The sequence below is a fragment of the Humulus lupulus genome, chromosome 5, assembly GCF_963169125.1.
Source record: "Humulus lupulus chromosome 5, drHumLupu1.1, whole genome shotgun sequence".
Taxonomy (NCBI): domain Eukaryota; kingdom Viridiplantae; phylum Streptophyta; class Magnoliopsida; order Rosales; family Cannabaceae; genus Humulus; species Humulus lupulus.
This window is the reverse complement of record NC_084797.1, coordinates 15564410-15636498: the sequence shown is the minus strand read 5'-3', so window position 1 is coordinate 15636498 and position 72089 is coordinate 15564410. Positions and strand designations below refer to the sequence as shown.

At 35.4% G+C, this 72089-nt stretch overlaps 5 protein-coding genes and 1 non-coding gene across 13 annotated transcripts; 4 read left to right on the top strand and 2 right to left on the bottom strand.

Annotated features, from left to right (window-relative positions):
* Nucleotides 1–2427: 2427 nt before the first annotated feature.
* LOC133778876 (rust resistance kinase Lr10-like) lies at nt 2428–3537 on the top strand. The gene has a single exon (XM_062218894.1). The coding sequence runs from the start codon at nt 2587–2589 to the stop codon at nt 3535–3537; it is 951 nt and encodes a 316-aa protein (XP_062074878.1). The 5' UTR covers nt 2428–2586.
* A 21258-nt stretch (nt 3538–24795) lies between these two features.
* On the top strand, nt 24796–26802 carry LOC133834523 (uncharacterized). 2 transcript variants are annotated; one of them, XM_062264166.1, is made up of 8 exons: nt 24796–24959; nt 25036–25125; nt 25216–25320; nt 25401–25646; nt 25728–25781; nt 25893–26235; nt 26370–26467; nt 26600–26802. In XM_062264166.1, exons 1-6 carry the CDS (start codon nt 24801–24803, stop codon nt 26232–26234), a joined length of 996 nt encoding a protein of 331 aa, XP_062120150.1. In that variant the 5' UTR covers nt 24796–24800; the 3' UTR covers nt 26235; nt 26370–26467; nt 26600–26802. The 2 variants fall into 2 exon arrangements, with proteins under 2 accessions (XP_062120150.1, XP_062120151.1); XM_062264167.1 differs by lacking the exon at nt 25036–25125.
* Nucleotides 26803–28743: 1941 nt separating this feature from the next.
* Nucleotides 28744–29940, bottom strand: LOC133778875 (uncharacterized). The gene is made up of 3 exons (XM_062218892.1): nt 29871–29940; nt 29439–29632; nt 28744–29373 (listed from the first exon to the last, which is right to left on the bottom strand). Exons 1-3 carry the CDS (start codon nt 29938–29940, stop codon nt 29092–29094), a joined length of 546 nt encoding a protein of 181 aa, XP_062074876.1. The 3' UTR covers nt 28744–29091.
* On the bottom strand, nt 29910–33695 carry LOC133834524 (uncharacterized). Of its 7 annotated transcripts, none has more exons than XM_062264169.1 (5): nt 33315–33695; nt 32710–32796; nt 31081–31153; nt 30231–30398; nt 29910–30145 (listed from the first exon to the last, which is right to left on the bottom strand). In XM_062264169.1, the coding sequence occupies exons 2-5, from the start codon at nt 32724–32726 to the stop codon at nt 29996–29998; spliced, it is 408 nt and encodes a 135-aa protein (XP_062120153.1). In that variant the 5' UTR covers nt 32727–32796; nt 33315–33695; the 3' UTR covers nt 29910–29995. The 7 variants fall into 7 exon arrangements, 2 of the variants coding, with proteins under 2 accessions (XP_062120153.1, XP_062120152.1); XM_062264168.1 differs by having other exon boundaries at nt 31081–31148; XR_009893357.1 differs by lacking the exons at nt 29910–30145; nt 30231–30398 and having other exon boundaries at nt 30943–31561.
* Nucleotides 33696–37375: 3680 nt separating this feature from the next.
* Nucleotides 37376–64402, top strand: LOC133834522 (rust resistance kinase Lr10-like). Its single transcript, XM_062264164.1, has 4 exons — nt 37376–37511; nt 37601–37630; nt 37735–37755; nt 63215–64402. Exons 1-4 carry the CDS (start codon nt 37406–37408, stop codon nt 64330–64332), a joined length of 1275 nt encoding a protein of 424 aa, XP_062120148.1. The 5' UTR covers nt 37376–37405; the 3' UTR covers nt 64333–64402.
* LOC133781252 (small nucleolar RNA R71) lies at nt 51089–51195 on the top strand. The gene has a single exon (XR_009870038.1). It is a non-coding gene; the product is annotated as a small nucleolar RNA R71 (small nucleolar RNA).
* Nucleotides 64403–72089: the final 7687 nt, after the last annotated feature.

The following is a 72089-nucleotide window of genomic DNA, read 5'->3' as shown; positions in this document are numbered from 1 at the left end:
TTCTGATAGAACCTGCTGTTTTAAACACCTGATATTTTCCTCCTTCCACTGCAATCTTGCTTGCATATCTCTAAACATCTACTGCCAATTCTGAGGGGCAGGTGGAGGGCTTAGGCCCTAGCTATAATTCTCAACCTCAACATAAACTTCGTCGAGTCCTATTAATTACCTTGGGTACATAACCTCTGAATTAGTCTACAGTTAATAACTTGATCTATTAAGCATGATGAGCACATCCAAAAGCCTTTCCCCACGGGAAAACCAAACAACACCACATTCACGTACAACTGTAGTGCTAAAATACATGCCCATATAAATTTCATGCATCAATCAATAACCCTTGCTCTTTCAACAAGATATCATGCTCTTAACTCTAGTATGCAGATAAAGCATTCATATATTAACCGAGTAGGTAAACACATAATCATATCAACAGTCAAGGGCCAGGCCCTATCATAATATCTCATGCTTCCTAATAAGGCATGCATGTAAGACATTTATATCCTATTTAAGCATTTAAACACATAACCACATAAATAGTTATCAAACCCTGAGTGGAGCTTGTCTTTAGTGACAAGTGTACATGCCCAGCTTGTCTTTAGGAACCCTTAACCTTGGCATGCTCTGATACCAAGTTATAACGCCCTACTACTTAGGGACCGTTACAATGTATATTTTAAATAGTGCTAAACTCGCTAAACGAATCATTTGGCCATAATTGTGTGACTAAACGTGATTAATAGTTTAAGGTTAAAATTTTTGGTCAAAAGGTACAACTGTTTACTTCCATATGTGGGATCCCAAATTACATTCGAAAAGGTTAATTTCAATTAAAAAGTTACAACCAGCCGACCTAAGCAGCAAAATATGGTTTAACCCTAGTTCCTCTTTAAAATCTTGGTCATGGTGGTCGAGCAGCCGCATATATACACATCGTCACCCAAGCTCTCCAACTCAAGGATGATCCAGCTTTCTTTTCCCTTTACCTGCACCACAAAGCACCCATGAGCCAAGGCTCAACAAAAAAACTTAAACATGCTCATAAGCAGTTAATAACATGTTACCAAATCATAATAAGCATGCCTAGCAGTAATAACCCTACTCATGCATGTATACCATCCATATAAATGACAACAACATCATATGGACCAATATCCCAAGATAAATGATCAATGAATCATCCTGGGGCCCAATTCCCAAAATACATGATTAATAAATCATACTGGGGTTCCACACCCTAGGATATGGGACTAATAAGTCACCCCGAGGCCCTTTGCCCTATCCTCTGTATAACCAGTCTTAGAGCTGGCCTAGCGTACCTGGCGCTATAATATTCCACGACCAATAGGTCGGTCAAGCGTATATCACACTCCTGATTAGGCATAACCATATTGACTAGCGCTCAGCGCACTATTGTCATCCTTGACTCATAAGTCAATGATTTTCGACCAGCACTCAACATGGTAAGGTCATCCTTAACTTATAAGTCAATGATTTTCGACCAACCCTCAGCGAGCTAATGTCATCCTTGACTCATAAGGCAATGCTTTTCGACTAGTGCTCAACGCTATTGCCGTCCTTGACTTATAATAAGTCAATGCTTTCGACCGACACTTAGCGTGATAATGTCGTTCTTGACTCATAAGTCATGTTTGGGGCCCATCCCTAGGATATGGGACTAATAAGTCACTCCAGGGTCCATTGCCTTATTCTCTGTATAACCAGCCTTAGATCTAGCCCAACATACATGACCCAACGTCCTTGAAAGTAATTTGTTACTATCGGAATCAAGATTTGGAGTATGTACATGTTAAGCTCACACTGTGATAGCTAACAGCTACCATCAAATTTATAATAATATAATATAATAATTTTCAAGATATAGGACAACTAAAAAAGTGATACTAAAAACTAATGTTTTACTCATAACTACTAGATAATTACTCACACTTAAAAAAATATATAATAAAAAATTCTATCCTAAAGTGGCAACAATTATTGTATCATAAACACAAATGCATATACCTATAACCAAGGTCTCCTATGTAGATTGTAAAAACAAAATTAATAAAACATCATAAAATCTACATTTCAAATATTTTATAGTAAAACATTTATCTTTTCGAACCTTACATCCTTTACTTTTCTTTTCATAAGTCATTGTAATAAAAAAATATTACTAAGTTATTGTAATTGAAAAATAACATAGACAATTTGTAAAAAAAAAATTAATAAAAAGCATGATAAAATATTTATTTTCTCGAAGCTTATGCGTCCTCTACTTTTATTTGCATAACGAAGTTATTGTAATTAAAATAATATACAAATTTAAAGTACTTAATATATGATATACTCTAACTTGAAATCAACTATGCATAATCATGTACTAAAATTGAAGTTTTCTTTTGGTAAAATGCAGTATTACACACAGGATTCAAATTTATAGTTGGGACACCACTTGTAGTTGCCTTTGTAATCTATAAATGGCGACGACGTCATTTATCAACATATGATTCTATCGAAGAGTTCCTTCACAATCAAAATAATTTCACTCCTATAAGATACTCATTTAGTGAGATAAAAAAGATGACCCAAAACTTCAAAAACAAATTAGGAGAAGGAGGTTATGGCTCTGTATTCAAAGGAAAGCTTCGTAGTGGTCGTACTGTAGCAGTTAAGGTATTGAGTAAATCAAAGGGAAATGGACAGGATTTCATTAATGAAATAGCTACAATTGGAAGAATTCACCATGTTAATGTGGTTCATTTAATTGGTTTTTGTGTCCACTCTTCAAAGAATGCTCTTGTATATGATTTCATGTCTAATGGATCATTGGAAAAATATATTTTTTCTCAAGGAATTACCATTTTAAGTTGCAAGCAAATTTTTGAAATTTCGCTTGGTGTGGCACATGGGATTGAATACATGCACCAAGGATGTTACATGCAAATCTTGCACTTTGATATTAAACCTCACAACATTCTTTTGGATGAAAATTTTAATCCAAAAGTTTCTGATTTTGGATTAGCAAGATTATGCCCATTGGATAATAATAATGTGTCCTTAACTGCAGCAAGAGGAACTTTAGGATACATAGCGCCAGAGCTATTTTACAAAAACATTGGAGGAGTTTCTAATAAAGCTGATGTGTATAGTTTTGGAATGTTGTTGATGGAAATGGCAAGTAAACGAAAAAATTTTAATGCAGTTGAAAATACTAGCCAAGTTTACTTTCCTTCATGGGTGCATGACCAATTAAGTCAAGAAAAATGTATAGAAATGAAAACATCTGATACAGACGAGGCCGATTCAAGAATTTCAAAGAAGATGATTATAGTAGCATTATGGTGCATACAACTGAAGCCAAGTGATCGTCCTACAATGAACAAAGTTATTGAAATGCTTGAAGGAGAAATTGAATGTCTACAAATGCCTCCAAAGCCTTCCTTGTATCAACTAGAGAAGCCTACTGAGCATGTTCAAGAGACATCATATTCACAACACTCAACAATACCATCATTAACATTACAAAGATAGGTATAACCCTAAATCCAAATGATTGAAATTTGTAATTTTTGTATTTTGTTAAAATACTTAACATTATTGGTTTTGATTTTTGTAATATCAAAATATAATTATATGTTAAACAATGCATGAAAAAGCTTTGTTTGATGGATTATAATTACAGATTCAAGTATCAAACCCCTAACTGATTTTTGAAATAACAATAATTAGTCAAAAGCTTTTTATGATATACATAATCATTATGATTTTTTATTGATTTGATTGTGGTAGAATTTTGTTTTGTTTTACTATTTTGTGTAATTATTTTTCCTGATCTATTTTCAATTGGCATGATTGAGATCAATTTATGCTAAAACAACTCTTCAAAGAACTTTATGTTAATCATACATGGCATCTAATTTAATATTTAGTGACCCTACTATGCTATCTTATAGATCATAAAACATATCGTTCCTACTTTTTACTGACAACAATTAGTTTAGTTTATTGTCTTAAATCTAATTTTCACGTATAAACGTCAATATACATTTATTTAATTTAAGTGTACATATAATAATGAATCTTTATGGTATTTAACATGTGTTGACGCAGATTTTGTCAAATGAAAAAGTTCTTTAAGTCCACAACAATGAATTGTGTGTGTGTGATTTATAGAATGAAGAAGAAAATGAATAATGGTTTGATCCTAAAATGTTGGCTACAGTATGAACATGACACTTTGAGTTCTTGTGGGTTTTCAATCACTTACATTGTTCATCAATATTTTATATGTTTATGTTTGTTAAGTTCAGATTAAGTGTTTACATATAGTTATAAACTTTTTTACTTACTATGTTGGCATATTTTGTACCGTGTAGATTTTTTTTTTAACATTTTGGTTTAAAGTATCTAGTTAATTTAATTGTAACGCATTTGTAAAATTCATATTAAGTTGTATATGATGATATGATGTTGTTGGTGTTATATATTGTTTTTGTTGATAAGTTAGTATCCAAATTTAAGCTTTCATAAATTATTTTGTATAATGTCAAGATTAGCTAACATCTCTATTGTAACAATTCAAAATTCCAATTATTGTTGACTCACTAGAAATACGATAGTGTATTTTAGTGATCAACACCTTAAGAAAGTAACATATTTTCAAATTCGATCGATAAAATGACTACTAAATGAACTTTTCATAAAAAGATAGTTTTAACGGAAATAATCTTTAAATTCATAAGTGTTGGGATCCCAAAAAGTTGAAAACATAAAGCGTAGTTGCTTAAAAGTGCATAACTAATGTACTTGTAACACAAATCATTTCGGAAAAAAAATGAGTAATATAAGTGATGTCCATCACCATGAAATTGATGTGGAGGACTTGGAAGCCTACCAATCCTACAAGTCAAGTTTGTCACAGTATGCATACTCAAACGAGATCCCTGTCAGCCACCTATACCAAGCTCTTAGGCTTTGGTCTTACCTGCACACAGAGTAACTGAGTGAGCTTAAGCAAGCAAAACATGAACAAGTAATCACATACTCATACATAGCATAATGTATCATTTTCAATTAGCTATCATTCTCAAACTTATCTTTTAATCTCAACTTAGCAATATACTTAAGACATTCTCATAGTCAAAACATGTAATTACAAACATTAAACAATATTGTCATTGAGACCTTTAGCTAGAGGTGATCAACCTCAAAGACCTCTCGTGGTCTAAGCCCTATGCCACTCTCGTTGACTATGCTAGCTCTCAAGCTCTTACCACATATCAACTTGGCTGACTCTTTGTGGAACATTGAATCCTCTCTCATATGAGCATATCTATTCCACTAAAACGTTGATGTTACTCCTACATGGACATAGTCATTATTTGCCATCTTAGATGACCTAATGGTAGCTAATGCGAGATTAATATGTCATATGCTTACACAACAACCCCCCGGTACAACAACAAGGATACAAAACACGACATATCTCATTTCAAATAGCAAGCATACACAACATTGCTTATCTCAAAATATATAAATCCGCATATACATTCCTAATATCCACAACTATTAGCATACATTTCCATATCATATAATCTCATATACAATCCTAAACAGTTCTAGTAGCATACCAGGAATACTATACAATAGACTTCCACATATCCTAAGTTACTCAAATGTAGACTTCCTTACCTTGACTCCTTAGCACTAGAACTTCTTGGTGTTGAGAATGTAGGGCTCACAAAAACATATATCAACAATGGCTAAATGAATTAATTCAATAATACAAACCCTAGAGATTAATCAAGAATCATATTCATAGTATAAAGGAAAATCTTGATAATTAACAAACTATATTCAAAGTTTGAAGGAAAATCTTGATAATCAAATTTTAATTGACAAAAGTAAAGACAAAAAGATAAAATAATGATCAAAACATAATTTTATCACATGGAATCATCAATTGTATGATGACAAAACTAAAAAATGAGGGATGAAAGCACAATTAATTAATTAAAACACAAATTTCACACCACCATTATGTGAAACAATTAAGTGTTTTGCACCACCTTGTGTTAAACAGTTAACCAATCTCAACACTTGGTGAGTGATTCAATGGCTTCTAAGTCCTGTAACCAAACAATACATTCAAACTTAGCTTACAACTCTACTAAGTTTCTTTAAAAACAAAACAAAAAAAAAGAATGTAAGGAATTCTATCCCAAAATCTTGTTCCCGACTTTTGGCTCAAACCCGAGTTCTCGGGGGTAAAATGACCAAAATACCCCTCTTCGAGACCAAAAATAAACTTAGAAAATTATTATCCACAACAATAATTCATTCATATTCTAGGTCTAAAATCTTGAGTCTAAACTCCAAGTATTTCTCAAAATACAAATTCTCGAGCCCCAAGCCCAATTCTCGAACCCCAAGCCTTAAGCCATCTTGATAATTATCTTAATCTTAAGGGAATTTTTAAAAAATATGGGTTTAATGCCATCACTATGAAAAAATATGAGGATTGTACTTTTGCTAATTTGTATGGGAAAATTTATTAAAGAAAAAAACAAAGTATGGGAAACACAATTACTAGCTAACTAAATATGTAAGGTAAATTTAAAACCAAAACGCATAAGCCAAATAGGGTTACTAATGTAAAATTAGCATTCCACTCTTCTCTCTTTCTCAAACCCCAGAATCACAAACTTTTTCTCTCTCCAAAAATAGCCACACAAACTCATTCTCTTTCCAAAACCCAGTCGCACCATACCCTCCAGCTCCGACCGGCGATATCCCCTCTAGCTCTGGCCAGCGATATCCCCTCCAGCTCCGATGACCCCAATAGAATCTGTTGTCCCTCAAAAATACAGGGATGATGTGGCGAATGAGAAAGCGACACATGGCATCACAAATCAGGGAAAAAGCGACGAAGTATTGAAAAAAACCGACAAGCAAGAAAGATAGGTCTAGGACCTATAGGGAAATCGGCCAGGCCAAGAGCCCGTATGGGTGGTTGGCCTAGCCCTATCCCCTAGGGGTGGTCGGCCTGAGCCCTACCCCTATGGGTGGTCGGCCCAAGTGTGCCCAAGGGCCCCTAGGGGTGGTCGGCTTGTCCCCTACCCCCAGGGGTGGTCGGGCTGACATGCTCAAGAATCACCTGGGTGGTCGGCCCACCCTATTCTTCATAGGCCTAGCACCCAGAGGATTAACAGGTCCAGCACCCAGAGGGTCATCAGGCCTAGCACCCAAGCTCTGAAGGGTCATCGGGCCTAGCACCTAAGTCTCATAGACCAACCAAGACTTAACATTTTCCCAGAGGTTTCAATCGTGTATTATCTACCACGATCCAGAGAAACAACGAGAAACCCACGATCTCATAATCATGGGGAGGTGGACATGTATCTCCACTACCTAATAATCGTGTTCCAAATCACGATCCCAGTATTACTGATCATGTAACAGCCCCTGGGTACTATAAATAAAGGACCCAAGGCTTCGTTTCAAAGGATAATTTTTTCTGGAAATTTTGAGATCCGAGGAACATTTGAGGGAGAAACTCTAGGAAAATTAGAAACGAGTGAATACTTTTGTTCATCATTGTAATTGTCGAGTGATTCAATACTAAAATCTAAGTGGATTAGGTTATTATTGTTCATCAGAACAAGGCTAAACCACTATAAAATTTATGGTGTTTGTTTAAGATATTCGTACTCTGTCTTTTATTATATTTATTTCATTCAAATGGTGTCGTATATTGTACATACGACCGTTGGCCAATTTCAAAGGTCAACATTTTGGTTCTTTCATTAAGAATACGAAATCAAGAAACACACTTTCATCAGTTTCACGATGCCTCCAAAACCTAACCAGACAAAGAAGACGGCTCCCAGGGATTCCCCCAATCAAGATCCCATCAATCTCATTAACAAACCTCAGGTGGAGGGTGGAGACCAACCTAATGTAGAAGATCCACAGGATGCTCACCAAGAGGAGATGGTTCAATTTCTGGCGAGGCAGGAGGCCTTTTTTTGCAGAAATTTCCCTCCAGAGGGCGACTATGGAACAACAACGACAGGAGATAGATGAGCAGGTCCAGAGGATGATCCAAAGGGAGCAGGAAGCTGACCGGAGGCACCAGGAGGCTGATGTGGCCTTGGAGGCGGCTACTCAATTAGCCCGAGCTAACGTTGAAGCTGCTTCTTAGGCGGTGAGAGAGGCTCAGGGCAAAGTAGCAGAATGCGAGACAACAGTAACAGGTAGTCCCAGGGGAGGAGTCGAGCCCCAAGGAAGCTCTCAAAGCCATTTTGCCAGAGACAAGATGAAGAAGCATAGTCCAAGACAGCCTACTCCATGACTAAGAAGAATAACACTTCATCTTAGAGTAGGAGTGTTACCAACCTGAAGGCCCTCTCCCAGAGGGACAGACGAAACAATGCAAGAGATGAGGGTCAAACATTTGAGAGGCGTGACAGAAATGGAAATGGCCGCTCAAAATCTCAAAGTCATGTAGGAGGAGAGGCTCAGGGGTAGGGTCGCACCGACAAGGGCAAGGCAGACCTACCACCCCTACACCCTCAGTCTCGCAAGGGAAAGGAACCGATGAACAACACCAATAACGTGTTCGATAGGCTCGGGAAAGATGCAGAACCTCAGGTTCTGAGGGAGGTCATCAACAAGAGGACCAGCACTCAGGAGAGGGTACCAAAGACATCTACCCCACCTGGAGCAGCGATCCCACCATCAGTGCAGGCTTAAATAGATGCACTCGTCAAGGCTGTTCAGGGTTTGACGAAGAAACCTTCCAATATCGAGTTGGCACATAGAAGTGGGAGTCCTTTCAGTACTAATATCCAAGCTACTCAACCACCACTGAAATACAAGACCCCAAAACTCCCAACATACACTGGGAATGAGGACCCAGTACGACACATTGGGAAGTTCGAGGATCAGATGGAGTTACTCGGTGTGGAGCATGATTATAGGTGCAAGGTACTCCTTACCACTCTCTTTGAATCAACCCAGGAATGCTATTGGAAATTCAAACCTGGATCCATCACTTCCTAGGAGCAGTTCAGGAAGGAATTTTGTAAGGTCTTCAGTGCCGGATGGATTCAACCAGTTTATGCCAATCAACTAGCTGACATCAAGCAAAGGAAAGATGAATCCCTCAAAGACTACATCCAAAGATTCATGAGAGAGGCAAATCGAGCGTCCATAGTAGGAGATGAAGGGAAGTTCGTTGCCATCTCGATAGGAATAATTTATCATAGTCCCTTGTGGGATAGCATGCATAGGAACCCCATCAACACCTTACAGGAGTTCCTGGACCGAGCAGACAAATACATGAAGCTTGATGACACTATCATAAAGAAAGAAAAAGGCATAAACCTATCAACCACTGTCAAGGCAGATAAGAACGACGAAAACCCTCAGGGTGGCAGTGGGGGCAACGGCAAGAAGAGGAATACCTCAGGTGCCGAGCAAGGTGGAGAGAAGAAAGCTAAGTCAGCACCCGCCGACAAACAGCCTAAGCATTAACCCTACTAGACCAGGTTCACTAATTATACTGTCCTGACTACATCAAGGGCTGAGATTTACTTGGCAACATACCAGGAGGTACCATACCGGAAGCCACCACCCTTGTATTCAGAAGGAAAGAGGGACAAGAATAAGTTTTGTCGTTTCCATAATGATTATCGACATGATAGAAACGAGTGCAAACAATTGAAAGATGAGATAGAGTTCCTTCTTCAATCGGGTTAACTCTCAAGGTACTGAGTCAAGACCGAAACCCCGAGCAGGAATCTAGAATTTTGAAGGCAGAAGAGTCCACCACTGGAGCCAGCAGCCGTTGACTTCACATTGGATACCATTTGTGGGGGGGGGGGGGGGGAGGGGCATATAGCATACAACAGTAATAATGCTCGGGAGCAATATGAAAGGACTCTCAGACATGAGGTAAGGGAGTCTTCCCATTGCATAGCAGTGGAGGAGCGGTCTCCAAAAAATCTAAAGTATGAAAGTGAAACTCTCACTTTTACAAAGGATGACGCCAGGCACGTGAGGTACCCCCACAATGACCCTCTAGTCCTTACCATTCAAATCGCCAATGCCCGAGTGAAGAGATGCTTGGTGGATACGGGAAGCTCAGTAGATATCATCTACAAATCATCCCTTGAGAAGATGAAGCTCACGATCAACCCCCGTGTTGGTCCCAAAGCCAAACGGGAAGTGGAGAACATGCGTGGACTTCACAGATCTGAACAAGGCCTACCCCAAAGACTGCTTCCCACTACCCAGAATAGACCAACTGGTCGATGCAATAGCAGGACATGAAATACTCTCATTCATGGATGCGTATTTTGGGTATAATCAAATAAGTATGCACCCTCCCGACGAGGAACATACCAGCTTCCAGGCAGACAAGGGATTGTACTGTTATAAGGTGATGCCATTCGGCTTGAAGAACGTAGGAGCCACCTACAGGCGTTTAGTGAATGGCATGTTCCGAGACTTGATCAGCAAAAATATGGAGGTATATGTCGATGACATGTTGGTCAAGTCCAAATAAACTGGAGGGCATGTTTGAGACTTGGAGGAATGCTTTGCAATACTGAGAAAGTATAACATGAAGTTAAACCCTCTCAAGTGCTCGTTTGGAGTTGGTTCTGGTAAGTTTCTTAGATACATAGTCAATTCACGTGGAATCGAGGCTAACCCTGAGAAGATCAAAGCATCGATCGACATGAAGTCATCTACCACAATCAAAGAAGTGCAAAGCTTAACAGGGAGAGTAGCTGCCCTCAGTAGGTTCATATCAAAGTCTACGGACAAGTGTGTCCCTTTCTTTAACTTACTGAGGGGCAGCAAGAAGATCCAATGGACCGAGGAATGTGAGGAATCTTTCCATGCCTTGAAGGAGCATCTCGCTCAACCTCCCGTCCTAGCGAAGCCAATATATTGTGAAATACTATTCATCTATTTGGCAATCACCGAGCATGCAATCAACGCTGCTTTGGTAAAAGAAGAGAATAGGGTACAACACCCTATGTACTATATCAATAAAAGGCTAGTAGCTGCAGAGTCTAGGTATCCCCCTCTTGAAAAGCTAGCCTACTGTTTAGCAATCGCCTCTCGAAAGTTGCGTCCATATTTCCAAGCTTACTCGATCTGAGTCCTGACGATCAACCGCTGAGACAAGTTCTTCAGAAACCAGAGGTCTCGAGACAATTACTCAAATAGGTAGTGGAACTAGGATTGTAACGACCCAAAATCACTAATAAGGCTTAAGGTCCTTGATTAGTTTGCCGGGAGGGCATAATTGGTTTATGTGTGAATTTATTAGTTTAATGCATGATTCTGTGATAAGCACACTTGTATGGTTATATGAATGTAAATGTGATTATATACTATAATTGTGAGGACCACATTATTATGTGGGTAATTCTGCAACATACGACTTAAGGCGATCCTAAGGAGCTAGTTAACGGGAAAGTCACAACGGGGCTTAATACTTGACTTGGGGCAAGTCAAGAGGTATTCAGGTATTGAATGCTTATTTAGGATATCGGGTTATGGAAATAAATAATTGGAGATATATTTGAGGTTAGGAAGCTTAGGTGGGAATACTGGGGAATTTTACCATTTTGCCCTCGGGGACGTTTCCAGCACCCCGAGCCTCAGGATTGACTTAATTACCTAAGGATAGACTAAGTAAAACACATAACTCGGTAGAAACATAAAGAACCCACCTTCCCTCCTCTTCCTTTTCTCTCTCAAAGAAAACCACACGAAACTTAGAAGATCTTGGCTGGAATTCAGAGGATTGGAGCTGAGATTTAAGAGATTAGCTCAAGGATTAGTTGAGGATTCAATCAAGAATTAAGGTAAGACATAAGCTTTATGCATGGTGATTAAATTCTATGTTTATGGCTGGGTTTTTGAGGTGTTTATGGATTTTGACATTGAAGGACAGAATTGAAGTTTGGAACCTAGGAGTTAGCTCAGAAATCTTTTAGAAAGCTGGTTCATCAAAGAAGGTAAGCTCGAATTTACGATTTAATGGCTGAATCTTAGTGTTTCCTTGATTGGTTTTGATGTTTTTAAGCTTTTGAGTTTCAGAGATTGAAGTGGGATTTTGGTGAGTTTCTAGGTTAAGTTTTTGCTGGGTTGTGTTGCTGGAATCATATTAGAAGTTTTGTGATAATTGAGTTGTGGAATTGGGATGGTTTTGGATGGTTTTGAGTGAGGTTTGGGAGTAAAAAATGGTGGTTTTTCTGGGTTCGAAGGGGGCGGGCCGCGGCATAGTTCTTGGTGAGTCGCAGCCCTCCAAAGTTGATGTGTGCTGGAGAAGGAGGGCGGGCCGCAGCATGGGCTATGTAGGGCCGCGGCCCGTGTCTGGTTATGGGCATGGGTGAGCCTCTGTTTGGGGCCATGTCGTGGCATAGGAAGCTTGAGCTGCGACCCTTAAGGAAATTTGGGATTTTGGGATTTTAAGCATGGGAATTTAACCTAGGGTGCTTGGGATCGATTCTACTACCGTGTTTGGTACTAAGCTAGAAGCCCTTTTACAATTATTAATGGTATCCCTTATCTTGGTTGTGACTAGGTACTAAGCTAGGGCTCGGAAGGCGGATCGTGCTCAAGGGGCATCTCTCATAACCAGTACATTTGGAAACTGAAGGTAAGAAAACTGCACCCGGTTGTGAATTGATAATGGGACTAAGGGCTCCCTATTTTTTATGTTTTTTTAAGGATGGTATTATGCCATGTGAATAATAAACAAATGGCCTAAGAGTGTCGGAGTTTACATTGGCGCACAGAGCGCGGCTCAGCCACTAGTAGCTGAGGACAACTAATTATGCACTGAGCTCGGTTTAAGCGGGCCAGTACTGGGCTGCATATAAATAAAAAGCCCATGTCTTGAAATAATTGTGCATTAGGCCTTTTTCTTATACTGTAGCCAAACGCTCGCATACGTACTCATACAGGTCTCTCGCTCTTCTTCACACCCTGCAACTGGTTAATGTGTTGTAAGAAAATCCCAATCGAGTCCATTGGCGTTGGGTCCTTGCTCTACCTCTGATGCATGACACTTTTCACATGATAAGAAGGTATTGAGGATCAGAGGAACACCATTCTGCTTACGAGCAGGAGAAGCAGGGAAACCAGCCCAACTTAGCAAAGATTGTGCCGACTACTCTTTCTCTCTTTTCAATGTCTGTATCTATCTATATATTTTTGGTGTGAAGCAATTTCGTTCTCGATTACTGATTATTACTTTGTTTTTGCTTGTTTTATGTGCTCAGTTCTGATTAGATGAATTAAAATTCTTTTTCAGCTTCCTCTGCCGTGAATGACCTAGCTTCCTCTGTGTGTGCCGACTGACTGAATTGATGTGCTCCGACGATTTTAGATGAATTGATCCACCATTTTTACGATTGCCCTGGCGAGTTTACGGTTGTTCTTCTAACTTTGACGAATACTCCGACGATTTTACAATTGTTCTAACTTTAACGATTGCTCTATCAATTTGCTTGGATTGCTACTACCTTTCTATAATTGTGAGTATGATATCTCTCTTTATTTTTGTTTCCAAACACGCATTAGTCTAACATAGCCATAACCATACCTTTATTTTTGAGTTCCTTATTTTAGCTTTCCCCTTCAGATTTAGTAACTTTATGCCCTCAAATTTGTCAATATGATATCCACATATATACATTAAGTACAACATATACGACTTCAGTTATGTTCGACCATCAGTTTTTGTCAATGCCAGCCTCCTCTTCATGATTTCCTCTGTATGTTTTATTGCATTAATTAAGTTCAGTAAATGAGAATTATATACTGTTTGTGCCTATTTTGGTTAATTGTTTTTGCCCTTGTCTTTGTTCTTCCCTTTGCTTTTCTGCTGTTTCTTTTAGAGATGCTGACTGGAACAGTAAAATTGAGTATGCAAGGACCATGTAGTGGTCGTCCAAACTTCTTAGTCACCCTGAAATAACATATATATGAAAATATCATTATAATGTCAACACTAATCTATGCACTCACTAAATGTTTAATGCAATAAAGAAGTGGGGATTTTCCATAAGTGGGTATAAGCTGTCTAAACTAAACCAGTTCAGTCCTAGTATCCCTGTTTTATTTCTCCTGTTTTGGAAATGGATTATTTAATTAGTAAGAAAAGCAGTGACATGCCTCTATTATATAGCTATAATATAAATGTGAATGTATTATATAATAGAATTCAGATGATACAAAAGATGATCTTGTCTGCTTGAAACTGAAAGGTATCGTTTTCACTTTTTATTAATATATGATATGATTCTTGGATTTTTGACCCTACTGGCTGCTAATTGATGACTACAAAACTGACCAAAAATCTAACGCACCACACCAGCTGTAAAGGCATAAATTAATAGAACCAACCCAATGCAACATACGTAATCTTTACTTATACTTTCAATGAGAAAAATAATATATATTATAAGTAATATACATATGTACAAATATTCTCACCCTTACACAATCACACACGTATACACAAGTTTATATAATTAAAAGAATACATATATTGCGACAATATTTATAATCGTACAGACCTAATTAAGTAGTCACCCTTTTGAGTTTTGTGTCTCACATCCTACTACACTAGATAGATAGAGTGCCTACTAATGCAAAAGTCCTATCTAATTAATTATTTACAATATTATAGTCAGGGACAGATAGGGGATTAATTGCATTTAAAACATTTAGTGAGGGTTTTTTATAAAATAAAATAATAAAGATGTTGATAGTGATATTTAATGCTTCCATTTTTATAAAGGAAACAAATAAAATTATTAAAGCCGGTGCAAATGTATTTTATTTTAATTGGAGTATACCCTTGTTCTCCATGTGCCTTAACTCTTCTTTTGCTTGGTAAAAATATATATTTATGAATTGTCACGTATTTTATGAATTTAGATTTGACTCACTTTCATTATATCTCATTACATTGTAAAGGTGTTTATGTGCTGAGACGAACTTCAAAGAAACTTTTTTGGCAACAGTTTGCAAGAGGTATGCCTCTAACTTTTATTTTAATACTATGCAAATATTAGAGGAGTTTGAATATCTTAAATATTCATCCATAGTGTAGTAGGTTCTAGGATTGTTACTGTGTACTGTGGTGATAACGGAAGGTTGAGAACTTGTGTGTTTTAGTGAAGTAGGATCTGAGAAATTTGTGAGCTGCGGAGATAAGGAAGAAAACTTGTGTGTTGTTTGAATTGATATTGACAGATGGTTCGTTGCTAGTGTAGGGAAAATATTGTTCGATTTTATGTAGATTTGTCTATGATTATCCTATAATTGAATTGTGTTTGTTTGTTTGATTGGTTTGATTATAACATATAATTGTATGAATGTACTTATTGCGTGTTGGCATACACATATAGCATAGCCTTTTGTACTTCTTGTTTTATATATGTTAGTTTTCTTCTTGTCCCTTCTCACAGAAGAAAAGTTTAAAAAATGAAGATATATAGGCTCTTATTACCAACTTTGGACATCAAGTTTGGTGTCATTTTGCTTTGATTGTTTCCTTGTCCTATGTGTTGAATGATGGTTTGGTGTATTACTGATTTTCTTAGTCAATATATTGAATGGTTATAATTGTTGTATAGTGCAGATGGATAAAACTTGGGTCCATCTTAACAGGTTAGTAAAGAAAAATATATAGTTTAGGATTTAAGTTTAAGTTTGAGTTTGAGGACTTCATTATTGAAATATGCTCTGACTATTGTAGAGCTACAAAGGAATATGAGAATTGAGCTAGGGAGTTTGTGAAGAATGCAATAATTAATGTTGGTTTTCCGAAAAAGATTCTTTGTCCTTGCAACAAATGCCAGAATTTAAGACATCAACTTTGAAATGAAGTTGTTGAACACTTGGTAGTGTATGGCATGGACAAATCTTATAAAACATGGTTCCATCATGGAGAAGATCTACATCAAAATAGCACGACAAGTATTAAGTCTTCAAATGATGTATTTCAAACTGCTGAAGTATATTCGACTAATGATGTTGAAGCATATTCGACTAATGTTGATGATTTAGATTATGATAATAGCGATGAAGATTTTAATAGGCTATTGTTGGATGCAGAATCACCATTGTATGAAGGTTGCTTAAAGTACACTAAACTTTCATCTATTGTTGGCCTATATAATCTGAAAACAAAGCATGGATTCTCAGATGTTGGTTTCACTGAGATGTTGGAGATGATCAAAGCTATGTTGCCAGAAGATAATCTACTTCTAACATCTATGTATGCAGTTAACAAGTTTCTGAAGAAGTTTAATCTTAACTATAAGCATGTCCATGCTTGTGTTAATGATTGTTGTTTGTTTACAAAAGAAAATATTGATGCCCAAGAATGTCCCAAGTGTAATTCTTCAAGATGGAAACAAAATGTGCACACAAATGAGATTTTACTAGGCCAACCTACAAAGTTGTTGAGATATTTTCCCATTACACCAAGGCTTCAAAGGATGTTTAGATCCAAGGAGACAACTACAAGTCTAAAGTGGCATTTTACTAATAAAAGCACAGATGGGAAGATGCGCCACCCAGTTGATTCAGAGGCTTGGGATGCAATTAATGAGAGATGGCCAGATTTTTCACTTGAACCTAACAACCTTCGATTAGGACTTGCTGCTGATGGAATTAACCCTTATAAAAGTATGAGTTCTGCATATAGCTGCTGGCCAGTAATGCTCGTTGTATACAATTTACCACCTTCATTGTGCATGAAGGATGAGTTTACATTTCTATCTATGTTGATTCCTGGACCAAAGCAACTTGGAAATGATATAGATGTTTATTTGGAGCCTTTAATAGATGAATTACTTGAATTATGGAACGACGTTTATGCGTATGATGCTTCTACGAAGAAATTTTTCAATTTAAGGGCAATGTTGCTATGGACCATAAATGATTTTCCTGCTTATGGAAACTTGGCTGGATGTGTGACTAAAGGAAAATATGGTTGTCCTATTTGTGGTGAGTATACAGATGTTGTTTGGTAGAAGCATAGTAAGAAGATGTCTTATTGCAATCATACTAGATTTCTACCAAAACAACATCGTTATCGAAGAAAGAAGTATACATCCAAGTTAAGTAAAAAAGCTTCAGAATGTCCAACTATATTGACTGGTATTGAAGTGGTCGAGCAAGTGAACAAATTGACTAATAGTTTTGGAAAGGGTAGAAAGAGGGGTCGTGATGAGGGAGAAAAAATGTGGAAGAAAAAGTCTATTTTCTTCAGTTGACCCTATTGGGAGATTTTGCTTGTTCGTCATAACTTGGATATCATGCATGTTGAGAAAAATGTTTGTGAAAGCATACTCAATACATTGTTGAATTGCAAAGGGAAGTCAAGAGATCACTATGAATCGAGATTAGATTTGGAAGAGATGGGTATCATGACAAATCTCCATCCTTACGAAGAAAATGGCATCATTCGTCTTCCTGCCGCAGCCTACACATTATCAAAAGTTGATAAGAAGTTATTTTGTAAGAGGTTATTTGACTTGAAATTGCCTTATGGTTATAGTTCTAACATTAGCAATTATGTAGATGTGGAGAAACAAAAGCTGACGGGTCTTAAATCTCATGATTATCATGTGATTATGCAACAATTATTAGTTGTTGCTATTAAGGGTTTAATGGAAGAAGGTTGTAGAGTGACAATTCTTCGACTTTCTAAGTTTTTTTAGGGATTGTGTCAACGTGTGGTTGACAAGGAGGAGATTATAAAGTTGGAATTTGAAGCTGTTGAAATTCTTTGCAAACTGGAAGATTATTTTCCACCTTCTTTCTTTGATTTAATGATTCATTTAGTTGTCCATTTACCACGAGAAGTTAGGCTATGTGGTCCTGTGCAATTTCGATGGATGTACCATTTTGAAAGGTACATGAAAGTACTAAAAGGCTCTGTATCAAATTATGCACACCCAGAAGGATGTATTGCGAATCGTTATCTTTCCATCGAATGTGTACACTTTTGTGAGACATTTTTAAAGCATAATGATGAATTGATTTCTTCTGGTGATGTTCAAGATGATGAAACATAGAAGAACGTCCATTATCAGCTGGAAAATCTTTTGAGCTTGACCAAGTGGATGCAACAATAGCACACCGTTATGTGTTATTCAACTCATGTATTGTCGCACCATTTGTCAATATGCATATCAATGAGTTGAAAGAGAAGCACCCAAACTTGAAGGATAATCAAACATTGTTGTGGAATCGACATTCAAAAGAATTTTCTTTGTGGTTTTGTAATGCCCCGAATTTCCTAATAAGGTTTAGGACTTTGATTAGGAGGCCGGGAGGGCCATAATTGATCTATTATGCTATTTTCATGTGAATTATATTATTATATGGTGGTAAATGCATGCATATGGGAGTATTTATAGTTATGAGGGCATTTTGGTAATTTGGCCTGTTGAGGGCATATTTGTAAATTGGGTGCATATCGTAATTTGTGAATGAGATTTTATTATTATGGAGATATATTCGAGCTACTCGACTTGAGACGGTCATATATAATGGATTAGCGGTTTTGTCATAACGGGGTCAGTTTCGGGGTAATAGAAATGTTTATTTGGTGATGGATTGGGAGTATTTGAGATCAGGATGGAATTCTGGAAGTTTTGACTATAGTATCCCCGGGGGTGCTTTCGGGACCCCGAGCACTAGGTTTTATTTGAGGTTACTTAAGCTTGAAGTAGCTTGTCAGATAAGAACATACGTTAGGAAACCTCTCGTTCTCTCTCTTGATGGTCCGTTTTACCGTTTGAGCGTTTTCGAAGATATCTTGAGTTCTAGGAGTCAGAATCAAGCGAGGGTCGAGGCATAGCGATCCTAGGAAAGAATAGAAGCTTCTTAACCGAAGGATTTGACGGAAAACAACCCAATCAAAGGTATTTGAAGTTTAAGTTTTGAGTTATTCCGAGTTTCTAATCTTTGAATTGATTTTGTGAATCGTTGAGTTTTCAGTTCGTTTGAACCTTGGGTTTTGAGGTATTGGGAAGCTTGGGAACTTTGTGTTGATGATTGGGGAATGTTTAAGTGTGTTTTTGGGGACTTTGAAGTGTTGAAAACACGTTGGAGAATGGTTCTGGGTTGGGTGCCGCGGCCCTATTCTTGGGCGCCGCGGCCCTTGTGTGGGGCGCCGACGCTTGCCTTTGGAAATTCTGGGGGCCGCGGCCCAAGGTGCTAGGGCCACAGCCCTTGCCCTGTTTTCACCCCGTTTGCTCGTTTTGACCCTGGGAACGTAGCTATGGGCCTCGGGAGTGTCCCTACTACTTGGATTAGTTTGGATTGATCTCTTGGAGGCTAGATGTTGGTTTGAAAACCTTTGGTTATCATGTTATTGATGGTGTTCCATATTTGTTTATGATTAGGTGACCGCTAAGGGCTTAAAGGTTGACCATTCTCAAGGGTCGTTCCTATATTGGTTCTAGCTCGGATTTGAGGTAAGAAAACTGCACCCTGTGTATACGTGACATGCATGGCTATTATGATGCATGTTGGTTGATTATTATGTATGACATGCGTGGTTATTATTGATGCATGTCGGTTGATTATTATGTATGACATGCATGGCTATTCTTGGTGCATGTTAGTTGACTATTAAACGTGACATGCATGGCTGTTATTGGCACATGTTGGATTGTTGAATATATTGCATATGATGCATAAGAAACATGTGATTAGGACATGCTTTGTATACTGGGTGTGATATCGTTCAGAGCTTGAGCCTCTGTGTTAATGCATAGTCCTAATTGTACTGATATCTGTTAAGTAAGCATGATGAATACCTTGTTTATGGATATTGGACATGTGATATATGTTTGGTAGCATGGCTTACCTGTGTATGGCGCTGACTTATTAGTCAGAATCGACAATGGTGTCAGATCCGTTTGTGAAACTGTGACTTATTAGTTAAGTTCACCACGGGCTGAGCACTGGTCGTGTTTTACCGACCCAAGGGTCAGAGGTGGCAGTGCGTTGTAAACGCCGGGCCAAATAAAGATTGGATCCAATCGAGGTCGGCATTGAATGACTCATATGGGGTATTAGTGCTGGACCGACCAGAAGGTCGATGAGAACTATAAGCGCTTGCCTGGTCTATGATCAGATGTTTATGGCCAAGGTATATGACCCCGGTGACTGTTTGTCACATGGCCAAGGGACGCTGTCCATTGCATGACTCTAGGGTCGGGAGGAAGGTTATGTTGTTGACCATTCACCTTGCACCTGTCCTAATCAAACTTATGAAGGGATCACTTGTCAGTTAAGCCCTGGTGACCCTATCGTCACATGGCTAGAAGGAGCGATGCTCACTATTGTGACTTTTGGCTATTGTCACCTATTTGTTTGGACTGATAGTCCTAAATGGTTATTATGATCGTTGCTAAGACTATGTCACGCTTTATTGTGTTTTCTTGCTGGGCTTTGGCTCACGGGTGCTACGTGGTGCAGGTAAAGGCAAGAGGAAGCTGGACCATCCTTGAGTTGGAGAGCTTAGGTGATGACGTGTACATATGCAGCTGCTCGTCCGCCACGGCCGAGGTTTAAAGTGGAACTAGGGTTGAACCCTGTTTTGCCGCTTAGAACGGCCTGTTGTAAATATTTTCTATAATAAACTCTGAAGCTTTATTTTCGGGATCCCAATGTATATGTTAAACGCTCTAGTGAAACGTTTCCTCCTAACCAAAGTTTTAATCCCTAAACCGCTAATCATACTTAGTTACACGTTTTGGCCAAATGACTCGATTAGCGAGTTTAGCACTGTTTACAAGGCACACCGTAACGGTCCCTGGAGTTTGGGGCGTTACAGGTTTTATGAGAAGGTTACAAACATACTAATTTTAATTTTATATTTTGATTATTTTTTAAAAATTTCATGTAATAACAAATATTTTCTTTTTCAGCTATCTAGATATGAGAAGGCAGATAACGTGTTAGCTCAATTGACTGAAGGCCCAAGCCGCATTGTAATTTCTTATAAAGGTTATATGATCAATGGGATGCGGTTTCACAAAAAAGGAGCTGAGAAAAGTACTCAAGACAGCGGTGTGTACTTAGAGGCTCATGACAGTGGGAAATTTGATGATAAAGAAGAGTATTTCGGAGTTATCAAGGATATAATTTTACTTGATTATCGCACCTTTAAGGTGCCACTATTTTTGTGTGATTGGGCAAATATTCGAAGTGGTGTTAAGAACCTTGAGTACTATACACTTGTGAACTTTAGTGTAGGACAAGCTCAATCCATTAGTGCAACGCCCTGGTTACCCCAGAACAGTTACGGTAAACGGTGGACCGAAAATTTGACTCGCTACCCGAGTCATTTGGTCAAAAACGTGCTCTAAGTGTAATTAACTGGTTAAGGTTTAAAAACCAACAAAAAGGAAATGGATATTTTCAATACAAACTGCTCTGCAGAGCTAAACAAAATGTTTACAAGTTGTTCTCAGTACAAAATGGTCATTATTGTTTTCAAATTTACAATCCCGCCGACCTAAGCGGCAAAAATAGGGTAAACCCCCTAGTTCCTCTGAGAACTCCTTGGCCGTGGTGGTCAAGCAGCCACATATGTACACATCACCACCTAAGCTCTCCACTCAAGGCTAGGTGAGCTTTTCTTTTCCTTTACCTACACCACATAGCACCCATGAGCCAAGGCCCAGCAAGAAAACATAACACTATATGAAACATTATCAAATGATTATCATTATAATCACACTGAGCATGAAGCTTTCAAACAAATGAGTGAACATCACATGAGGTCCTGATAAACCATACTGAGTGACTGACAAGCAAGTCACTAACTCAAATGGAAGAGTGGCTGCTAGGTAAGCCACTAGCCTTCAACAGGTTCTGGTAAACCATACTGAGTGACTGACAAGCATGTCACTGTTTCAAGTGGGAGAGTGGCTGCTAGGTAAGCCACTAGCCTCCAAGCACTTATTTCATTCATCGACCCTTGAGGTCGGTCTGGCATTAATGCTCTTTGAGTCATTCAATGCTAATAGTCGATTAGATCTAATCTTTATTGGCTTGCGTTAACACGCTAAGGCCGTCCTGACTAATGAGTCAGCTCAATGTGACCAGTGCCCAGTACCACTGCCGAACCTGACTAATAAGTCACAGCTTCACAGTTGATACTAGCACCTTTGCCAAATCTGACTAATTAGTCAGTACCATGCACAAGTGAGCAACGTATGCTAAGCATTCTATATTCAATCCATGTCCATATTCACACAACCAACATGCCTCGTGAATAACCATGCATGTCACACTTGGGGTGCAGTTTTCTTACCTCTGGTTCGAGCTAGAACGAATAAAAGAACGACCCCTGAGAACGATCAACCTTTTGGTCTTTTAGCGGTTACCTGGTCATAACCAATTATGGGATTCCATCAATAAAATGAATAATAAAAGGTTCCCAAACCAAAACCTAACCTCCGAGACATCAAACACTACTCAACCGGGTAGTAGGTTCAACCCCGAGGCCTTAGGCTTGAATCCCCATGCTAGAAACTCCATTTTGGCCAAAATACCACTAAGGGTTGCGGCCCGCCCTAGCTGCGCCGCGGCGCACCCCCAAACAGAGGCGGCCTAACCCTGACAGGCACCTTGGGCCGTGGCTCACCTATGCCATGCCGTGGCTAATTATGCAAAATAGCCCAGAATTGAGCACGCACCAGCAAACCCCCTCCTGCGTTTTCCCTTGGAACCAGCCTTTCAAACCAACCCAAAACACCAACCTAACACCCAATTTAACCTCCAAACATCACCCATAACTCTCACTCATCATAACCAAAGCAAAACATCAACCTAACTCCCTTTGATTCCAACTATCCACCTAGTGATTACAAGCTGAAAACTCAAAACTAAAACAGAGATAAACCAGAAAGTTATGGCTGAAACTCACCTCAAATTCGAAATCAAACCCTCTTCAATGGCTGAACCAAGTCTACAACCTTAGCCCCTTGATTTCCTAGCTTGATTCCACACTTTGAGCTCAAAATCTTCAAAGAAGAAATGGAGGAAATGGATGTACGGGAAAGGAATTTCTTACTCTGTTTTTGTTCTGTTTCTACAGCCATCTAAAACTTCACATATATCCAAACCAAATGACCTAAATGCCCCTAGGTCATTTAAGGCTTCTAAAATCATTTAAAGGGTAAAATTGGTACTTTCCACTTATCCCGTTAATCATAATTAACGCTTCCCAATTCCCGCTAATCTCAATATTCTCAAACACCAATAATTCATATCCCGTTACCCTTTAACGCCCGGTAACACTCTAATCATTAAAACACCCCGAGACTCACCCCGAGCCCCGAGCCTAAGCCTGTTATGACCAAACCGATATTTAACATACCATGATTGTCTCATGCCGAATGGCTCGAACAAACCCACATCATAATGTGGTCTCAAAATATATCACAAAAAATGCGTACAAATAAACAATTTACCCTCAACGGGCCAAATTACCATCACACCCCTGTAATCAGAAATATGGACTCACATGCATGCATTTCACATCATATCATAATATAATCAACATATACATGCATTTTATCAATTAATAACATAATTAAGCAAGTATGGCCCTCCCGGCCTACTATTCACGCCGTTAAACACATCGGAGAATTCGGGGCATTACAATTAGGGATCCATATATATTAGCATCGCAAGCTAAGAAGGCATTTTATGCAAGAGAAAATGAGTCGTCTAATTGGTATATAGCTTTAAAGGCTTCAAATAGAGGGTGTTTTGGACTAGAATATGAAAAATAATGAATTTTGACCATTGATGTATGTTTGTTAATCTTCCCTTATTTCTCTCTCTCTTAGCATTAATCTATGTTGTGTGATATTACTTTGTCACTAATATCCTTAATCTACGATTTATGTTTTTTTGTGCAGTGATTTCAACTAGAAAATGACTATACTGCGAATAGGTAAAGACAACAAAAAAAGAAGAGCATCCTTGAAGTATCAACTTGGTGGTGATGACTTGCTACATGACAGCCCAATTCGTAAAAGAAAGACTTCCCTACGTAAATTGGTTGCAGCAGCTACTAGGGTTGTCATTGACTCACCACCAGCTCTTAGTATAAGGGCAACAACTCGTCGCATGATTCTAATTGACTCACCTGAAGTGATAGAGACAGCTCTTGACCAAAGTATAACTAACTCTCCTATTGCAAGTCAACAGAAGGTAGACACTTGTAGAAAATCAACTCGATTACAAAATACAAGTACTACATTTCAAGTTGAATTTGAAGCAACACCTCAAGATCATAATGCAAATGAAGAATTAGAGATGATTACCAAGAAGACTAGAGGCAGAACTATCCTAGCTAATCTTACTAGAAGGAATGGTGAATTGATAAAAATCAATTGGAACATGAATGGCCAACCAATTGGTGATAATTCAATACAATTTGCATCTTTTGTTGGTACTCTTGTGAGAGAGATTGTTCCTTACACTCTTTCCGATTGGAGGAAAATGACACCAATCATGAGAGATGTTCTTTGGGCATCTATTCAGGTATTGTTTTGTGTAGTAGTTGTTAACCTTGAGAATTATTTTGACTTTTTTATTTATTGGATGTTAGCTTAGATGTTCCTAAATATAATTATTTATAATCTTAACCTCTTATCTTATTGTAGGCCAAGTATGATTTACATCAAGATTGGGAAAATAAGTATTGCTTTCAAATGATGGTTGACCTATGGAGAGCCTCAAAATCTAGGCTTGTCAAAGACATTATTAGTGCTAAAACTGAAAGTGAACGACAAGCACTAAAACCAGATTGCATCAAGAGTGATGTAGAGTGGAGGGCTTTTATTAAACAGAAAACTAGTAAAGAGCATATGGTATGTCTATAACTATTTAATTCAATGTCTATTTAGTTTTTTTTTTCATTGCTGAGCCAACACCCCTCTTAAATAGGCTTTACGGGCTAAATTTCAAGAGATAAGAAAGAAAACTATTCCACACACCTTAAGTAGAAGAGGATATGCTCGAACAATTGATGATATGGTATTTCATAAACTAAAAAAAGATCTTTTAATTTAAGTTTATCTAATTGCATTATTTAATTTTCTCCATGATATCCTATGTAATATGCAGACTAAACAAAATCAAGGTGGGAATATAACTAGGGTTCAGACATTTCAGAAAGCCCATACTAGGAAGAATGGTGAGCTAATCAACTCAACAACTTCTGAATTTTTGGTGAGTACTTATTACTCATAATTTTGGATGTTTATACTTACTTTTACTCTTGTACTTTAACTTTAAAAATTGATATGTAGGGGCAATTAGATGACATTATACGTGAAAACCCAAATTCTGAAACTACAAAAAATATCGAAGAGGATGCACTAACAATATTGTTCGGTGAACCAAAATCTGGTTGTCAAATTGGCCAAGGAAGAGGGATGTCAAAATCAAAATCGATTGTTGTTCATATGTATCAAGACAAGATTGAAGTACTTGAAAAAGAACAACACAACATGAAGAAGCAACTTGTTGAATTGCTCAAACTTTTTAAGGGAAATGTAAAAATTCCCACTTATTCATGTTTATATATGTTCTATCATTATGTTAGGTCAAAATCTAACTTATTGTCTTATTTTTAGGGTGGTAAAGTATCAACAAGTGATGGACAATCTCACATTACTCATTCTCCAAAGGTAAACAATTATTTTGTGTCCTTTAAATATAATTTCTAATGTGTCATGTGTCATGAAAATTCTTGATTTTTAACTTTGTTCTTTGGTTTCTGTTCATGTTGTTAATTAAAGCCTTCAAGTTCTTCATTGAATCATTGTGACAAGAGTGTTGTCCATGAAGAGAGCCATAACTTTTCAGATATGAATAGTGCTTGTTACTTGCTTGATTGGAAGGGTGAAATGGTTGCTGAAGGTCGTTGGTCTTCTAGTGATCCAAACACACTTGTTCATGGGATTCCTCTTGGACCCGAATTCATGCGAGTGTGGGTTGACATTGCTATCTCACTGAGTGCTTATTTGTTTCGTCCTAGCCACTCAATGATCACCATACAAGAAGTCGTTGGCTCTATTATTGCATGGCCTTCGGAGAAGGTTGTTCCGAGGTGTCATTTCAATGATAGAGCTTACTGTTAAGGTCAGTTTTTTTTCCTCTGTGTTTATACTTTGAGTAGACATAGATTAACTAGTGTTTGACACTCAAATTGTATCATGGTTAAATAGAAGTTAATGTTTAATGAACTGCATCCTTTTATTACAATTTTTGAACAGAAAAGGGAGGCCCCAGCAGGTGAGAAGCCAGAACCAGTTAGAACTCACCTCCATAACATGATTATTGTTCCAGAGATGATCAGAAGCATCATCAGTGTGTACAATGGCAAGACCTTCAACCAGGTTGAGATCATGCCTGAAATGATTGGACACTACCTTGCTGAGTTTTCTATCTCATACAAGCTTGTCAAGCACGGTAGACCAGGTATTGGTGCTACCCATTCATCTAGGTTCATTCCTCTCAAGTGAAGGCTGCCAGTTTGCATATTCAGTATTTTTGTTTCCAAGACTTCCATGAATTTTTGTTTTCTTACTTTTTGTGTTGCTTAAAAGAGTTTGAATACAATCTCTTTAGACCAGGGAACGTGGTTTATAGTTTGAGATTATGCTGATTATTGATCTTGGCCAATATTGGAAGTATCTTTTTTTCCCCTATTTTTTTTTAATGAATTATATGATATAATTTTTAAGGCTGATTGAGTTAGTGTTTGACACTCAATATTAGACATTATATTGCATCAAGTGTTTTGAATCACAAAAACAGGTTTTATTAAATAAAAATTAACTAGTGTTTCTAAATAATTATGGAATAAGTGGATAAAAAAGTATTATGAATATCAAAACAATAATTATATTTTAAGCTTATAAAAATGAGAAAATAACACAAAAAATGTATTATTGTAAAATAAGTGGATAAAAAAGTATTATGAATATCAAAACAATAATTATATTTTAAGCTTATAAAAATGAGAAAATAACACAAAAAATGTATTATTGTAAAATAAGTGGATAAAAAGTATTATGAATATCAAAACAATAATTATATTTTAAGCTTATAAAAATGAGAAAATAACACAAAAAATATATTATTGTAGAGTATTCAATAATACTCTCAATATAAGAGTAATAAAGTCTTATGAAAACTATCAAAGATAATGATAATTTAAGCATATTAAAATATTAAAATAATACTAAAAAAGTCTTATGATAGAGTTTTCAATAATACTTTAGTATAAGTGGAAAAATGTATTACGAAAAGTGTCATGACTTACGATAACACAGCCTTCCTTAATGCTTCCAAAAGTCTTATGATAACTATTTTATAATACTTTTTTGGTATTATAATAAGCATTTTTTCTTGTAGTGTAATAATTATCATAAAAACACTAAACATTCTGCTTCACATAAATAATTTCAAAATGAAGAACATACCTTTAATGATAATCAACTCGGATCCAACGAAACCTTTGAAGAATTTCTGTTGCTTTAAAAGTTGAAAGATAGAATTATGATTTATATCAGAATGAAAATAATCTAAAAGCTACCTGTGAAGTAATGATTTTTTTTAATATTAAAAATTCTATTTAATATTAATCTATGGAGAAGATGCATTTTCATTAAAAAAATTATTTAAAAATCAAAAGAAAAATAGCAAAATCGATCACACCTACAGTGTATACTATAAACAATAGCAAATAAGAGAAAGACTAACCCAAACGTGGAGAACGATTCTTAAGATTGAGGTGACTTAAATGGTAGAGAAAACCTGTTAATATATAACATTTAAAATTCAGAAAATCGATGACACTTATAGTGTATACTATAAACAATAGCAAATAAGAAAAAAACTAACCCAAACGTGGAGAATGATTCTTAAGATTGAGGTGGCTTAAATGGTGGGGAAAACCAGTTTATATATAACATTTTAACCGACTTTAAATGTAGCTGTTTCTTCTCTCTAAGATAACAAAAGCATTAACAAAGCTAAGGACAAAAGCCCGCTACAGGTTCCGGGGGAGCTTAGCCTTAGCCTGTAGCTCCCCCAGAAAAAGGGCAGGCGACACATGTAGATGATATCATTTTTAAGATTAAAAAAGATGTTATCCTCTATCTCCTCACTAACACTACTACAAAATTGACATGGGACGATGGTTTTAAACCGTCGTATCGATTCTCGTACGTCGGTTCTATACTGTCGTCCCATGCAATGTCATGCCATGTAAAGCAAGAAATGACAGTTTAAATAAAAGCATCATCTCTTGTCATACATGAGACGATGGTTCCTATACAAACGTTGTCTCTTGTGGTACATGAGACGACAGTTCCTACTCAAGCGTCATCCTCCTGCAATACATGAGATGACAATTTATGTGCAAGCATCATCCCCTGCAATACATAAGACAACAGTTTTGTGGAGACAGACGTCCCATGTAGAATATAAGATTTTTTTTTCATTTTTCTATTTTCAACTACTATATTCATTCATAATTTCATGTGTAATTACAACATAGTTCAGACAGAATCAACAAGCAGACAAAACCAATAAAACTCAGTATGTTCCAAATCTAAAAATTACAAGATCAAAATATATACTTGCAATAACTATGTAAGTGCTAACTAAAATCTACAACTAGTATATTTTTTAATTCTGATTTCAAAAGTTACTCTAGCTATGACTCATCCGTTAAAGAAGCTTGGCTGCCCATTCATTTCGAGTTTCATTAATTTTGCCAAGTGTATATGTATTCTTACCACCACAATACAAAACACAAAATAAAAAACTAAGTGAGAAATTAAATTCAATAGAATTGTAGTTCAATAATTATATATACACTTACATTACTAGTTAGCCATCGCATGGGTGTCTCATTCAAGCAATAGTCCTTCATCATTCTTATGATATAAAAGTCGCACTCTACTGATAAAATATCACAAAATACATTCAATTTTCTATCAAAACTTTTGTTACCTGTTCATGGTCATAAGTAATGATCAGATGCGATGGCCAAGCAACATAATTGTTGACTGCATGAACCACAAAAGTCATGTCATCCCCAACTGAGACAGGTAGTTTCGCACTCCCATCTAGACATTTATCAACAGCCATGCAATAGTTACCAGGTGCTAAAATTTTCCCATGTACATTGCCTTTGGTAGCCACCACCCGTCCAAGAGCCACAACATCACCACTTTGCCCAACGTATAATTTGCACTTAACATCTTTCTGCAATGATGTTATAGTTATTATAAGTTAAATAATTATTTCTTAAAAAATATAAGAGAATTTACCTTCAGTGGCTCAGGATGAATAGAAGGTGAAGGTGTAGGTGTCTCATACAAAGTACTAGTGCCAATCGGTGCCTCAACTTCTGGAGTAGTGTAAATTGGAACCTCAACATCTGGAGTAGACTTCTGGAGAAATGTCAATTGGTGCCTCAACTTCTGTTGTATTGACTCTAGAATGGCTACCAAATCTAGACTGACTACCAAAGTTAGCTTGCATATGTGACATCTTGGTTGATAATTCTTCAAGCTTGGACATGAACGATTCTTTCAACTTTTCAATCTCCTCCCTATGTCATATATAGGATTGTCGTTCAAACTCAATTTGTTTTTTCTGCAAGCTTTTAAGACCCCCCCCCCCCCCCCAAATATGAAAGTAGTCTCTTTGTGTGACACCTCGACTTTGGCCTCGAACTCGACCGGGGTGCTCAGCAGTACCAAACACTTGTGTTAGGATGTAATTTTTTCCGATCTCAATCAGTTTTCCCTCGTTTCTTTGCTCAAGCATGTCTTCCTATACAAAATATAATCAATTATTTATTTGTTACTAAAATATAAAACAATTACCAAAAGCCATTTAACGTTTTACAACTTACGATGGCCTCTCCCATGACCTTGTCACACTCTGTGACATAGTTGCCGGAAAAATCTTTTTTGGCCTCCTTCCAGAGTATAGATCGATATATCTGCTTTGTTGTGCCCCACTTAGCTTGCTACATATAATAGAATTAGGTCAATTTTAACATAAAATGAAGAAAATATAAAATCAGGCATAATTCTTTCTATATATATACTTACTAAATCAGCTTCCAATTTAGTATAGCTATGGCGTGAAGTTCTATGAGGGTATTGTAAATGATTACACCTTTCTTGTTGTAATTTTCTAAAATCTTGAAACTCTTTGGATGTCCTTCTCTTGACAAATTCTTTCCAATGTGTTTCTTCTATATGATAGCTTGGTGGGTACTATACAAATATATATGAAACACTAATCTAATATATATATATATATCTGTAAAATTTATTTGAATATGTGTCGTGTGAAACTATATATACATATTTAACATAGAGAAAGATCTCCACCATTAGCAATGGAAGACATATAGAGAAAGAAAGATGGTTATAGTTGTAGAATACTAAAAACATTTAATGCATGCCCATAAAACATATTACAAAATAATAGAAAAAATTATGAATTGTCCATTACAAATAAATGATATATATATTGAATATTATTAAATGGAAATAAATGATACTAAAACTCAATAAGCTACCTATTAATTTCATTTTCTAATAGAATAATAATGAAACAAGTACATATTACATAGACAGAACTAAATAAATTGAAATTGGCCTGACACTGTATATACCAAAAAGCCAAGTGAATTGTCATGGACCAATGCAAGAATTCCTTCCTGGACTTTGATAAAATACAAAGTCATAAGTAGCTTTTCTGACACTATATATCCAAGAAGCACTTGAAGCTTGATAGCAAGAAGTTCTAAAGGAAAAACCAAAGAACTTATAATTGAAAATAAACATAGAAAGCTAAATATATACATTGAAGCAAGTTTGCTTGATTTATGTAAAAATTTCAACACAATAAAAGTAAACTCTGAAATCAACCAACTATAGAGAATACACCTACTGGAAATGAATTGAAAACATCTCCTTGAGCTGTTTGGCTCTCCACTAGTTGCTTGGATTCTTCATAAGCTTTGCTTGATGTTAAGAAGATAAACAATACTTAAATCAGGTCTGACGAAACAGAACTTAAAATTATTTCAACATTATCCAACTAGAGAAGAATCCAACATTATCCTTCCTGGAGTTTGATAAAATACAAAGTCATAAGTAGTTTTTCTGACACTATATATCCAAGAAGCACTTGAAGCTTGATAGTAAGAAGTTCTAAAGGAAAAGCCAAAGAACTTATAATTGAAAATAAACATAGAAAGGTAAATATATACATTGAAGCAGTTTGCTTGATTGATGTAAAAATTTCAACACAATAAAAGTAAACTCTGAAATCAACCAACTATAGAGAATACATCTACTGGAAATGAATTGAAAACATCTCCTGAGTTGTTTGGCTCTCCACTAGTTGCTTGGATTCTTCATAAGCTTTGCTTGATGTTAAGAAGATAAACAATACTTAAATCAGGTCTCACAAAACAGAACTTAAAATTATTTCAACATTATCCAACTAGAGAAGAGAACCCATACTCATATTATTGGTACAGATACTCACATCTTAACAAAATAAGAATAGATATAAGAACAAATACTCATATTATAAGCATAATAATACCAACTCCTCACCACCATTAATATTAAAGCTTATAACTCCATCAGATGGAAATTATGCAAGTAATAAGAGACACCAAGGAGTTGAGCTTCAAGACTATTCAAGCTAGACAAGTATATTTATATGTAACAAGTAATCATAAGTTAGAATGTTCTTGATGGGCATGAATTTTTCGTATGCATGTGCTAACAAATGGCAATCAATGCCTAGTTTCAACAAATATACAACACGAAAATGCAACTGAGATGTATATTTTCTTTTCCTCCATAATAGTAATTAATATAAACTTAACAAGTCATAATTCAACAAAGTAAATAAGTGGTAGCTCAGCTTTGATTCAAACAACTACTTGAGCAAAGTTGTTATCTGGTTTGCTTAATCTTGAAAAGATACATGACTAAAGTAGAGATATTATTAATATGATTCTTTCCTCTTCCACAAGGCAATTTTATCTACAGTTACCAAATTTCAATTCCTTCCAAATAAAAATATAGAACTAAGTTTTGATGTCTCTGCCTAAAAATGTAAAGTTCTAAAATAACACTTCAATATTGAGTAGAAAACAAAATAGGAGCACATGTATTTAAATTCCCTTTTCAATATAAATGCTTCATTAATATTAAATGTGCAGCGCTAACTAGATCAAATCCCATATCACATACATGAAAGAATGACTACAAGATAAAAAAAATTAGTACAATGATAATGAAAAAATCAGTTGTACGTGTAAAACTAGTATCATTTTGTTTCTATTAACCTGATTATAGCTATACAAGTCACCAATATATGAAAATATAAGATTGCACACTACAATCCATTTCACTAAGGCATTTTAACAAACAATTTATGTGCAACAGACAAAACACAGAAAAAGAATATTATGAGCATCAAGATAACAACTCAAACACATTATGAAAGGGAATGCTACAAAAGGAGAAGAGCATAGAAGATTAAATATATCAAATATACCTCCCATAATTGAGCATGTGCACCCATTACACCACCAATAAGGGTTGACGAGAGAGCATACCATGTATGTATATCCATGGAATAGATCTGAAATCAATGAATATAACAAATAGAAATGCCCTCTAAGCATAAGCCAATGCTTCTATATATACTTTACACCAAATAATATACACATCAAAGCTCATAAAAGGAGGCAATTCTCTCAAAAGGGCCCTGGTTTTGAAGAAGAAGCTATTAGGAGCGAAGAGGCCAGCACAGGTGAAGTCATTGAGATATCCATTATTCCACAAATTATTGAGAAGAATTCAAAATGTATACATATAGAAATATAGATAGAGAATGAGAAAAAAAAATAGAGCTACTACGCAGAGAAAGAAGAGAATACCCAAATGGCTAGTAAGCATAAATTTGTCTAAAATAATAAGCCAAAACCAAATATCTCACATTCTTTCTCAAGCTGAATATATATATATATATATATCAAAATAAATAGGGTCCTAGATTTGTAGCTTTAAAAAGAGTTAATATATGCAATTCTAGCTCCACAAGATTCAATGACAGTAATATATACTGAAGAAGAAAAGGAAACAAAAGAAAGAACTTACAAGAAGAAGAAGAAAGTCGTTCGTGACATTGGTGAGCACCTCCAGCGACATTTCAGTCCAATTTCCATAGGGGTTTTGCTTATCTTGAGCTCACGAACCCAACCATTCCCTTGAATTCTTGTTTCGAAGACGGTGGAGGCCAGAAAAATCCTCCAAACTCACATCGGCGACAGAACTTCGGGGGGCCAGTTGCGACGGATGCCGACGAGTGGGGAGGCAAGCTTCATGGGTTGGGGGTTTCGGGGGCCAAGGAAGCTCGTGGTGGGGTGCGTGTCATTGGGTGGTTGCTGGAGATGGCTCGTTTGGTCTGGCCGACTGAGACGCGAGAGAAGAAAAGAAAGAGTGGTGGTATCGGGCTTGGAAGAAGAGGAGAGAGAAGGGGCTAATACAATTTTAGGATTCTAGTATTATCATTTTTAACTCCTTTTTCTTATTCAATTAAATAAAATCTGATATTTAATATATTAATTCATTTATTTATCAATTATTTTATTAGTTACTCTATTTTGTTAATTTAGCACTTAATTACTAGAGTATTTTTTTTAAGTTAAACAAATATTTATCTAAATCTGCCACACAAAATATTTATCTAAATCATTTTTAAATCCCAAAAAAATAATTAGATGATATTTTAAACCAATTTATCACAATTAGTTAATAAAATAATATTTTTATTGAAATTAAAACATTTTATATCATAAATGATATAATAATTGAGCAATCCTTTTTTTTTTATTTTAAATCTCACAATTTAAAATGTAAAATATTCAAATCATAATAAATTCTATTTAATTTTTTTTTAAAATAGTTCTTATTATTTATTTCTCAATAAATAATATGAATTAAAAAAATAAAACTCTTTAAATTCTAATTATTTTTTATTTTTAAATTTTAATATCATTTATTAATTATTCCAAAAAATAATGCACAACTTGGGACATAAAAATCTATTTATCATCCCAATATATAATTAAATCAAAAGTGATTTAATTTTCATAACTTTCCCAATTAAATTATTTTTTCAATTAAATATTATTTTTTTTCCGTAAAATTATTAATGTAGAATTTGTGGGATGTTACAATTTTGCACTCCTATTATAAAAAATAATTTTACATATCACAACTCTAAAAATTCTCTTAAAACTTATAATATAATGATAGAATTTATTATGACTAAATATATTTTTAATCACAATAAATTACATTTTGTGTTACTAATACTTTTCGTCATAGATTATTTTAGTAATAACATAATGTTGATGTATTTTTTGTTATTTTAGTAAGTTTTTTTAGTTACAATGTTTATATTTTTTAGTCGCAAAATGTATTGTGACTAAAAATAATTTGTTTTTGTGATGATAAATATTTCAAATATTTTAATTTATATAAATTTTCAATTAAAATAAAAAATAATTTTACTTATACTATTATCACTAACAATTCCTAAATACTATATATACGTTTTGGTGACCTACCTTATGACAAATTGGACATAAAAATATAATAACCAATTGAATTTGCAATTAATACTATAAATTATTAAAAAATTAGGAAATTATTTGAATAATTTATTTATATAACTAATAGCTATTCTATGTTTCAAATTATTAATTTAACATTTTTTATGAATATATTTATTTAATATATTAAATTATAGTAACAAAATACAAATTTATGAATACTTGATTAAAAAAAATTGTATTTGGATGAGACGACAGTTTTCGTAGAAATGTTGTCTCATGTTAAAAGTAGACATGTTACGACAATCTCACTAAAAGTATTGTCTCATGTAAGAATTAATTTGCATGACACAACAATTCAAGAGATAATGTCGTGTCATGTCTATTTTTGACACGAGACGACTGTTCTATGAAAACTGTTGTCTCTCATGTGTTGCCTAAGTATAGTTTTGTAGTAGTGTAAATTCATATGTATAAATATTATATGGGGACTAATTAATTTATATGACACTAATAATACTTTTATAGTAATTATACCACTTTAATACTACACGTAACATATACATTATTCTCATTTCCCTTTTTCTAGAATGATGATTACATAAACAAACTTACCGCATAGTCATCCCGTAAAAAGCTTCCACTTTGCCTATATATCATTTAAAAGGCAATTAAGTGAAATAAAGAAACTCTCGAAGCCTATGGAACCTTCAGATCACTCTTTTCTCTCTCTCTCTCTACTTAAATTTATATTTACAGTTCTCTTTTTTCGTTTTCTTGTCGATATATGTGTCAGCCTCTTTTATTTCCCATTAACCTCTCTGTCTCTCTTACTTCCACAAAACTCACACCTGATCACTATCTTTCTCCAAGTCCATATCCATTAGAGCTCCATTGACCTCTCGGCAACCAAGAGTTAGTATAAAACTCAATTAATTTATTAAAAATTATGAAAGAGATAAAAATAAAACAAAAAAAAATTATGAAAGACAAAAAAATAAAACAAAAGGGTATAAAGAGAAGAAAAAGTCAACTAACCGTCTGTTATATTATATAGTATAGAAATCTTTTCTTTGTTGTCTTCTTTTGACTATTATTATTCTTTAACAAGTTTACAAAGAAACCAATTTCGCAGAAACTTAACACATGGTGTTATCTGTACGTATGTGATCTTTTAGTGATGCTAATGAGGTAGATTTGTCCTTAGTCTATAGTCAATACTAGCTTTGGCTATAGTGAAGTTGATTGGAACGTGTTTGAATATATAGTTAATAGTAAAGAAATTGGCATTATTGTTTTTGTTATTAGTATTTTTATTAATGATAAATAAAAGTTTGATTAAATCATTTCTGTTTGTGTGTAGAAAAGATTTCTCTGTTTCTCTGTCCAGTCTGGACCAAAGGGCCGGCGGAAAGAGGAAGATCCTTCTCTTCAAGATTTTCCATGGCAAACCTTCTTTGTCTCATGATCATCCCCTTCTTATTGTTTTTTAAAACTACCAATGCATATTCAAACCCTCATTGTTCACCTTCTTCTTGTGATAATATTATCACCATAACCAGTCCTTTCCGACTTAATACCGATCCAAAAGAGTGTGGTTACCCAATTTATGAGCTTTCTTGCGAGAACAATCTTACTTTGTTATACTTCAACTCTGTCAAATACTTCGTGCGTTCAATCAATTATGCCAATTACACAATTCGAATTGTGGACTCCAACCTTAACAAAACCAATTGCTCCTCTCTCCCAAATAACTATCTGGGAGAAGAATCGTTCTTCGATGGTTTCAGCTCTTACAATTACACGTTCGCGAAAAGTATATCAAAGATTATAGTATTCTTGAAATGTGCAAATCCAGTAAATTCCTCTGATTATATAGACACAGCTTATTGCAATATTGGTGCTACTTTAGCCTCCCAATATTCGAAAACAAAAACTACTGCTGATCATATTTCTTCGTCTTCTTATTATTATTATGTGGTCGATGGTGTGCTCAACGTTTTTGACTTGGCGAGCTCGTGTCGCCCGGTTCTAAGGACCTTGGTACCGGATCAGACAATTGTCAACAGAAGGAATACTTCTTTTGTGGATATTCACAACCAGCTTACAGATGGCTTTGAGATTTCATGGTTGCAATCAGCCTTCAAAAATGGAAAATATCACTGCTACTTCAATTCTTCCAAGGAGATGCGATGTTTAGGTAAGTAGTTCTTCTTGGCTTTTTATTGAATCAACTGCTCCAATTTTCTTCTGAGAGCTAATCTTAAAGTTATCTTGCATGATTACAGATCCGATGGCCGCTCCTGTTATATTTTTATGTAACAACTCTTTCTTCTACACTTGTTATAAAATTGTTTTTTTAATAATTTAAAGGTAGTGTTTTAGAACTTAATGTTTCATCACATCTGTTTTTCTGATATTCATTGTCCTCTTGCAGGGATTGTCAATTTCATACACCTTTTAGTGGATGCGCTTTGTACGTATTAAGAGCTTTTACTTTTGATAATAATCTTTATTGGAAAATTTATTTTAATTAATAGGGGCTATCTTATTAAATAATAATTGAAAAAGAATTAACTTTCATTTAGAAACCATTTCAAACATATATATTTATTAAGATTTAAAACTAATATGATTTACAACGAGCTTGCTTATGGCTTTGATCTTTCATGGTTGAAAACAGATAGTTTGTATCACGGAAAAGTAGGTTTGCTATGCTTCCGTAATCCCGGGATATGTACGTTTTACCAAGCTTGATATTTAATTTGAACATTTTGAGTGGACTCCAAGTCCAATAGTCTGAGAGGTTCTTTTGGATAATTACAGGTGGGACAACAACGGCTGTCTATATATCAGGTAACTGTTCTTTCTTATACATCTGCTGACTGCTTCTTATATAATTAGTTTTATCATCCTAACTCTATCTTTTTCAATTACATGTGCTCATTGTCTTCTCTCAGAGTCAATAATCGACGGTGTAGGTACGTAATTACGATTTTTTTTAAAAAGAAAAATCTAAATTGGAAATTTTTTTTTTTTTTTTTTTTTGATCAAGAAGAATAGAAACTTCATTGAACAAGAACAAACAATTACAATCAAAACAACTACAAAACCGAACCAACAGAAGCTGGTCACATCAGACAACTAATTACAAAGGAGATATTGAATGTACATTTGATCTCTAGTTGAACTATATCTGTTAGAAGCTAAGTAAATTCTATGTTTAGTAATGACTTTTATATCCTGAACCATCTTCCAAACCGAAGAGGAACAGCCTTCAAAATGGCATCTATTTCTATTTGTCCATATACTATAAACTGTAGCTGCAAACACCATAGAAACAATTTTAGCCGTGGCACCACTCCTAGCTTTAGAAAGCCAAACCAGCCAGCCTTTATAACCCAACGACCAAGCAGCAAAACCCAACCAACTGAACAGATGCTGAGTCAGCCTAGCAGACAAGTGACAGTCAAAAAACAAGTGGCCGTGAGTCTCAAGGAAGTTGTCACAAACTAGGCAATTCAGGGAAACCAGAGGGATATGTATCCTATTGAGATTATCCCGAGTCAATAACTGAGAGTGGATTACTTGCCATAACATGAACCTATGTTTGGGGAGAAGACACCTGCTCCACACTACCCGAAAGAACTCATCCTTTTGTTGAACTAGGAGACTATTATATAACTTCGAAGCCCTGAATTTTCCCTTCAAACCAGCAATTGAAATGGCAGCAAAACTGAAATGATTCTTTAGGTGGCAAAGCTTCCTCCAATACCAACTACAGTCCTCCTTTAAGTCATAATTCTTTAGGTGGAAATTTTATTTTAATAATAGGATATCTTAACTAAATTTTAAAAAAAAATTAACAAGTGAAAAATATGATTCATTAATTTATAAAACATTTAAAATATATATTTGGATAGTTATTGTGTATTTTTGTAAAATATCATTTTGGTACTCTTTGTTTACAATAATTTTATTTGGTATTTATTTGGTAATTTAAATATTATAAAATATCATTATGACAATAATATATAATACATAATCTTAATTTTTTTTAAATATCATCTATATTTTAAAAAGTTATATATTATATATATTTTTTTTAAAATTATAAACAATGTTTTGGTATAATTTTTATTTTCATATATTTATGTTATTTTTTATATATATATAATATTATTTATTTATTTAAAATGTATATAACAATGATACAAATTTAATATAAGTAATTAATAAATTCTATAAACAAAAGTAGTTTTTTTTAAAAATATATTTTTGTTGTTTTTTTTTTTACTTTTTTTTACCATTCATGATTTATTTTAAAAAAATACTACCTTAAATTTAAAAAAAATACAATTTTCAAAGTTTTATTTGCAAAATTGTATAAAAAAAATCAACTAAAAAACAATAATTACACAACAATTAGACATCAACTTCTTGCATATTAACACATTAAAAAACAACAATTGGACAACAACTAGAAGTTAACACATTGCATACTAACACGTTTTATTTTAAATTCAAAATATATCTGAAAACAACTAAACAATAATTAGACATTAACACAACAAAAGAACAACTATATATAAACTTAAACAACATGAAAACAACTATAAGTAAACTTTAACAACTAAAAAAACAGTACAAAAATAACTAAAAAACAACACAAAAGACAAAAAATAGGCAAAACCGTAAAAATGTAAAAAATTCCTTAAAATCATAAAATTGAAAAAAACTTTGTTAGTCCGTAAAAATATAATTATTTTAGCAAAATTAAGTATATTATGTAAATTTCCCTCAATAAATATGTATGGTATGTTGCTTATATCTAATATATAAATATACATAAATGTATAAATAAAATTCGCCTTCAAAAACAACAATAAAATGTATAAATATACTTGGGAGTTGCCTTCGGATAAAAACAACAATAAATTAGTATGTATATGTATAAATCTAAAATTTCTTTTTTATACCAAAACAACGCCCGCGATAAATAAATAAATAAATATATATATATATATATAATGACAATTATAATAAAGACATGGCTAAGTATAAAAATAAGTGTTTATATTCAAGTAAAAAAGAATGAAAAAAAATAGTAATTTAGTTATCAAAAAGGTACCTTTATGTTTATGTGAAAAGTAATGGCAATTTAGTAAATAAACCATGTCAGATTTTTATTTTATTTTTTATTGAAATTTACATGTACGTGTCCAATTATAAAGACATGGCTAAGTATAGAAGTTGTAATTGGGTTTGTAGATAACACTCCTTTTGTTATTATTATATTTGGGGATTTTCATAAATATGGCTTTTTAACTGTTAATATGCAAAAATATGGTAATTAAATTTTTCTTAGTTTGTATGAACAAATTTAATTAAAACAAATCAGATTATGGAAAAAAAAATATGGCATAATAATAACTTTTTACAAAAATATAGCATAATAATAATTTTTTTACAAAAATATGGGAAAAAAATCTCATAGAAGTGAATACAAGTTTTAAAAAGCCATAAAATAATACTTGTAAAGAAAAAGTCATATTTTTTAAAACTTTATTAAAAAAACCCATATAAAATATAATTTTCACAACAACAAGAACACAACAATTTACAATAAGATGGGTAAATTTTCCACAATTTCAATGAGAAATTTCCTCAAACCATAAGTTATATTGAGCTAAGTTGTAGGCCCACCAAGTTAGAGCTTCTGAAAGAGTGGAAGAGAATACATAAAAAAATTACAAACATCTTTAATATTATCAACAATATTCTCCTAGTCAAGGAAGCATTGTCTTGAGTGATTCAAAAAATGCTCCACTAGGACAGATCAGGCATACTTGAGCTACGGGGTGATATATAGTGAAAAAAAAAAAATAAGGGAGTCCAAATGTGAAATATTTTAAGAAAAAAAAATAAATTTAAAACATGGGGACGGCCAAGCCTCAACTCCCTATACACTTGCCTCCATCCATGTTAACCACCTTAGAGCAATCTGTTGTCACCAAAAATAATGAGTTCAAATTAAGGGAATTGGCAAAATCTAATCTCTGTTTCACCACTAAAGCCTCAGTTGCTCGAGCCAATACCCCATTCTTCGAGAATGAAACTTTAGAAGCTAGAAAAATTCCTTCAAGATTTCTGACCATAGTCCCTAAACCAAAACTGCACAAACAACCTAAGTAATTAAAAGTGCACAAAGCATGATAACGACTTTTTCTTTCACCAAAAATCTGCAAACCACGAATAAAGAGACTTCTCAGCTTTACGATTAGGTAGACACTTTGCCACGTACTCAGTTATGTCCCTCTTTATCACAGGCCACCAATATATAGCTTTTAGATCCTGATACATCTTCATGGTGCTTGGATGTAGAGAATAAGGGATAGTATGAGATTCATCCATAATCTCCCGTATGATCTCAGTGTCCATCGGATCCCAAATCCGATCCTTATACATCAATAAACTCATGTCTGACAATGTATAATCCTTAGCTATTCCAACTAGAACATCCCCTCCAATCCTTCCCATCTGTGGGCCTGTTGCGAATTTTTACCACTGCGCAAGTATACGCAATCGAATAAACAAGTAATAGTAGTGGAAATAGATTATCGTTCCGTCAGGGAATTGATCTAATAATTACCAATAGCAAACTTTTATTTCTATTTGACTAATGAAATTTTAATGACAATTAACAATGATCAATAAACTAAGAAAGCACAATTTAATTAACGAAATTTAATATGAGCGAAAGATTAGAGTATTCTAATTTCATCAACCTTCAATTCTATTCAATCAATAATACAACTAATATATTTCTGTGATCTATGGTTATAGCAAGTTTACTAATGACAATTCTATTCTCTCTCAAGATATAAAATATTCAGTTTACCTGCGAATTTTCTACATGTCTGTGATAAATTCTACACATAAACCGCATTAAGAACAAAAACCTAATTGCTACACAAACCAATTTGATACTTTCATTCTAAATTGAAATCTATGTCTATTGTCTAAAGCTATTCCAATTCTCACTTTTCAGATATTGAATTAAAACCAATAATCATGCAACAGATGGCCAATCAATTACAAGCATTAAACATAAGAACAATAGATAACCATAAATTCAAAGATTCATAGAAATTGCATTAAAGACGAATAGAATATCCAGTGACTACATTAAAATACTCTAAATAAGAATTTAGTTCATAATATTAAACTTCATCATCCAATCTAAAATTCAAAAGCATAAAAATAAACACAAACGAAATAAACGCGGATTCTTCTCTGTTTCTTTTCCTTTGCCGTCAGAATGCTTCCTTTCTCTGTACCTCCCTATCTTCTTTTTATTCTTCTTACCAAAATCCCAAAAACCTACGAATTTCCATAATACTTTCCAAAATTACCCTCGTGCCGATATATCGCATAGATGAGGCGATATATCGCCTGGTGAATTTTCTCGATAAAAACGCGAGTTTCTGATGTCGTTTCTGCAAAGCCAAAATTTGGAATTCCTTCTTATGCCGATATATCGCCCAAGAAAGGCGATATATCGCCTATACCATATTTCCAAAGATTAGCCAATTTTCGGCTACTAAAACAAACAGTTAACCAAATTCTCGAACAAATCAGAATTATAACGACAAACTGCACAAGTTCACCAAACATGTTAAATAGAAACTTTCTCTTGAGAAAAACAACCAAATCAATCTGAAAATGTTATAAATAAACGTACATTTTGTACGCTTATCACACCCCCAAACTTGACTGATTGCTTGTCCTCAAGCAAACAAAAGAAAGAACAAAGAAACAATCCAAAACTAAAAACAAACTAAAAAAAACTATTGGATGACTTAACTTCACAGAAAAATTTAAACAAAGACTAGGGGCATAATTTTTCTCAAAAATTCCAATTCCTCTTCAATCGCTCAACCAATGCTTCAGATCATGTGACTAGAATTTCAACATATCAATAATTTCTCCAAATATTGTCATTCATGCACATACATATTTCATTTAACAAATGCCGTACAAAACATAATTTTACAAGTATCAACATCCATTCATACCACAAACCCATCAAAATTCACCATAAGCTTGCTCAATTAACTTGTCTCCACTAATATAAAATCTGTATCAAGTAGATCAAAAGGACTTTTATAGGCTCATAACATTAGGCTTAGGTAAAGGTAGATAAATAGTCATTTAGGCTCGGAATTACCATAAGCATATAAACCTCAAAACTAGCCAACTTTCTCTTCACCACACCAAAAATCACCCTTTTATACAATTAGAGAGATAGAGATTACAACACTTTCATCATTTTCTTATTTTCTTTTTGTATCATTTTTTCTATGCTTATCACTTTTCTTTTTTTTTCAAGTCACACTCCCCCAAACTTAATATTTTCTATATATAATCAAGGAGTGTGACAAAGTGATTTGTTTATTTTTTTCATAATCTCAAAAACTTCTCTCTCTCTCTTTTTTTTTTTTTTTTTTTACAACCATACTACATTCAAATCATATCAATACCTCACTATTTTCCATTCTACTTTCCCACAATTTATATGCTTATGATAACAAAGGAAGAGGTAAAATAATGAGGTTAGGAAAATTTAGGCTCAATAGTATAATCAAGAACAAAAGAAAAAAAAAAAAAAAAAAACCAAAGCTTTAGGCTCAAAAAGGGTAACTAAGGATAAATTTTTTTATGGGTTAGCTAGAAAGGCTCAAACGTTTACAAAGAAAATTGCCTAAATCATCTCTACTTAATACTTCATTTAGCATTTCGTCTCAACAAATCAACTGAGCAAGTTCTAGCTTATTTCAACATCCACCATACATACCAATTCCCACAATACTTATAAACTTATATAATGTAGAGCATAAAGTAAATAAAACACAAATAATACACAAATGACAATACTCAGATCAATTACCAACAGGTTAAGCACACAGTCTACATATCAAAAGCATCAGTCTAACAACATCAAGGAATTAGCATATATCATCATTGAAGCCCACCTGTCTCAGTCAATAACAGTTTCGTACAGTCATCCAAATAAAAAAAAAATTCAAAAGAAAAGTAAATAGTCCCCCAAACTTAAAATAAACAGTGCCCTCACTGTTTCATAAAATTCAAAGGACCTGAACTAAAAGAAAAAAAAAATAAAAAAAAATAAAATAACTAGAAAAAAAAAAAAACCTGACAACCGAACAGTTACTCTTCATCATCTGAATCTGGAGGCGGCTGATATGGCTGGCGCAATTCGGAAGGGCATTGGGGAAAATCATTGAAGCCCGTATAGCGCGCAAAGGCCCCACAAAAATCGGCCATGTAATTCGTCATGTGGAATTGACGATCTCGAATGTCCGCCTGACCATGCAACAACAGCTGTTGTTGCCTCTTCAACTCCTCAATATCTTGTTGCATGGTACTATACTGCCTCGAACTAGAGCCTTCAGTAGCTCTAGAAGTTGATGGTTTCCGCCCCTTTCTCTTCGGCCTTGTGGTCTCAGGCTGCTCATCTGTCGGTGGCAAGGACAATAGACTCGGATCACCAGGCTCGTATCCCAAACCAGTGGGTCGAGGAACACCCCCATAATTCTCATCCTGATGTAACACCGATTGATGACTAATGATTGGAGACTGTTCACATACTTCATTAATGTTCATTGGGACGCCTTGATCCTTACAGAGACTGGTAATTAATGAAGCATGCCCATGACCACCAGATGTGGCCCCTCGCGCTATGTAATTGATACTCTCAGCAATAAGCCGCCCAACATTAATCGACTTGCCCGAACAGATACAATAGAGCAAGTAAAGACGTTCAATGGTCACCTCCATCTGTTGAGTGGAAGGCATGAGAGTACTGATGACAAATCTGTTCCACAACCGCCCATATGGACTCAAACATGTAGCCCTAATTGATCTTGGAGTAATCATGTCACTCCCCATCTTGTAAGTGGAACCAGGCTTCGTCATTTCTCTTAGAAGCAAATCGTAGTCCTTTTCTGCCGCCCCTGCACGATAATCATCATCCCAAGGATCATTTAGGCCGTAGAACCTATTGATTTCTTGCGGAGAGTAGCAGACCTTCTTACCCCGAACCAACACTGTGTGGTCATCCCGCTCGACATAAGCATTGGCATAAAACTCCCTTACCAAACTAATATTAGCCAAAAGCTTTGGCTCACATAATTGCTTCCAATTCCGATTGATAATCATTTGTGGGAGTATTCCATCCAACTCACTGGGCCTAAAGTGAGACTCTACTATCACTGTTTTATTCTTTACTATCCATTCCTCAAATTTATTTTGCGCAGTGGGATTGACAAAAGTATGGGCAATATTGACATTGGCTCTTTGGACGGTAGACATGGTTTTTGCTTTCTTGGGAGCCATAGAGGAATTGAAGCACAAAAATACAGGGAATAGTCTCTGAATACACTGAGAACCCAAAATCAACTCAAAAACACACTAGAATATCCAAAATAGTCCAAAACCGTTCACTGAGGAATTTTGTCGAACACCTAGTGTGCGATCAAGAAAGATTGGCCAACAATACTCAAACAAACCACAATCTTCCCCAACTGTATAAAATATACTCCCTCAATGATAAAAATAGTAAACAGAAGCCAATCTTGCAATAGATATCAAGAATTCGTCCAATGCCCACAAGAAAAGCTAAGTTCTCAAATTTCTCAATAAAACATCAAATACACCAAACTTAACAATGTACCTTGAATACGGGAAGATGATGACAGAATCGGTGGGAATCACTGCTTTAATCGGCCCCTTATGCTTGATGAGGATGCTTGAGAAAGAGGGTTTGTAGAGAGGAAAATTTGGAAGAGAGGAATAATGGGAGTGTTTCGGTTCTGGAAAAGGCTCGAATTGGGGTTTATGCTGATATAAACTGAACTAAATGGGTCATGTGCTCCCCACGTGACTCTTTTTTTTTTTTCAAAAAAAATTCATCCAGGCGATATATCACCTTTAAGTGGCGATATATCGCCACAAGCTATATGCCCACACCCTCTCTGACTTGCGTGCCGATACCTCGCCTACCAAATCCCCGATATATCGCCTCCTTATCCCAGTTTATCCGATATATCGCAATAATTAGGCGATATATCGCCACTTGCAAAATACAAAAACGGCGTCTCTGACTTGTATGGCGATATTTCGCCACTTTCACCACCGATATGTCGCCTCCCATTTTGCTCTAGCCGATATATCGCAGACATGAGGCGATATATCTCCTGGGACCGAAAAAATTCCAACTTTTAAACCCAAAATCCCCTCCAATCGGTTGTTCAGGCGATATATCTCCTGGTGTAGGCGATATATCGCCCAAACACTGTTCAAATTCATCAATTTTTTTTCCTTTTTTTTTTTTTTTTTTTTTTTTTCACGTTTCTACTAAACTAAAAGAAATTAAAAAAAAATAATAATAATGTCAAATGAAAACGAAAATAAAAATAAATTACAAAATAATGAGGTGCCTCTCAAAAGCGCTGTCGTTAACGTCATTTAGCCGGACGCTGCTTTCCTTTCCTTCAAGAATCCACCAGAGTAATATTGACCTTCGTCTCAATTTCTCCTCCATAGTAATGCTTCACCCGCTGTCCATTAACTTTAAACGGCGAAGAATCACCTTGTTGAATCTCCAAAGCCCCATATGGAAAAACTTTTGTAACATTGAATGGCCCCGACCATCGAGACTTTAATTTTCCCGGAAATAATTTGAGACGGGAATTGAATAGCAGCACCTTATCGCCCACTTGAAAAGTCCGATTGACAATATTATTGTCATGCCATTTCTTTGTCTTCTCTTTGTAGATTCTTGCATTCTCGTAGGAATCATGACGCAATTCATCTAACTCATTCAGTTGAGCTAGCCTTAATGCTTTCGAAGCGGCCGGATTGAAATTCAACTTCTTTAACGCCCACTGTGCCCTATGCTCCAATTCAAATGGCAAGTGACAAGCTTTACCATATACAAGACGGTAGGGAGAAGTACCAATTGGCGTTTTAAAAGCTGTCCGATAAGCCCATAACGCATCATCCAGCTTATTCGACCAATCCTTTCTATTAACTTGCACCGTCTTCTCTAAAATCAGCTTAATCTCCCTATTTGACACTTCCGCTTGCCCATTTGACTGCGGATGATATCCCAATGCCATCTTGTGCTTAATTCCATATTTCTCCATTAAGGAATCAAAAATCTTATTGGCGAAATGAGTCCCTTCATCACTTATAATCGCTCGAGGTGTGCCAAAACGAGAGAAAATATTCTTTTTCAAGAACTTGACTACCACCTGAGCATCATTAGTTGAAGTAGCAACTGCTTCAACCCACTTACTTACATAATCCACCGCTAGTAAAATATACAAATTACCGAACGACGGTGGATAGGGTCCCATAAAGTCAATACCCCAAACATCGAATAATTCAACCTCCAATATATTAGTGAGAGGCATTTCATGACGTCTTGAGATATTACCTACCCTTTGACAACGATCACACCGTTTCACATAGTCGTAGCTGTCTTTATACAGAGTAGGCCAATAGAATCCACATTCAAGGACCTTTGCAGCAGTCCTTGCTCCCCCAAAATGTCCACCAGTCGGCGATGCATGGCAATGAAACAAGATGTCCTTCATTTCTCTTTCCGGCACACATCTTCTGATAATCAAATCCGGACCTTGTTTAAATAAGAAAGGATCATCCCAGTAGTAGTTTTTCACGTCATGATAAAACTTTTTCAGTCTTTGCCCAACAAATTCCGGTGGCACTACGTTGGCCGCCAAATAATTCACATAATCCGCAAACCATGGCACCAAATCATCCTCCACTGCAAATAATTGTTCATCTGGGAAACTCTCATTAATCTCTCCTGCAGCAAGTTCCGACTTATCCCCCAACTCGAGTCTTGATAAGTGATCCGCCACCAAATTCTCTGTACCCTTCTTATCCCGAACCTCCATATCAAACTCTTGTAAAAGAAGCACCCAACGAATAAGTCTGGGTTTAGCATCTTTCTTAGCAATAAGATGCCTGATTGCGGAATGATCAGTATACACAATAACTTTGTTCCCCATCAAATACGGCCTGAATTTGTCGAATGCATAGACAATGGCAAGAAGCTCCTTCTCAGTGGTGGCATAATTCAACTGAGCGCCATTTAGTGTTCTGCTGGCATAATAAATAGTCCGAAATACTTTGTCAACACGCTGCCCCAGAACCGCACCCACTGCAAAATCACTTGCGTCGCACATTAACTCAAATGGCTGGTCCCAATCCGGTGAAATTACTATAGGTGCCGACACCAACTTCTGCTTTAGTATCCTGAAAGCTTCAAGACACTTCTCATCAAACTCAAATGGCACCCCATTCATCAACAATGCCGAGAGTGGCTTAGAAATCCTGGAGAAGTCCTTTATAAATCTTCTGTAAAACCCCGCATGACCAAGGAAACTTCTCACTCCCTTAACTGAAACTGGAGGCGGCAAATTCTCAATAGTAGCAATCTTAGCCCTATCGACCTCAATACCATTCTTAGACACCTTATGCCCAAGTACTATGCCTTCATTTACCATGAAATGGCATTTTTCCCAATTCAAGACTAGATTCGCCTCTTCACATCTTCTCAGCACAGCCTCCAAATTCATCAAACAATTATCAAAAGAAGACCCCATCACAGAGAAATCATCCATAAAGATCTCAATACTCCGTTCCACCATATCAGAGAAGATAGCCATCATACATCGTTGAAAAGTGGCAGGGGCATTGCACAGACCAAACGGCATACGACGGAATGCAAAAGTACCATATGGGCAGGTGAAGGTCGTCTTTTCTTGATCCTCAGGAGCAATGGCTATTTGATGGTACCCTGAATAGCCATCCAGAAAGCAGTAATACTGATGTCCAGCCAATCTATCTAACATCTGATCAAGGAAAGGCAGTGGAAAGTGATCTTTTCTGGTTGCTTTATTCAATTTACGATAATCTATACAAATCCTCCAACCAGTTACGGTACGTGTCGGGATAAGTTCGTTATTGTCGTTTTTCACCACTGTAATCCCTCCTTTCTTAGGGACTACCTGAACTGGACTCACCCAACTACTGTCTGAAATAGGATAGATCACCCCAGCATCTAACCACTTTAAGATCTCCTTCCTTACCACCTCTTTCATTGCTGGATTCAATCGACGTTGTGCTTCAATAGAGGGCTTACTGTCATCTTCCATCAAGATCTTGTGCATAACTGTGGATGGACTTATCCCCTGAATATCTGCCAACGTCCATCCAATTGCCAACTTATGGGTTCTCAACACCCTTAATAATTTTTCCATCTCCTCATTAGAAAGAGAAGAAGACACAATAACTGGTAAAGTCTCCTTCTCACCCAGGAAAGCATATCGAAGATGTGCTGGCAATGATTTCAATTCCAACTCTGGAGGTCTCTGAACTGATGGTAATGGTCTCTCAGGTCCTTGGCCCAAATCTTCATATTTTCGATTATAAATTGGCCCTTTAGAATTCAACCACTGTACACACTCTTGGACCTCACTGTCTGACTCAGCATCTATATCCCCAATTGTCAAGCTCTTCTGAAGTGAATCCTCTGTAAGATTAATTTCAGCCACCGCTTTCTCTACCAGGTCAACTCTGAAACAGTTGTCATTGACATTTGCAAACTTTAAGGCTTTAAACACGTTGAATACCACTTCTTCGCCCTGAACTCGCAGTGTCAATTCACCTTTCTGAACATCAATCAAAGCCTGCCCCGTAGCTAAAAATGGCCTGCCCAGAATGATTGGTACATCCATATCCTCCTCCATATCCAGAACTATGAAATCTGCCGGAAAAATGAACTTATCCACCTTCACAAGAACATCCTCTATGATTCCTCTAGGGTGTTTCACTGATCGATCTGCTAACTGTAGAGTGACGGTTGTCGGTCTTGCCTCCCCCAAACCAAGTCTTCTGAATACAGACAAAGGCATCAGATTTATACTCGCCCCCAAATCACACAAAGCATGCTTACATTCAAATTTCCCAATTGTACACGGTATAGTAAAGCTCCCCGGATCTCTCAACTTTTGGGGCAACTTCCTCTGCAATATCGCACTGCACTCTTCAGTGAGCGCCACCGTCTCATACTCCTCCATCTTTCTTTTCTTTGACAGAATCTCTTTCATAAATTTGACATAACTAGGCATCTGCTCTAATGCCTCAGCAAAGGGAATATTGATGTGCAGCTTTTTGAATACCTCTAAAAACTTAGAAAACTGTTTATCAAGTGTAGTTTTTCTAAGCCTCTGAGGATATGGAACTTGAACTGGCTGACTATCAACAACGGGAGGACACTTGTTTGAACCCTGGGGGTCTTCAGTAACCCCATTCGCTTTATTATCTGATTTCTCACCCAACTCTTCATTCCGAACCACTGACTTTTGTACACTGGGCTGCTCCACTTGCTTACCATTCCTCAACGAAATTGCTTGACAGTTCTCTTTAGGATTTACCACGGTATTACTAGGCAAATTCCCTTGCGGTCTGTTATTAAGCAAGTTGGCTAACTGACCCACTTGTGTCTCAAGGTTTCGAATAGAGGATCTGGTCTCAGTCATGAATTGAGTCTGAGTATTAGTGAGGGTCAACAAGGCTGCTTGCAGTTCATTAGGCTTTTCTGGTGGATCTTGCGGTCTAGGCTGGTGTGACGATGAGGCTTGATTCATAGGCTGTTGCGGCATGTGCTGCTGGTATGGCCCTTGAAACTGTGACTGTTGGCCCTGATTGTTTCTCCATGAGAAATTTGGGTGATTTCTCCACCCAGGATTATAAGTATTGGAGAACGGATTCTGATAAGGCCTCTGAAAATTACCAACTGCCTGTACCTGAGCCTGATTAACTGGCATATTACCACACATGTTGGCCGCTGTACACTGTTCATATAAATGAGGCCCTCCACATATTTCACACCCTGATTGCATCTGTATAGCCTGGGCTTGAGCTGAGATCTTGTTTTGTTGCAACTGCTTTGTCAATGAAGCAACCTGAGCCGTTAAAGCAGTTATAGCATCTAATTCATGTACCCCGGCTACTTTTCTCTGTGAAGTGTCTCGTTCGGCAGGCCACTGATAGTTGTTCATAGCCATCTCCTCTAACAATTCATATGCCTCATCAGCCCCTTTACTCATGAAAGCACCACCTGCTGCTGCATCTATTATAGTGCGAGTAGTACCGCAAAGCCCATTGTAAAAATTGTGGACTAACATCCACTTCTCTATACCGTGATGAGGGCATTTTCTGAGCAGGTCTTTGAATCTTTCCCATGCATCGTACAATGACTCTCCCTCATTCTGATAGAAGTTATTGATTTCTCCCCTCAACTTCGCAGCTTTTGCAGGAGGAAAGAACTTTGAGAGAAACTTCTGAGCTAGTTCCTCCCATGTATTGATTGAGTTGGCCTGTAGAGAAATAAGCCAACTTTTTGCCCTGTCCCTTAGTGAAAAAGGGAACAATCTCAGCCTTATTGCATCATCGCTCACCCCATTAAACTTAAACGTTGCACATAGCTCAAGGAAATTCACTATGTGCAAGTTAGGATCCTCATTGGGGAGACCACCAAACTGAACAGAAGTCTGGACCATTTGTATCATCGCCGGCTTAATCTCAAAGTTATTGGCAGTAATAGTCGGCGGCCTAATGCACGAGTGCACTCCTGTGACAGCAGGGAGCACATAATCTCTTAATGCTCGCACATTTTGGTCCTGAGCGATATGATTCTGACCATCATTGTTGTTAACCCCGTCTCTTTGGTTGGCAGCCATTGATACTTCCAACCTCTTTTTCCTTCTGTTTTGTCTGCAGGATCTTTCGATTTCAGGATTAGCAGGCACAAGATTTGCAGATCCTTCACGTCGCATACAAAAGATTCACCTATTAAAACAGAATGCGACAACTTGGATTAGTTCAAATAATAAAAACAGCCAAATTAGAATAAAAATTAACTATTTTGATATTAATAGAATATCAATTCCCCGGCAACGGCGCCAAAAACTTGTTGCGAATTTTTACCACTGCGCAAGTATACGCAATCGAATAAACAAGTAATAGTAGTGGAAATAGATTATCGTTCCGTCAGGGAATTGATCTAATAATTACCAATAGCAAACTTTTATTTCTATTTGACTAATGAAATTTTAATGACAATTAACAATGATCAATAAACTAAGAAAGCACAATTTAATTAACGAAATTTAATATGAGCGAAAGATTAGAGTATTCTAATTTCATCAACCTTCAATTCTATTCAATCAATAATACAACTAATATATTTCTGTGATCTATGGTTATAGCAAGTTTACTAATGACAATTCTATTCTCTCTCAAGATATAAAATATTCAGTTTACCTGCGAATTTTCTACATGTCTGTGATAAATTCTACACATAAACCGCATTAAGAACAAAAACCTAATTGCTACACAAACCAATTTGATACTTTCATTCTAAATTGAAATCTATGTCTATTGTCTAAAGCTATTCCAATTCTCACTTTTCAGATATTGAATTAAAACCAATAATCATGCAACAGATGGCCAATCAATTACAAGCATTAAACATAAGAACAATAGATAACCATAAATTCAAAGATTCATAGAAATTGCATTAAAGACGAATAGAATATCCAGTGACTACATTAAAATACTCTAAATAAGAATTTAGTTCATAATATTAAACTTCATCATCCAATCTAAAATTCAAAAGCATAAAAATAAACACAAACGAAATAAACGCGGATTCTTCTCTGTTTCTTTTCCTTTGCCGTCAGAATGCTTCCTTTCTCTGTACCTCCCTATCTTCTTTTTATTCTTCTTACCAAAATCCCAAAAACCTACGAATTTCCATAATACTTTCCAAAATTACCCTCGTGCCGATATATCGCATAGATGAGGCGATATATCGCCTGGTGAATTTTCTCGATAAAAACGCGAGTTTCTGATGTCGTTTCTGCAAAGCCAAAATTTGGAATTCCTTCTTATGCCGATATATCGCCCAAGAAAGGCGATATATCGCCTATACCATATTTCCAAAGATTAGCCAATTTTCGGCTACTAAAACAAACAGTTAACCAAATTCTCGAACAAATCAGAATTATAACGACAAACTGCACAAGTTCACCAAACATGTTAAATAGAAACTTTCTCTTGAGAAAAACAACCAAATCAATCTGAAAATGTTATAAATAAACGTACATTTTGTACGCTTATCAGGGCCACTCAATTGTTTTTCTTTGATCCTCTCTAAAAGAGTAAACTTAGGCATAATGTTGGCCAACTGTCCCACCAGTAACTCTACTCTAGCTCTGGTCATATCCTTCAACTGATATGATGTATAGGCAATCATCTTTTCTGTCTATATAAGGACACAACCAAATTCTTCTCGAGGCGTCACAATAAACCACAATCTTGTTCTGATCTATAGAAAGACTCAGAACTGGAGTTGTACTCAATCATCGCTTCTGCTCTTGGGAGTTGTTCTCACACTTATCTGTCCATGCAAACTTTTGATTTTGCATGTCATCTCTATGAACGAGGTAACCATCCTTGAGAATCCTCCCACAAAACTCATGTAATACCTTGCCAATCCAAGGAAACTCTTGACCTCTGAGGCGTTCCTTAGCCTTGGTCAATCTTTGACTGAGAGTATACCAAAATATCATCGATAAAGACTATCATAAACCAATTTGGATACTCTTTGAACATCATGTTCATCAAATTCACAAGTGCTGCCGGAGCATTAGTCAATCAAAATGACATAATTAAAAACTCATAATGCTCAAATCTGATACAAAAAGTAGTCTTCTGCATAATCCTTCTCCTTGATCCTCAGTTGGTGATAGCCAGATCAAAGATCCCTCTTGGAGAATACCGTCTTATCTTGTAACTTCCTTCAGCTCCACTGGAGCCTTTCAATACGGTGCCCTAGACGCTAGTTCCATCCCTGGCACAAAGTTAATAACAATTCTATCTTTCGGTGTAGAGGTAACCCTGATAGATCATCTGGAAACACATCCAGAAAACTCACAATCTAATCTAGTCTTTCTTGATTCCACTGGCACAACCTAAGTGTTATCCACCACACTAGCTAAGAATCCTATGCATCCTCCTTGCAATAGGTCTCTAGCTCTCAGTACAAATATCATAAATATACGGGGTCCATGAACAGTGCCAACAAATACAAAGGGTTTCTCACCCTTACCATCTTTCCTTGCAATCTATCATTGCCCCATACTTGGCTAACCAATCTATATCCAAGATCATATCAAAGTCAGTCATAACAAACTCTATCAAGTCAACTGATGAATCTTTTCCCACAATAATCTAATTCATCCCTTCAAAGTTACCAATAGGGTTCCATATTCTCATCCCAACATAATCACGTAATCCACACACCAAGTCTGTGCCTCTACTAGATGCAACAAAACATAGAATAGCATGGCACCAAAACCAATAAGCATAATATAAGAATCATAACTAGGATGCTGACCTGCCACTACTGAGGGACCAGCCTCAGTCTCAGTCTCTGACTCTGATTGCGTTAGAGCGAACACTCGAGCTGGAGTCGAGTTATCCGCCCCCTTTGGTTCATCCTTCCTTGTCCTTTGGCAATCCCTCTTGAGGTGCCCAACCGTCCCACATAAGAAACATGCCTTTGCTCGACATTCCCCCATATGGCGCCTCTTGCATCGAGCACATTCTGAGTAGAGTTTCCAATACTCATCCTTTCCCTGATGGCCTATCTGAACATTTAAGAACCCCTTTTCTATTCCAGAGATATCGAATATGTTGATAGTATTTCTTTTCTGATCATTGGGGCCTCTGCCCCTACTTGATCCAATAAACGGAGGTATCATTGCCTGAGCTCCGCGCTCTCCGGCACTCTCCCTCCATATCTCATTCCCTGTGCTCTCAACAAGAAGAGCCCTCCCTACCACCTGAGCATAGGTAGAGATCTCATGTACTGAGGCGATTCTAATACCCCGAGCTATTCCAAAATTCAATCCCTGGATAAATTACTCCTTCCAAGCCACTTCTATGAGTACCATATCAAAAGCAAACTTGGCCAACCCATCGAATTTGTTACACATATTGTGTTACTGTGTTTATTTCCCTGAACTAGGTTTAGAAATTCATTTGCCTTTGCAGCCTTAACTGCATCACAATAATATCTTTCTTTAAACAACTGCCTAAATTCCTCCCAATTCATCGCAATTGTATTTCGTGTCTAGGATACCACTTCCCACCAAGTTCGGGCATCTTCCTATAACACATATATAGCACAGATCACCCTATCGTGACCTACCACCCCCATATTGTCGATGATGGAACTAATCATGCCCATCCACTGTTCAGCTCTGAATGGATCTAGGCCTCCCTAAAAAACTAGAGGGTAATATTCTTGAAATCTCTCATATAGTAATTCCCACATGTTCTCAACCTTAGGCTGAGCGAAAACTGGTGCCACTCTTGGCATAACAAAGAAAGAGGTGTTCCCTAACAGAACCTGCTATTTTAAACACCTTATCTCTTCCTCTTTCTTTTGCAATCTTGTGTTGCATATCTGTAAACACCTACTGCCGATTTTGAGGGGCAGGTGGAGGGCTTAGGCCTTGACTGTAATTCCCAGCCTCAACATAAACTCTATTGGGTCTTATTAACTACCTTGGGTACATAACCTTCGAATTAGTCTGCATTCAATAACTTGATCCATTAAGCATGATGAGCACATCCAAAAGTCTTTCCCCACGAGAAAACCAAACAGCACCACATTGTACAATTGTAGTTCTAAAATACATGCCCATAAATTTCATGCATCAATCAATAACCCTTGATCTTTCAATAAGACATCATGCTCTTAACTCTAGCATGTAGATAAAGCATTCATATATCAACCGAGCAGGCAAGCACATAATCATATCAACATTCAAGGGCCACACCCTATCAGAATATCTCATGCTTCCTAATAAGGCATGCATGTAAGACATTTATATCCTATTTAAGCATTTAAACACATAACCACATACATAGTTACCAAACCCCGAGTGGAGCTTGTCTTTAGTGACAAGTGTACATGCCCAACTTTTCTTCAGGAACCCTTAACCTTGGCACGCTCTGATACCAAGTTGTAACGCCCTACTACTCAGGGACCGTTACACTGTGTATTTTAAATAGTGCTAAACTCGCTAAACGAGTCATGTGTCCATAATCGTGTGACTAAACATGAGTAATGGTTTAGGTTAAAATTTTTGGTCAAAAGGTACAACCATTGACTTCCATACATGGGATCCCAAATTACATTCGAAAAGGTTAATTACAATTAAAAAGTTACAGCCAACCGAACTAAGTGGAAAAATAGGGTTTCACCATAGTTCCTCTTTAAAACCTTGGTCGTGGTGGTCAAGTAGCCGCATATGTACACATCGTCACCTAAGCTCTCCAACTCAAGGATGGTCCAACTTTCTTTTCCCTTTACCTACACCACAAAGTACCTGTGAGCCAAGGTTAACAAAGAAAACTTAAACATGCTCATAAGTAGTTAATAACATGTTACCAAATCATGCAGTAATAACCCTACTCATGCATGCATACCATCCATATAAATGACAACAACGTCATATGGACCAATATCCCAAGATAAATTTTCAATGAATCATCCTGGGCCCAATACCCAAAATAGATGATTAATAAATCATATTGGGGTTCCACGCCCTAGGATATGGGACTAATAAGTCACCGAGAGGACTTTTGCCCTATCCTTTGTATAACCAGTCTTAGAGCTGGCCTAGCGTATCTGGCGCTATAATTTTCCATGACCAATAGGCTGGTAAAGCGTATATCACGCTCCTAATTAGGCATAACCATATCGACCAACACTCAACGCACTATTTTCGTCCTTGACTCATAAGTCAACGCTTTTTAACCAGCACTCATCATGCTAAGGTCGTCCTGGACTCATAAGTTAATGATTTTTTACTAGCACTCAATGTGCTAATGTCGTCCTTGACTCATAAGTCAATGCTTTTCGACTGGCGCTCAACGCTATTGCCGTCCTTGACTTATAAGTCAATGCTTTCGACCGACACTCAGCATGCTAATGTCGTTCTTGACTCATAAGTCATGTCTAGGGACCAGCCTTTGGATATGGGACTAATAGGTCACCCTAGGACCCATTGCCCTATCCTTTGTATAACCAGCCTTAGAGTTAGCCCAACGTACCCGGCGCTGAGTTTTCCACGACCAATAGGTCGAACAAGCATATGATGCGCTCCTGGTTAGCCTAACCAAAACGACCAGCGCTCAACGCGCTATTTCCGTCCTTGACTCATATGTCAATGCTTTTCGACCAGCGCTCAATGCACTATTGCCATCCTTGACTCATAAGTCAAGTCTTTCTCAATCAGATAATGCAAACAGGCATATATCATATATCAGATATCCAGATACAAAGCATTCAACATGCTCAATCAACAATCAGAAACATAATATTAATCATGCACATTCTCAGGCGTTCATGCCCTATTCATATTCCTATTCAACAATTCGGGCCAAGCCATAATCACATGTGTCACATACCGGGTGCAGTTTTCTTACCTTTGGTCCAAGTACATGTTACGAATGAACGACCCTCGAGCACGATCCTGATTCCGAGCCCCTAGCAATAACCTAGTCACAGCCAAGTATAGAGTCCTATCAAAACGAGTAAATAAAGGCTTCTGGACTAAGTCCTAGCCTCCGGAACATCGAATCATACTAAATCGGGTAGTAGGATCAATCCCGAGCCCTTAGGTTTGAGTTCCCGCACTCAAAACCTCCCCAAGGCCCAAAATCCCATAAGCGTCGTGCCCCCTAAAAATTTGAGCTACGCCCTGCTCAAGTCAGAGGCCTGATCCTCTTCCCCGCCTGCACCATCGCTGCGGTGCGCCCTAGCAGGCACCGCAGCCCAAAAGCCCCACAGCCACCTGCTTCTCCTTCGTTCAAGAGAGTCGCGACACCCCAAGAACAGGGCCGCGAATTGACCTGGAAACTCAGTTTTTCCTCCTTTTTTCTCAATCCAAATCCCTCCGTAAACCTATCCAAACATAGCCAAATCCCATAAACAAAGTTCTCAAACAACTCAGCAGCCTAAAACCATCAAAACCCAAGTTACAATCCAATAAAAAAACTCATCAAAACTTAAGAACTCAAAACTCAGAATTTAAAGCTTGGATTACCTTTGATTGAGACGTTTTCCAGTTAAATCCTCTCGCTATCAAGCTTCCAATCTTCCCTAGAATAGTTATGACTTTAACCTTGCTTGAATTCAAGCCCTAAAACCCAAGTTTCCTTAAAAAATGCAACGAGCGGTAAAAAGGAAAATGGGAGAGAGAGGAAAAGTGTTTGAACGTACTTTTCTATTTTTGTCACGTTACTTCGAACTTAAGTAACCTTAAGCAAATCCCAAGGTTCGAGGTATCCAAAAACGTTCCCAAGGGAAAAATAGTCAAAATCCCTAGAATTCCTCGTGATCACACTAACTCCAAGTATATCCTTAAATATTCATTCCCATTACCCAATATCCCGGTAATGTACTAAATACCCAAAATACCCATTGACCCATCCCGAGTTAAGTATTGATCTCGTTGTGACTTTCTCATTAGCTTGCTTCCTAGGATTGCCTCGTGCCGAGTAACCTAACTGGCCAAATTACGAAAATCGCCATTTTAATCAGGAACTTTAGCCATCACTCCAGCAAACTCCTTAATATTAGACTCCATGAAAACAAGAATGTCGTCAGAAAGAAAAGATACTTTTAGCCTTTTTATTACCTAATTTAACACCATTGATTTGTCATTTCATTTCCACCTTCAGGAACGAGACAAAAAAGGCCTTTGTAGCATAGGAGATTAAGAATCTCTTTGGCTAAAACCCTTTCTTTTTTTTTTTTTGCATAGTATTCCTATTGGGGCTCACCGTGAATAACAACAGGATAAGAGACCTAGGTGACACTTTGTAATTTTTCATAATCCACTTATTGTTAAATCCAAGATCTCTCATCATTCCAACCTAAAATTATGTATTTTAAGTATTTAGAATTAAACAACTTAATTAAATGCAAAATAGTAATTAAGTTGCTTAAACTGATTCCTATGTTGTTAGCACAATTGTTATGAATGTCAAGACAGAAACAGAAAAGCAAATAAAAATCAACACAAGAAATTTTTACATGGTTCAGAAATCCTTTCAGATAACCTACATCCATGAGACCACGACTAGAGAATAAACCAATTAGTAAAGAAACAATGTGTAAAAAAGCATTGACTTAAAAATGTAAGACTCCATCTTAAATTATTGTCGCAATCTTGTTGTACTCTTCTTTACGAATTTGATTTTGATGAAATGCTGATTCTCTTGAAATTCTTTCAAAGAATAGCGTGTGCTCTCTTCCTCCCGAAGTGAGTCCTGATGAAATCTTCTCCTAAAGATCCTTAGGAACACATTCACAAGAGATACCACTTGTTACACAAAGAACAAGATACATACATAGACAAGTGCACTCGACACACAGCAAAGATTAAGGTGAACAACTTAATATTTACAAAAAAACACTCCTAAAAAATAACAACAAGTGTTTTCAAAATTAAAAATGGAAGATGTGATTTTTTGAAAGGCCTTGGCAAGGTATTTATAGTTGAGAAAAACGTCCAAGGGCCAGCTCTTCTGAAATCATGCAATTAACACAAGAATATTTGCAAATTTCTTTAATTATAAAAATTTGCCAGCGAGGCTGATTTTGTTCCTACAGAATAAGAAACTACTGAGTCAGCGTGATCATCAGTCTTGACTAGATGAAACAAATTTGGTCATTCTCTTGACCATGTTCATTTTCGAATCATGCTTATCCTGAAATACTCAATCCCTGAAAACACTCAATCAGAATAAGTCAAATAGATTATTCTACCAATAAAGTCTATTTTGTGATATAAAATGGTAAGAATAATATATTCACACTAATAAAGACTTTCACATTAAGGACAACTATTTTAATTGACAATCTCAATCATAATTTTCAAGAATCAATTCACAAATCACACAAGATATTCCTCTCGATTTTCTTCAAGAGTTGTAAATTATCTACTATAAATTATTAGCATCATTATTTAAGGCACCTAAGTAGGCATTGTCACTAATGGCCTATGTTTTGCCAATAATATTGAAAAAACAAGTCAGGTTGCCCATCAAAGCCAAGGGCCTTAGTAGGGCTTTTCTAAAATATAATACTTTCAATCTCACCCTCCATGAAATCCTCAAGAAGTTTGTTATTCTTTTCATCAACAATTTTAGTTGGAATGCAACTTTTAAACCCTTTCACGATAATATAATTTTGTTTGAACTTGAACAAAGCCTTAAACTATTTGCAAACAATTTAAACCCCCACCTTTCTAGCCTCATTGGAGATTATCATCAAATAAGCCTTTTATTCCACTTTTCTCCTATCTAGCCAAGGATTTTTGGTGAAAGAGTTAGGCATTATTGTATCCACTAGCCAACCAAATGGCTCAACTCCTGTCTCTCTAATATTTCTTCTCCTTATCAAGTAAACAGTTCAACACACTTCTCATATTTTTGTAGGATAACACAATCCTCCTTTTTTTGTAATTGAGAAAGCTACAAAAAATTAATGTTCTTTAAACCCCCCATTCTTTCTTTTAAATCACGTTTGTTTTCCTTGTTCCAACACTTCTTGATTCTAGCCTTTATATTACTAAAATGACTTTGGTTTGTCTTAACTTTCCATCACTTGCCCACAATCAGATGGCACTCTTCCTGAATCCATGCTTGCTCTACATGTAACCTCAATTTTTACTTCATATCTATATAGTCTTCAAATCTTCTTCTTATTATAGGTGATCTTATTGAAATCCCTCCATAGATATGCATAGCCCATCGGACATAAAATAGAGTATATGGAGTAAAACCCAGAAGTGCTTCCTCTGATTTGAGTCAAGATTTCCATAGAAACTTGACATTCTCTACCTCTTATAGTAGTCCAAGCTTATGAATGCATTAATGTGGAAGTCAGAATAGAAAAGAATACTAACCTCTACATTATTGGTCCAAATCAAGATCAAACCTCTATGTCTATCTCCTCAAGACATTGCAAAACAACGTTCAAATTTTAGTTTAATTTAAGTTCTCTCTGCCAACTCCTTCCATAATCAAGTTTAACTCTAAAAGATCACCATAGGATGTACTAAATTTGGCATAGCTTTTAGCGCACTATTGGAAAAGTACGTAATTGATTATAAAAATACTAAAGTATAGTGTTGCATAAAAAATTTGACAATCTACTAATATTTTAAGGAAGACTCTTCATCGAGAATATGTCAAGCAAATTAATATTGTATAGCCAATAAATTAATCAATTTTTATGGAGAGCTATAATAGTAGTACTTTTTTAAGAGCATGGCATAAGAGTTCATTCACCTCATTTATTTTAATTAATATTGTCCATATTATTTTTGTTAACATATTTTAAACATTAACTATTATGTCCTAAAATAAATGTAATTTATTGTACTAAATTTTTATATATAGTTTAGTGTAACTAAATTTAAATCATTAATTTAGACATGATTTTTATTCAAAGTAATATGGTGAGTAAAGAGTTAATTAGAGGTAACATTTCTTATAATATAAGAAATTTTTAAATCATTCTTTAAAACTACTCTCAAATGCCAAACCATTTCTTTACAATTTTAAACTATAACATAAATATTACCTAAAATATATATATTTCTTCTACATTTTTTTAGATAAATTATATTTCTTTTTTCTATTATCTTAATTATTTTGTGTAGCTTTTTAAAGATTATATAATCTAATTCTTATTAAATAATATAAATATGTATTTATAGGATTATTAACCATTTTTAATATGTAATAATTATAATATATACTCAGGAATTTATAAATCACTTAAAAAAATTAACTAACTCTAAATATTAAATAATTTTTTACAATTTCAAACTTAAATCCACTTTATTAGACTTTTGTTTAAAAAATTTATGTGCTTTTTTTTAGCATAACATAAATATAAAAACATTATTTTTAATATTTTTCTCTTTTTTTTTTAATCTAGAAGTAAACATATATTTGAAGATTTAATTCAATAAATCTTAATAACTTTAAAAAAAATATTCTTGTTATAATATGTGTACTTAAGTTAAATATCTTTTTTTTATTGTAGCATTTAAGCCAAATAATCCAAAAAAAAATTATATAATAAAGGTAATTATATTAGACTATCTCCAATGCAATATATAAATTTTGTGTCAAATTTAGCCGAAAAAAATGAGTTAATGTCATATTTGGCTCAATATTTGCAATTGTGCTCTAATGCAAAAGATGCAAATTAAAACAAAAAAGTCAATAATTCATTTAATATTTATTAAGAACATACAAAAATTAATTTTTTTATTATCCAAATTATGTACTCCAAAAAATTTGCCATTAAAAAATATAATAATAAAATATATGGTTGGTCATTAATTTTCAATTACTCAATTATAATAATTAGTTGCAATATGGTAAATAAAAAAGTAGCATTATTTAGAGCACTATTGAAGTTATGTTTTTTGTAAGATGTACTGAATATAACTTTGCACCGACTTTTTGACACTCCATTATATCTATATAGTTACCCCATATTTTGGGTGTTGTCTTAAAAATTATTGTGTGATAACATACTTGAAATTAATTTGTTACTATGAGAATCATGATTTGGAGTATGTACATGTTAAGCTCACACCGTGATAGCAAACGGCTACCATCAAATTTATAATAACATAAAATAATAATTTTCAAGATGCAGGAAAACTAAAAGAGTGATACTAAAAATAATTTTTTACTAAAATATATAAGAAAAAATTCTATCCTAAAGTGGCAACAATTATTGTATCATAAACGCAAATGCATATACCTATAACAAGGTCTCTTATGTAATTTGTAAAAACAAAATTAATAAAACATCATAAAATCTACATTTCAAATATTTTATAGTAAAACATATTTTTCTAAAAAAAACATTTATATTTTCGAACCTTACATCCTTTACTTTTCTTTTCATAAGTTATTGTAATAAAAAAATAACTAAGTTATTGTAGACAATTTGTAATTATTTTTTAATAAAAGCATGATAAAATATTTATTTTTTCTAAGCATATGCATCCTCTACTTTTATTTGCATAAAGTTATTGTAATTAAAATAATATACAAATTTAAAGTACTTAATATATGATATACTCTAACTCGAAATCAACTATGCATAACCATGTACTAAAATTAAAGTTTTATTTTGGTAAAATGCAGTGTTACACACAGGATTCAAATTTATAGTTGGGACACCACTTGTAGTTGCCTTTGTAATCTATAAATGGCGACGACGTCATTTATCAACATATGATTCTATCGAAGAGTTCCTTCACAATCAAAATAATTTTACTCCTATAAGATACTCATTCAGTGAGATAAAAAAGATGACCCAAAACTTCAAAAACAAATTAGGAGAAGGAGGTTATGGCTCTGTATTCAAAGGAAAGCTACGTAGTGGTCGTACTGTAGCAGTTAAGGTATTGAGTAAATCAAAGGGAAATGGACAGGATTTCATTAATGAAATAGCTACAATTGGAAGAATTCACCATGTTAATGTGGTTCATTTGATTGGCTTTTGTGTCCACTCTTCAAAGAACGCTCTTGTATATGATTTCATGTCTAATGGATCATTGGAAAAATATATTTTTTCTCAAGGAATTACCATTTTAAGTTGCAAGCAAATTTTTGAAATTTCGCTTGGTGTGGCACGTGGGATTGAATACATGCACCAAGGATGTTACATGCAAATTTTGCACTTTGATATTAAACCTCACAACATTCTTTTGGATGAAAATTTTATTCCAAAAGTTTCTGATTTTGGATTAGCAAGATTATGCCCATTGGATAATAATAACGTCTCCTTAACTGCAGCAAGAGGAACTTTAGGATACATAGCGCCAGAGCTATTTTACAAAAACATTGGAGGAGTTTCTAATAAAGCTGATGTGTATAGTTTTGGAATGTTGTTGATGGAAATGGCAAGTAAAAGAAAAAATTTAAATGCAGTCGAAAATACTAGCCAGATTTACTTTCCTTCATGGGTGCATGACCAATTAAGTCAAGAAAAAAGTATAGAAATGAAAACATCTGATACAAACGAGGCCGATTCAAGAATTGCAAAGAAGATGATTATAGTAGCATTATGGTGCATACAACTGAAGCCTAGTGATCGTCCTACAATGAACAAAGTTATTGAAATGCTTGAAGGAGAATTTGAATGTCTACAAATGCCTCCAAAGCCTTCCTTGTATCAACTAGAGAAGCCTACTGAGCATGTTCAAGAGACATCATATTCACAACAATCAACAATACCATCATTAACGCTACAAAGATAGGTATGGCCCTAAATCCAAATGATTGACATTTGTAATTTTTGTATTTTGTTAAAATACTTAACATTATTGGTTTTGATTTTTGTAATATCAAAATATAATTATATGTTAAACAATGGATGAAAAAAATTTGGTTGATGATTTATAATTATAGATTCAAGTATCAAACCCTTAACTGGTTGTCAAAACATCAATAATTAGTCAAAAGCTTTTTTTGATATACATAATCATTATGCTTTTTTTATTGATTTGATTGTGGTAGAATTTTTTTTTTGTTTTACTATTTTGTGTCATTATTTTTCTTGATCTATTTTCAATTAGCATGATTGAGATCAATTTATGCTAAAACAACTCTTCAAAGAACTTTATATTAATCATATATGGCATCTAATTTTATATTTTGCGACCCTACTATGCTATCTTATACATCATAAAACATATCGTTCCTACTTCTTACTGACAACAATTAGTTTAGTTTATTGTCTCAAATCTAATTTTCATGTATAAACGTCAATATATATTTATTTAATTTAAGTGTACATATAATAATGAATCTTTATGGTATTTAACATGTGTTGAAGCAAATTTTGTCAAAGGAGAAAGTTCTTTAAGTCCACAACAATGAATTGTGTGTGTGGTTTATAGAATGACAAAGAAAATGAATAGTGGTTTGAACCTAAAATGTTGGCTACAGTATGATGATGACACTTTGAGTTCTTGTGGGTTTTCAATCACTTACATTGTTCATCAATATTTTATATGTTTATGTTTGTTAAGTTCAGATTAAGTGTTTATTTATAGTTATAAACTTTTTTACTTACTATGTTGGCCGTGTAGATTTTTTTTAACATTTTGGTTTAAAGTATGTGGTTAATTTAATCATAAATTGTAAAATTCATATTAAGTTGTATATGATGATATGATGTTGTTGGTGTTATATATTGTTTTGTTGATAAGTTAGTATCCAAATTTAAGCTTTCATAAATTATTTTGTATAATATCAAGATTAGCTAACATCTATATTGTAACAATTGAAAATTCTAATTATTGTTGACTCACTAGATATATGATTGTGTATTTTAGTGATCAACACCTTAAGAAAGTAACATATTTTCAAAATCGATCTATAAAATGACAATTAAATGTACTTTTCGTAAAAAGATAGTTTTAACGGAAATAATCTTTAAATGCATAAGTGTTGGGATCCCAAACAATTGAAAACATAAAGCATAGTTATTTAAAAGTGCATAACTAATGTACTTGAAACACAAATCATTTCAAAATAAAAATGAGTAATATAAGGGATATCCATCACCATGAAATTGATGTGGAGGACTTAGAAGCCTACCAATCCTACATGTCAGGTTTGTCACCACATGCATAATCAAACGAGATCTCTGCCAGCCACCTATATTAAGCTCTTAGGCTTTGGTCTTACCTGCACATAGAGTAACCGAGTGAGCTTAAGCAAGCAAAACATAAACAAGTAATCACATACTCATACATAGCATAATGTATCATTTTCAATTAGCTATCATTCTCAAACTTATCTTTTAATCTCAACTTAGCAACGTACTTAAGACATTCTCATAGTCAAACACATGTAATCACAAACATTAAACAATACTGTCATTGAGACCTTTAGCTAGAAGTGATCAACCTCAAAGACCGCTGGTGGTCTAAGCCCTATGACACTCTCGTTGACTGTGCTAGCTCTCGAGCTCTTATCACATATCAACTTGGCTGACTCTTTGTGGAACATTGAAGCCTCTATCATATGAGCATATCTATTTCACTAAAACGTTGATTTTACTCCAACATGGACATAGTCATTCTTTTCCATCTTAGATGACCTAATGGTAGCTAGTGCGAGATTAATATGTCATATGCTTACAAAACAACCCCCCCCCCCCCCCCCCCCAAGGTACAACAACAAGCGTATAGAACACGACATATCTCATTTCACATAGCAAACATACACAACATTGCTTGTCTCAAAATATATATCTACATATACATTCCTAATATCCACAACTATCAGCATTATACATTTCCATATCATATAATCTTATATAAAATCCTAAATAGTTCTAGTAGCATTGTAATGACCCACTACTCTAGACTATTTGGACCATTAACGAAACTATACATAAAATCCTTAAAAGAACTTACATTTGCGAAAATACCATAATTTTATTAAGTAACTTATAAAAATAAGAGTTACTTACAAAGTAAATACCAAAACGGGTATGGGATCCCATTGTCTTTAAAACAAAAACATAATTTAAAATAATAAGACATTACATAATTAGTGCGGAAAATACATGTAAAAAGACATGAAATCGAAACTACATCCTCGAATCGAACAACGCTCGGCCCCTTGACTCCATTCACCTTCGATACACATCCTCCAAGCATCACGAATCTTACCGCCTCTAAAGCTTATTTTCCTGCACATAAACAGAAAGGAGTGAGCCTAATGCCCAGCAAGGAAAATCTAACACATAGTCATATACATAATTTCATAAGAAAACATAAAGACTTAACATAATACATATAACATACACTTATTATAATGGCCATTTTTACTTGGGGTCCCATAGACTAAACAAGCATATGCCCATGGGATTAGTGGGGTCCTACTAGCTAAGTAGGTCATATGCCCATAACCCATTTGGGGTCTTGTTAGTCATATGGGTCATATGCCCAAGCCTACAAACATATATACATATCATAACACATTTAATAACATAAAACATATAGATAACATAAGCACATAACATATTGATTCTAGCCTATTTTCCTTACCAAAGTTACCGGGATATAATGGACTGAGTTGGGACTTTTTGGAACACTCCTAAAACCACAAGAAAGAGTGAGTCTAAAGAAAGGAGATGAAATGAAAGAGATGGAAAGACTAAACCATAAAAACATACTTACCAACTTATATGCTTAAGAACTTGGATTCCCTAACCAAAATAAGAATGAGGTTAGGGGACTGAGTAGAAGGTTTTGAGAAAGGAAATAACATGAAATAAATGAAACAAAGTTTCGGGTTTACCTCAAAGATTTGCAAGATCAATCTAACCTCCACCGAAATACTATAGAACTCACTTCCCAAAGTGTTTGATAAGCTTATGATGTTTAAGCTTATAGTTTTTCCCAAACCAAGTGTTTACACTCTCACACTCACTTAACACTAGTAGCTTCTGAACTTAGAGCAAATGGTGAATAATGGCTGGGTACTAGGTCCTATTTATAGAGTTTGGGAATGAAAATATCTTGATTTTACTTGAATAAAAATAATGGCTTTTTAGGTGAAAATCATTTGAATAATCGTTCAGTAGAGGCTGAAGACTCGTTCAAAAGATGCTGGACTGTTGAAGGAGTTTGAATGGTCGAAAGGAAATGAATTCAAAAGTATTTGAATTTAGGCTGGAGGAGGCGATATATCGCCCCCTATAGGCGATATATCGCCTGGACCATTGTTCCCGAGGCGACCGTGCATCGATTCGTGTTTTCCGTATCTACGTGCTGCGATATATCGCCCCCTATAGCTGTGATATATCGGCACACGCTGAATATTTAAACACGATATTACACATTTTTAGCTAAGTTTGAATGGAGTAAACAGCCTTGACTAAGCCCTCAACGTACTCAAAGCTGCTGACTGACCCTATAACATTCAAACTTTACTCCTTATTAAATTAAATCCTCAAAAATCTTTAATCCTTAATCACCATTCATAACATGTGCTTAAAATCCTATTGGTTGATGTCTAAACCTTATAATAAAATAAATATAATCCTTAATATCAGTCACATTAATCAAACCTTAGGTTATACTTAATATTCTTAAACTATAGATTAAACTTAGAAAATCTATAAGTACTACTATGAGTGTCCAAATAATTCCCGGTCTGAACCAAAAATCCATAGTAACAAAGATAACACTAAACATACTATAACACTACTAAACAATTAGTTAAGTAAAGTTCTTGGACTCTACAAGCATACCAGGAATACTATACAGTAGATTTCCACATATCCTAAGTTAATCAAATGTAGACTTCCTTACCTTGACTCCTTAGCACTGGAACTTCTTGGTGTTGATAATGTAAGGCTCACAAAAATATATATCAATAATGGCTAAATGAATTAATTCAATAATACAAACCCTGAAGATTAATCAAGAATCATATTCATAGTATAAAGGAAAGTCTTGATAATGAACAAACTATATTCAAAGTTTGAAGTCAAATCTTGATAATCAAATTTTAATTGAGAAAATTAAAGATAAAAAGATAGAATAATGATCAAAATATAATTTTATCACATGGAATCATCAATTGTATGATGACAAAAAAAAAAGAGGGATCAAAGCACAATTAATTAATTAAAACAAAAATTTCACAGCACCATTATGTGAACACAATTAAGTATTTTGCACCACCTTGTGTTAAACATTTAACCAATCTCAACACTTGGTGAGTGATCCGATGGCTTCTAAGTCCTGTAACCAAACAATACGTTCAAACTTAGCTTACAACTCTACTAAGTTTCTTAAAAAAAAATGTTAGGAATTCTATCCCAAAATCTCGGTCCCAACTTTCGGCTCAAACCCGAGTCCTCTGGGTAAAATGACCAAAATACCCCTCTTCGAGACCAAAAATAAACTTAGAAAATTATTATCCAGAACAATATTTCATTCTTATTCTAGGTCTAAAATCTTGAGTCTAAACTCCAAGTATTTCTCAAAATACAAATTCTCGAGCCTTAAGTCGTTATGATAATTTTCTTAATCTTAAGGGAATTTTTAAAAAATATGGGTTTAATGACATCACTGTACAAAAATATGAGGATTATACTTTTGCTAATTTGTATGGAAAAATTTATTAAAGAAAAAAACAAAGTATGGGAAACACAATTACTAGCTAACTAAATATATAAGCTAAATTTAAAACCAAAACACATCAGCCAAATATGGTTACTGTTGTAAAATTAGCATTCCACTCTTCTCTCTCTCTCAAACCCCAGCCACACAAACCCTTTCTCTCTCCAAACCCAGCCACACAAACCCATTCTCTTTCCAAAACCAGCCACACCATACCCTCCAGCTCCAGTGACCCCAGTCGAATCCAACACCCGAGCTCCAGCTCCAACCGTTCGAGACCCCAACCATTCGAGACTCTAGCTTAGCATGAGCCCCATCCGTCCAAGACACCAGCTCCGTTCGAGACCCCATTTGAGTGCGGGCCCAGGTGCGACACCTCCATCTCCACGACGAACAACCTCCAGCTCCGGCCGTGGTGTCGATGCGCACCCATATCCAAAACGACGAGGCTCGCGTGCAAGGGATAAGGGGTTCTGGTGGTGGCCGGAGGCGAGGGAGGAAGGTGGTTCGTGGTCGGAGGTAATGTAGGGAGGTTGCCTAGACACGAACCCAGGTGACGGAATGGCATGCGACATCTAGGGTTCTTAGTGAGGGAAGAGAAGAAGATGGGAGAGAGAGAAAGAGGGTGGATTTGATTTTTTTTTTCTATCTTCAGGTCTGTGGTAACTGGTTACCTTCCCGTTCTTTGTGTGTATATTTTTGGGAGTTACTGGTTACCTTCACGTTCATATGTGTGTGTGTATTTATGGGTTCTTTATGGTAGTTGGTTACTTATGTTACTAAAATCATTTACTTCTTCTTCCTTTTTTAATGAAGTGTTCTTCCTCTTTTTCCTTCAAATTTGACGTTTCTTTTCACATTTAATATGTGTAACCCGTCACCACTCTTATGGTAATTGGTTACCCCTCTTATGGCAGAAGGTTACTCATCTCAAGGTAACTGGTTACCTTACCCAGGATTTGAGAAAAGAAATGTACAATCTAAAAAAAAAGAAAATGTTTATAATAAATAAAAAATAATAATAATCACAATTCATATTACAAAAAAAACAATTTGCAAAACAACCCAAGAAAAATTGAATATAAAATAATATGAAAAAAATAATAAGCAAATTACAAACATACCCTTCCAAATTAATAAAACTTGATTAAGAGAAAAACTATGGCATAAACAAACTTTTATACAAAAATATAGGAAATATAAACCCATAAAATTTTTAAAAATTCCATATTTTTGCACACTCTATTAAAAATCTCATATAAAATGTAATTTCTTCTAATCTTAAAATATTTTCTAACCTTTGAAAGTATTCCCAAGCCTTAAATAAAATACTCAAGACTAAAATGAATCCCCGAGCCCTAAACCCTTAATGACTTAAGCCATGCATGCACTTCACGTGCATGGTTCATGCATGTTCCATGCATCACTAACACGCACTAGTTCTAAGGCTTTTCCAAGGCTCACCCGAACTTCTCTCTCCATCATCATCATCACCACAACTTTACCATGGCTGCCACCACCACCACCACTATCAACACCACACAGTGGTGGTTACTTAATCAATCGAACATGCACCAAAGTCCCAAGATGGGGTTGGTGTTTCTCCCCTGGCCGAGCACACCACCATACACGACCCAAGGTTGGGGTGCTTGTAACCCAAACCCAACATGGCAATCCCACTACCAGCCACCACTATTAAAGCTACCCGAAAGCTTTTAAAAAAAGTATCTGTCTCCCACACAAAGAATAACTGCCCCATCTCAACATCTAACCACAAAGATCAATGTATTCATCATTTCTATGTGTTTACAACCATCAAAATCAAATTTAACATAAAAAATCAACGATCATCAACCCAACAACATCAATATTGTAGAAAATCATAAACTTATGAATCTATCATCAATTATTAAAGAGAAAAGAAAAAACTTCCCTTAGCTTCAATATCCGAAAAATATGATACTTCTCCCTTCAAGTTTTCTCTCCAATCTTCTACACACACAAATGATAACTCTAAGCACCAAATCTAATCTCAATATCATCAAGAGAAATGAAGAACACTTACCCTTATTGGTGATCTTAGCCTAGGCCAAAACCACAAGCCTCAATTCCAAAGTTTAGCCTTCCAATTTCTACAACCAAACAAAGATCCTCAAAAGTAATTCCATGAATGAAACCATAAAAAAGATTAAGCCAAAAACTTACCTTTGAGTGATGAATTATGGCAGTCTTCGAGTGATGAATTACACCAGGCGAAATCCCAAGCACTTATTCGTCACTCAATAAATCCCAAATTTACATTAACTTCCCAAAATACCCCAAGGCTCGCCCCGAACTGGGTATTAACCCCCGTTGTGACTATTCTGCCAATCCGCTCACTAGAATCACTTTGAGTCGTATACTACAAATATATCCATATAATATTGTGGTCTCAACAATTTAACACATAAAATCACATTTATGCCCGCTATGTACCAATATTACAAATATGCCGTTATAAACAATAACGGGCCCAAATGCATATTTAATAATCATAACACATGCATATAATCATACTCATATTATCACATATATCATGCATGCCACATAGTCACACATTTAATCAGTTAAACACACATATATCCAATTATGTCCTCCCAGCACGCTAATCAAGACATTAAACCCTATTAGTATTTTTGGGACGTTACACTAACTTTACTTCCAAGTTTTGGAGAAGGATACAAAAGGCAATGAGTATACAGCTGGAGTTCAGTACAACTTATTATCCTCAGACTAGTGGTAGATCAAATAGAGTTATCCAGTTATTAGAGTGGCACCTTATTAGATTTTGTATATCGCCCATTCACGAGGATGAGATGGGTGAGAGG

Coding starts and splice junctions, on each gene's coding strand:
- LOC133778876 (XM_062218894.1), top strand. CDS start 2,587: ATGACCCAAAACTTCAAAAACAAATTAGGAGAAGGAGGTTATGGCTCT.
- LOC133834523 (XM_062264166.1), top strand. CDS start 24,801: ATGATGGTTGACCTATGGAGAGCCTCAAAATCTAGGCTTGTCAAAGAC. Junction 24,960..25,035: donor AAACTAGTAAAGAGCATATG/GTATGTCTATAA, acceptor CCTCTTAAATAG/GCTTTACGGGCTAAATTTCA. Junction 25,782..25,892: donor ACATTACTCATTCTCCAAAG/GTAAACAATTAT, acceptor TGTTAATTAAAG/CCTTCAAGTTCTTCATTGAA.
- LOC133778875 (XM_062218892.1), bottom strand. CDS start 29,940: ATGCTTGAGCAAAGAAACGAGGGAAAACTGATTGAGATCGGAAAAAAT. Junction 29,633..29,870: donor CATCCTAACACAAGTGTTTG/GTACTGCTGAGC, acceptor TAACTTTGGTAG/TCAGTCTAGATTTGGTAGCC. Junction 29,374..29,438: donor TTCATCCTGAGCCACTGAAG/GTAAATTCTCTT, acceptor ACATCATTGCAG/AAAGATGTTAAGTGCAAATT.
- LOC133834524 (XM_062264168.1), bottom strand. CDS start 32,773: ATGGTATGCTCTCTCGTCAACCCTTATTGGTGGTGTAATGGGTGCACA. Junction 30,399..31,080: donor ATGTTTTCAATTCATTTCCA/GTAGGTGTATTC, acceptor ATATTTGTATAG/TACCCACCAAGCTATCATAT. Junction 30,146..30,230: donor CTAAATTGGAAGCTGATTTA/GTAAGTATATAT, acceptor TATTATATGTAG/CAAGCTAAGTGGGGCACAAC.
- LOC133834522 (XM_062264164.1), top strand. CDS start 37,406: ATGATTTACAACGAGCTTGCTTATGGCTTTGATCTTTCATGGTTGAAA. Junction 37,512..37,600: donor CTTCCGTAATCCCGGGATAT/GTACGTTTTACC, acceptor GGATAATTACAG/GTGGGACAACAACGGCTGTC. Junction 37,631..37,734: donor AACGGCTGTCTATATATCAG/GTAACTGTTCTT, acceptor GTCTTCTCTCAG/AGTCAATAATCGACGGTGTA.